General features: G+C 47.1%; 1 protein-coding gene across 1 annotated transcript; it reads right to left on the bottom strand.

The window, feature by feature from the left end:
* Positions 1–19,993: 19,993 nt before the first annotated feature.
* ECRG4 (ECRG4 augurin precursor) lies at positions 19,994–35,235 on the bottom strand. Its single transcript, XM_002709671.6, has 4 exons — positions 35,096–35,235; positions 28,273–28,320; positions 25,920–26,077; positions 19,994–20,391 (listed from the first exon to the last, which is right to left on the bottom strand). The coding sequence occupies exons 1-4, from the start codon at positions 35,172–35,174 to the stop codon at positions 20,230–20,232; spliced, it is 447 nt and encodes a 148-aa protein (XP_002709717.1). The 5' UTR covers positions 35,175–35,235; the 3' UTR covers positions 19,994–20,229.
* Positions 35,236–71,866: the final 36,631 nt, after the last annotated feature.

The following is a 71,866-nucleotide window of genomic DNA, read 5'->3' on the forward strand; positions in this document are numbered from 1 at the left end:
GACTTCAGGATGTAGCCGTGTTTAGAGATAAGAGCGTGAAGAAGGTTAAGTTAACATGGTGCCTTTCGGTGGGCCCTCATCTCCAGTCCGACTGGTGTCCTCGGAAGAGGAAATTAGACACCAGACGTGCACAGGGGAAAGGCGCATGAGGACACAGCAAGAAGACGACCCTCTGGAAGCCCAGGAGAGACCTCAGGAGATACCCAGCCTGCCGACTTTAGACTTCAAGCCTCCAGAACCATCTGTGAGAAACACGTTTCCATTGTTAGAGGCATTTTGTGATGGCAGCACCACGGAGTTAGTACAAGTCCTGTGTTCCCTGACATGTTTCATCTCATGTATCCCAGACTTGCGAGGTGGAGAAGTCAGCAGGAACTCCGACAGGCACAGTGGCCAAAACCACAAATCCTGTTCTCCTGTAGTCAGCACACCAGGAGAGGGGCAGCCTATGGAAACAGGAAACTTCCTAACAGTAATGGTTTTGTTCCAGCCAAACCCCGCGTGAAGAAACTCTGCAGCCCCAGCTCCATCCTGCAGCAAAGACCGTGGGAGCACAGGGCTTGGTGACCTGTGCCTTCCTGTGACGAGATGCCTCCACTGCCTCCCTGCCTCCCCACCACCATGGTGTTCGGGGGCCTGAGCTGAGTTCTACCTCCTCTGCCAGTGACGACTCCACCCGTCCCCTGGTATCAGTGGAGACTAACTGTGTGGGGATTCTGGGTTTCCACTGTCACATAGCAGTGGGGAGCCCCCTGAGGAATCCCTTATATTCCCTGTTTGGGGTGATAAAAGAGGCTATTGGAGAATCAGGGATTTTACTAATAAGCCCTTAAACATTCAGCAGTGACGAGGCAACCCCAGTGGAGGCCACTTGGGGAGCAGTAGGGAGGTACTCCTCCCCCTGCCAGCATGATGTTATCAGTGAAGGCCCCAGAGAACCCTGGATTCGACTGCCACCTGGCAGTAATTAAGAGGCAACCTTCGCATTCACTGAAGAGGTGTCCAGGAAGCCTGCTCAGTAAGACCCAAATCAGACCCAGATGGGGACAGTGTTGTGGTGCAGTGTTAAACCGCCTCTTGCAATGCCAGCATCCCATATCACAGCACTGGTTTGAGTCCCAGCTGCTCAGCTTCAATCCAGCTTCCAGCTAATGTGCCTAGGGAGACAGCGGAAGATGGCCCGGGTACTTGGCTTCCTGCCACCCATGTGGGACACCAGGATGGAGTACTGGGATCCTGTGTAAAGCCTGGCCCAGACTAGCTGTTGTGCCCATTCGGGGAATGAACCAGCAAAAGGAAGGTCTGTCTCCCTCTCTCTGTCACTCTGCCTTTCAAACAAATTAATCTAAATGAATAAATTAGACCCAGAGACTTACTCAAAAGACCAGTTTTCAGCCAAAACTCATCACACCAAGAACCAAAAAGGTCTCAGACTGCATGAGAAAAAGCATGGCAGCACCAAGATGAGAGACATTAAAATTACCTGACCAGTATATCAAAGCAGCAATCATGAAGATTCTTAACAATGACAAGCGTGCTCCAAGCCAAACAACAGAAAGTCTCAACAAAGAGGCAGTACAGGGAGTTAAAGGGAAATTTTAGAACTGAAAAATGAAATAACCAAAATAAAAAGCATCACGAACAAAGGAAAGAATCCATATGCTGGAATATAGAACAGTAGAAATGACCCAGTCCAAATCACAAAAACGTTGACTGAAAGGGCGAATGAACAGAGCCTTGGAGACTTGTGGGGCTATAACAGAGTCTGCTGTGACATCGGGGACTCAGGAGAGGTGCTGAAGAAAAAGTGAAGAGAAAGGCTGACAGTTCCCCAAGTTGGACAACTTAAATGGACCCCAGCCAAGGCAAACACAAATCCACACCAGAGCACCTACTAGACAAAATGAAAGCTAAAACCCAAGAAAGAACTCTCCAAAAGTAGCCAGAGGGGAATGAAATTACCTCTGGGAGCAAATGAGTGGCAGCAAGCTCCTCATCAGACACCAGAGAGACCAGAAACAAACGACCCAACGTGGTCCACGTGTGGAAGGAAAAGAACTGTCAGTCCAGAATTCTCTGTCCACAAAGGCATCCTCCAGGAATGAGAGGGAAATCGAGATGTTCTCTGATGAGAAGTCGCCAGCAGACCTGTAAAAGAATAACAAAAGCATCTAAATAGGCAAAGTGGGGCTGTTATGCCCAGTTCAGTTGTCCCCAAAGACCACCACGGAGCCGATACCGCTGTAAAACACACAAGAGTTTTTATTACAGGTCCAGCCCTGGACTCTCAATTATCACCAATGCAGTGGATCTAAATTGAGAGCCCCAACCCTTCAGTTAGCAGGGTTTTTATAGGGTTTTCAGAGACATTCTGTACATTTAGCAAATTATCTCATCCCACGGGAGATTCAAAGGATATCTCTTAGAATTGATTAGTACATCCAGTGGTGGGAATGGACCTAGTAAAGATGGTTGGATGGGCCAGTGCCGCAGCTCACTAGGCTAATCCTGTGCCTTGCAGCGCCGGCACACCGGGTTCTAGTCCCGGTCGGGCTCCGGATTCTGTCCCGGTTGCCCCTCTTCCAGGCCAGCTCTCTGCTGTGGCCAGGGAGTGCAGTGGAGGATGGCCCAAGTGCTTGGGCCCTGCACTCCATGGGAGACCAGGATAAGTACCTGGCTCCTGCCATCGGATCAGTGCGGTGCACCGCGGTGGCCATTGGAGGGTGAACCAACGCCAAAGGAAGACCTTTCTGTCTCTCTCACTGTCCACTCTGCCTATCAAAAAAAAAAAAAAAAAAAAAGCTTGTGTGGGGAGCAACTCGGACTAGACTGTTACTGGAATTAAGACTTATTCTATGCATCTGCTCTCCCACAATATGGCACTGGGAGAGGAGGAAACAGCTTCTACACAGCTGCCTCCAGTTCAACCAATAAACAGCAGGACCTGCTCCTGATTGGAGGAGAGCAGCGTACTCGGCGAGTGGGTAGCAGAGTTGGGATTGGCGGAAGAGGACTATAAAGGAGGAGAGAGACAACATGCACCAGGAACATCTATCTGAAGGAACACCTGTGCAGCCCCCGAGAGAGCCGGCCGGTGGTGGGCCGCTCCCCCACGGAAGTGGGGAAAGTGGCAGGGGGAACCGCCCTTCCACGGAGGTGGAAGGGACGGTAGCCAACCCGGGAAGAACCAGCAGCAAACCCGGGAAGGGCCGAGCAGACAAAAGAACAGCGCAGGGTTTAGTGTCGCTCCTCCACGAAGAGGGGGAGCGACATAATGGTGCCGAGACTCGGATATGAAGCCTAGGCAGGGTCTTGTGTCGTTCCTCCATGAAGAGGGGGAGCGACATAATGGTGCCGTGACTCGGATAGGAAACCTAGGCAGGGTTTAGTGTCGTTCCTCCATGAAGAGGGGGAGCGACATAATGGTGCCGTGACTCGGATAAGAAAACCTAGGAGGGAAGAAGTGGGAAAATACCAGAGAGAGAGACTAGCAAAGAGCCTAGGGAAAAGCCAGATGGAAAAGGTGCCAGAAGAAGCTATTGAAAGCCTAGGCATAGACTCAGATACGGACTGTGGGAAAGAAGTTAGGATTGGACGTTAGGGGTAAAAGTGAAAGTGAAACCTAGAAGAAACTTAGACTTGGATACGGACTGGGGGGAGAAGCCAGGAGAAATGAGAGGGGAATATTGTTGGAAGAAAAGTTAGGAAACATACTGGGTAGAGAAAAATGTTAGGGAGGATGAAGCCGCGGGGGCAGGCCAAGGCGGAGACGTAAGCCAGGTTGGAATTCTTCAAGTCAGCCTGGGGAACAAAAGGCGAAAATCTGGAACTAGAGGCGGACGCGTGAGCTAGGTTGGAATCCGTCAGATTAGCCCGGGGAGCAAAAGACGGGAAGCCAAACCGAAAGGCGCAGACGTAGGCTAGGTTGAATTCACCAGGTTAGCCCGGGGAACTTAGATTGAATACCGGTGGCGGAAATGTGAGCTAGGCTGTGTGACTCGCGGAAGCCGCCGCGTGCAGAGAGAGCGTGCGGGGCACAAACGGGGAGAGCGCACGGGGCGTGAGTAGGAAACGTGGGGCTAGCGCGAAGGCCGTGGTGCGGGCGCAAAGGGCACGGAGACCGCGGAGCGTGCAGAGCCAGGAAGCCGCCGCGGGTGAGGCACCGAGAAGCAGCCTCGGGGCGGGCGCCGGGAAGCCGCGGGGATAAGAGAAACAGAAGTTTAGAAGTAAAATGAGAGAAATAGGAATGCTGGTAGATAGAAGTAAAATAGGAGAAATAGGAATGCCCGGAGGTAGAGAAATAGAGAAAAATAAGGCCTCCCCACAACACGGCAATGTGAGAGCTTGGATTCGGTCTGCCTGATTAGTAAGACGATAAGCACCTGTGGGCGGCTGCAGGTCACCGAAGACAGGCACATTATCAACATCAATAAGTCTCCCCACAAGATGGCAATGAGAAGGCTTGGATTCGGTTTGCCTGATTGGTAGGGCTTGTAAGTAACTGCAGGCAGTTCTAGCAGAGCAGAGCATGCGCTGCAGGGCACTGAACACAGGCACGCATCAGCGCCTAAAAACCTCCTCACAACATGGTGAAGAGAGGACCCGGATTCGGTTTGCCTGATTGGTAGGGCTTGTAAGCACCTGTGGGCAACTCCAGCAAGCAGAGCAGAGTGTGTGCCGCGGGGCACCGAAGACAGGCGCGTATCAACGCCAAAAAATAAAAAGAAAGGGGGATCTGTGGGGAGCAACTCTGACTAGACTGTTACTGGAATTAAGACTTATTCTATGCATCTGCTCTCCCACAATATGGCGCTGGGAGAGGAGGAAACAGCTTCTACACAGCTGCCTCCAGTTCAACCAATAAACAGCAGGACCTGCTCCTGATTGGAGGAGAGCAGCGTACTCGGCGAGTGGGTAGCAGAGTTGGGATTGGCGGAAGAGGACTATAAAGGAGGAGAGAGACAACATGCACCAGGAACATCTATCTGAAGGAACACCTGTGCAGCCCCCGAGAGAGCCGGCCGGTGGTGGGCCGCTCCCCCACGGAAGTGGGGAAAGTGGCAGGGGGAACCGCCCTTCCACAGAGGTGGAAGGGACGGTAGCCAACCCGGGAAGAACCAGCAGCAAACCCGGGAAGGGCCGAGCAGACAAAAGAACAGCGCAGGGTTTAGTGTCGTTCCTCCACGAAGAGGGGGAGCGACAAGGTTGGGTGGCTTTGGGTTTGATGCCTTTTAAATTGATTGGCTAAAGTATAGGGTCCAAGCTGCTGGGGTGTACGTGCCAAACTTCAGGGTCTTAGGAAGTTATCAGTCACCTTAATTGCCTTGGGAAGACACCAGGAACTATAGGTATTCCTCTGTTATCTGCTAATTGCCTGTTGCTAGGAGAATTTACTGTAAGGGGAGTTCATTTATTTATATTTTCTTTTAATGAGCTTTATATACATAATATAATTATATAATATATAATATGTATGTATAATTATATATTATATATCATATAATATTTATATTTGTGTGTATTATATATATAAATATATATATTTTCTTTTAATTTATATATTTTTAAATATTTATATTTATATTTATATTTTCTTTTAATTTATATTTATATTTTCTTTTAATGAGGTTCAGGGCCCAGTCAGGACCGAGTTACAAGATGGAGGCCTTTTCTAAAATATCTGCGCCTTGATCCAGGGCTTCTGAGACATCAAGAAGGAAGAACACAAAAAGAGAAAAATATCAGTAAATGCGATAGACTCTCCCTCCCTTCAGTGTTACAGTCTCTGCCCCAAACATCAACATGATGAAGCTAACACCCTTGAGGTTCTGTATGCAGAGGAAATCACTAGACAACTGTATTGTAAATAGTAAAGGATAAAAGAAGATGTGCTTTCTACACTTCATCCAGACTGGGAAAAGTTGATCCTAGTAGATTTTTGACAAGTGTTACGTATATCAGATATACCTAAATCACCCACCACAAGAGCCATACAACACGCGTCCTTCTTTGTGGCCTCAGTTACCCATAATTAGCCAGAACCACCTGTAGCTCCATAGTCTTCCTCCTGGCATACCGTCAGAAGACCAGCAGTAGTCTAGTGCTACTTTAGAGCCTGCATCATTTACCTCCCTGCATCTCATCACGTGGTCATCATATCATCTCATGTCTCAGCACGGAGGGTGAGAACAATGAGATACCTTGAGACAAAGCACATTAACATAACCTCCACTGTGTGTTGTTATCACTGTGTTTTTAATCAATTACTGTGGGGAGCAACCGGACTAGACTGAGTTACTGGAATTAAGACTTATTCTATGCATCTGCTCTCCCACAATATGGCGCTGGGAGAGAAGTAAACAGCTTCCGCACAGCTGCCTCCAGTTCAACTAATAAACTGTAGGACTTGCTATTGATTGGAGGAGAGCAGCGTACTCGGCGTGTGGGCAGCCGAGTTAGGATTGGCGGAGGAGGACTATAAAGGAGGAGAGAGACGGCATGCACCAGGAACATCTATGGGGAACATCTAAGGGGAACACCTGTGCAGCCCCCGAGAAGAGCCGGCCGGCAGTGTGCCGTTCCCCTGCGGAAGTGGGGAATGTGGCCAGGGGGAACTGCCCTTCCACGGAGGTGGAAGGGATAGTAGCCAACCCGGGAAGAACCAGCAGCAAACCCGGGAAGGGCCGAGCAGACAAAAGAACAGCGCAGGGTCCTGTGTCGTTCCTCCACGAAGAGGGGGAGCGACAAATTACTGTGCCTAATTATACATTAAATGTTATCGTAATTATGCACATATATATGGGGGGAAGCATAACATACTTAGAGATGAATATCACCTAAGGTTGCAGATATCTACTAGGGGTATTGGAATATGTCCCCCACAGATAAAGAAAGTACTGGACCAAGGGATGTACTCAAATGTACAAACAAAAGGCAGGAAAAAGAAAACGAATTGGCAGATTGAAGCTTTAAGATAACAATACATTAACTGTGAATATTCTAGTGACACCCATTATGGCTTGGCAGGGTGGATTTTTTTAGTAGCCCAGCTATATACTGTCTACAAGGAATTCACTTGAAATAGAACAATGTGTGCAGCTTGAAAACTTTAAAAAAGAAAAAAGCACATGATGTGAAAGTCAGAAGAGCAGGAGCACATTATAATACTAACTAGCGCAGACTTCTGAGCCGTCCCCCGCCCCCAACACAAACACACACAGAATTGCCAAAGTGAGAGAATGAGTTCTCCAGGAAGACACTGTAACTCTTCATGTTCATGAGCCGAATAGCACAGCTCAGAATATGTGAAGCAAAAGAGAGCAGAGCCAAGAGAAGAAACAGACACATGCAATTACCTTTGGAGGCTTAAAAACCACTCTCCCAGTATATGGGGATGCTAGACAGATCAGCAAATCCTGAGGAATTTGAAAACCATCCACCAACAGGATTTAACTGGTATTTATAGGATGCTCTACCCAACGGCAGCAGAATGCAAATTCTTGTAACTTACCCACAGAACACATACCAGGACAGACCATAAAACAAACCTAGACACATTTCAAAGATGTCAAATAATACCATGACCACCATACAATTCAACTAGAACTCAGTAACAGAAAAATACCAGGGACATCTCGAAACACTTGAAAATTAAACACATTTCTGAAGCTAAATAAGTCAACAGGAAGTCTCAAGAAAAATTATTTTTAAAAATATATTTTACTGGGGCCAGCGCTGTGGCATAGTAGGCTGAGCCTCCGCCTGTGGTGCTGGCATCCCATATGGGTACCGGTTCAAGTCCCAGCTGCTCTACTTCCAATCCAGCTCCCTGCTAATGCACCTGGGAAAGCAGAAGAAGATGGCCCAAGTCCTTGATTCCCTACACTCACATGGAAGACCTGGAAGAAGCTCCTGGCTCCTGGCTTCTGATAGGCCCAGCTCCTGCTGTTGGAGCCATTTGGGGAGTGAACCAGTGGATGGAAGATGTCTGTGCCTTTCTGTCTGTGACTCTGCCTCTCAAATAAGTAAATAAGTCTTTTAAAATGTATATATATATAACTGAAAATGACATCAGAATTTGTGGAATGCAGCTAAATTGTAGCATTCAAATGCTTACATCAGAAAAAAAAATCTAAAGGTGGTCATTTGTTTAAAAGATTTATGTTTATTTGCATGGCAGAATTACAAAGAAGAGAGACAGAGATCTTCTACCTGCTGGTTCAATCTCCAAATGCCTGCATCAGTCAGGGCTGGGCCAGGCTGAAGCCAGGAGCTTGGAACTCCATTTGGGTTTCCCACGTGGGTGGCAGGGGCCCAGCACTTGGGCCATCTGCTGCTGCCTTCCAGGTGCATTAGCAGGGAGCTGGATGGGAAGTGGACTGGAACTGGCGCTCCACTATGGGATGCTGGTGTAACCTGCTGCACCATAGCACTGGCCCTACAAATCAGTCATTTAAACTTCCACCTAAAAAAACAAGAGAGCATAGCAAGCAGAAGGAAGGAAATAAAAAGGAGCAAAAAATTAATTTGAAAAATAAATCCAGTAGAGAAAATTAGTGTAACAAACCACTGGTTTCTTGGAAACATAAAATCCATGCATTCCCACCAAGACTGACAGAGAACATAATCAGCTGAATGAAGCCAGGGATATCCTGTAACAGACATCAAGACGATGAGGGAATCCTAGGTACAAATCTCTATTGCATAAACTGACAGGTGAAATGGACCAATTACTGAAAAAGTAAAAACTACCAGGACTCACCCAATATGAAATCCATAGTTAGAACAGTATTCAGTTACATTCCTAATCTAAAGCCTCCTGGAAAAGACATCTTCAGGCCCAGAAAGAGTCACTGGAGAGTTCCACCAAACACAAGAAGGAACTGAGACCACAGTTGAGATACCTGCATCCCACATGGGAGTGCCTGAGTCAAGTCCTCTCTCCCCTGCACTTGGCTCCAGCTTCCTGCCAGCACAGACTTTAGGAGGCAGCCCTGATGGCCCAAGTATTGGGGTTCCTGCCACCAGCATGGGGGACTTGGGTTGATCCTTGGCTCTTGACTTTGTCTTCCTGTTGTCACCAGCTTTTGGAATGTCAATCAGTGGATAAGAGCTCTCTTGCATGCTTGTTCTCTGTTTCTCTCCCACCCTCCCTTTCAGATAAATAAAAAATGTGTTAAAGAAGAATTCATATCAATTCTAAGGAATCCCTTCCAGAAACTAGAAGAGGACCACTTCTCAGCTCACTTCATGAAGCCTGATACTAAAGCCATAGAACTACAATGCAAGAAAAGAAACTACAGAGCATCCATGTTGAGGTAAAGAGTTTTAATACAATCTCAGCAAATTGAAGACAGCAATATATAAAAAGAATTACGTACCGTGAAGTGCTGCTTATTCCAGGGATGCAAGACTGGCTCAATAATTGAAAATTTTTATCAGTATAATTCACCATTTTAATAGACTAAAGAAAAAATTTTATGATCCTATCAAATGATGCTGAAAAATGAGGCTAGATCATAATCTGTGCTTTATGCCCTGTGCCATCTTCCTGACAAATCTCAGTTTTGAAAAGTGTTTTTATTTTTAAACAAAGGGAGAAAAACTTAATAAGCATTGAAAAGGAGTTTGTGTGAATCATGAATAATCACCAACACTGAAATATCACTCATTGAATATTCATGAACTAGAAACCTGTCATTGAAGATGAAAAAAAAAAAAACAGGGCAAAGGTGATAACACCTGACTTTGCCATTTGAAAGCTGACAGTGAGGCTGAGGTGATGTAATATGCAGATGTGAGGTGGGAATTATGCTAATCGTGCTTTTTTATTCCTTCCCAGAGCAGAGCGGTGTCTGAGTCAGCTGGCCGACTAAAAGGTCATGCTTACACTGTGAGCCAAATGTTCTGAAGGCAGGAGGAGAAATTCATCTGTCAGTGCAGCCAGGAGCCACTCACTGGGCTTCCTCAGTAGTAGATGCTTAACCATGCGCTCTGGCATGTTGCCCAGTGTGGTTTCACGATATTTGTTTCTCAGTAAGAAGGAAAGATAGGAGAGAGCTTAGTTTGACAGCAGCAGCAGCAAAGTCCTGAATTTCACTGATGGACAATGCAGATCGTGTGTAGCAAGCTCTACCCCACTTTCTGTGTGTGTGTGTGTGTCCAAGATGAATTTATTTATCTGAAAGGCAGAGCTACAGAGAGGGGAAGAGACAGAGAGATCTTCCATCCACTGGTTCACTCCCCCAAATGGCTGCAACAGCCAGGTCTGGGCCAGGCTGAAGCCAGGAGCCAGGAACTTCTTCCAGGTCTCCCATGTGGGTGACAGTGGCCCAAGTATCTAGACCATCGTCAGCTGATTTCCCCGTGCGTTAGCAGGGAGCTGGATTGGAAGCAGAGCAGCCAGGACTCAAAATAGTGCTCCAGTATAGATGCTGGCTTCACAAGCAAAGACTTAACCTGTTGCACCACGTCACCGGCCCCAACCACGCTTGCTTAATTCATAGCCACTGTGCCTGCACCGCTGCTGCTCGGTTTCATCGTGACCCTGATGAGATCAGCAGGGTGTCAATTTTCCTCTCTCTCTCCTCGGCCTTCTTAATCAGGTGTCTTCAGCCTTCAGAATGTACTTCAAAGGGAAAGACACAGCTCTTTATAATCCCTTTTCCCTGAATGCACCTGCTTGTCCTGTTGGCTGAAATAAACATGACAGGGGAAGCAGAGTAACTAAGCACACCACTGGAAAACTCCCGCTCTCATTGCGAGCAAGGCCACTGACTTCCTCCAGCCTGGGAGGCAGCACTGGGCGCCTTATCTCTAACAGCTCTTCCTGTCCCCAGTCTGTCCTGCCTGATGCTGTTAGCTTTGTCTAAGGGAAACTGTCAGTGACAGCTGCGAGGGATCTGGGACTAGGTTCTCTTCATGAAGGCTTGGCAGGCAGAGGTGGGGAAGGGAGCTGCTGTCGTGCGGGAACCACGCTGTTTGCTTTCCCACGGTCTCAAACTTCAGAAACTTAGGAGTTTCTGTAAACAGTTCTGACAAATGTCCGCTCACCCTGCTGGAAGCTCTCAGGGAGGCAGCTTGCTCTCATATTCAAGGTCAAGCTAAACTCAGATTCAAGGAGCAACCACTCCTGGGTCCTGGTTGGGCCCCTGGGGCTCTGCAAGAACAAGACAAAGACTGATTGCTCTTGATAGCCCTTCAGATGTTGGAAAATGAGCAAACAAGCCAGTCCCTGGACTCTGCCCTCCTAGGCTCGATGTCCCCAGTATGGGCTGCCCTGGGCGGTCAGGTCACCCTCACCTAGAGGGCCCCTACTCCATCTTGTGTTTAAAAAGAGGATTTGAAGGAAGGAAAGGAATATGGCAATACCTGGGCATAGACGCTCCTGCTTTCATTCTTATGCTATTAGTATCATCTTATAATATTTTTATCCTTTTTAAAAGAATCCGCTTTATATAAAAATGGTTGTTTTGGGAGCCCTGTGTTGTGGCATAACAGGTTAAGCTGCCACCTGAAATGCTGGTGTCCCATATGGGCACCAGTTTCAGTCCGGGTTGCTCTGCTTCCAGTCCAGCTCCCTGCTAATGTGCCTAGTAAAGCCCTGGAAGATGGCCTAAGTCCTTGGGCCTCTGCACCCATGTGAGAGACCAGGATGAAGCTGTAGCTCCTGGCTTTGGTCTGGCCCAGCCCTGGCCATTGTGACCATTTAGAGAGTGAAACCACAGATCGAAGCTCAATCTCTCTCTTGCTATCTCTCTCTCCCTCTCCCTATCTTCCCTCCTCTCTCCCCATCTCTCCCTGTCTCTCTAACTCTGCGTTTCAAACAAATAAAATAAATCTTTTTTTTTAATGGCTATTTTTCAAGATTCTGAAGAGGATATCAGAACCCTAGGGGAAGACAGCGTTTGTTGATTTTAAAAGGATGAGATGATTTGAAAAGTATGTGGTCAAGGGCCTCTGACCAGCTTCCAACAAACATTGCACCTGAACTGGCTTGAAATTGCACCCTTGGTCACAACATACTGCTCAGAAACCAGCTGGTTGCCAAGTACACAGATTGCAAGGAAGAAAGCTTGAGTTTGCTGTTTCCAAGATGAGCATAGGCTCAGGACTCTATGCCCAAGAGGGAAGAGGCAGGATGGTGGGAGGTGAGTGAGCTGACACAGGGGGTGCTTATCCTGGGGAAGTGGGGGAATAATGTGGTGTGGAAAAGACTCCCCAAATCTAAGTTAGTGTCCCTGTTCCATTCCTAACTCATTTGGTATCCCAGGGGTGTCTGTCATTCAGCCTCTCTAGCCATGAATTTCTTCATATGTAAAAATAAAACCCAGTCACATTTTCCCTTCCTTTGTGTAGGCTCTGCCAACACATAAGAAAGTGTACTTTCTCTGCCAGGCACTGTGCTAGGCCCAGGGGATTTGAGAGTGAGAAAAGACAGAAGGGATCTCTGTCCCGGGTTTACAGGCCAGCAGGGTGAGAGATGTCCATCAGTCACACACCACAGCTTTCTAAAGGAAGGCACTAGGGTGCTGGATCAGAGCCGAGGACAGGAAGCTGACCCAGAAGAATTGGGCAGGGGTGTCAACAACACAGAGCACTGAAGGAAATCTGGGAGTTAACCAGAAACCTGTGGGGAACCTTCCAGAGCCAGGGTGTAGTGTGGCCTGTTGTTGGATGGAAAGGCAGGGGTGACTGAAGTGTAGAGTGAGAGGATTGAGGACAGAAGAAATTGAGGCGGTGAGCTGGGGCCAACTCTCATGGGAAGGTCAGCATTTTCCATCTTTATCCTAAGAATAGTCCAGGGGACAGTGTTGTGGTGCAGCAGGTTAAGCTGCCGCTCACAGTGCGGGCATCCCATTTGAGTGCCAATTCAAATGCAACTACTATGCTTCCAATCCAGCTTCCTGCTGGTGTGCCTGGGAAGGCAGCAGAAGATGGCCTGAGTGTGTGGGCCCCTGCCACCCATGTGGGAGACCCAGACGGAGTTGCTGGCTCCTGACTTCAGCCTGACCAAGACTTGGCTGTTGTGGCCATTTGGGAAGTGAACCGTTGGGTGAAAGATCTCTCTGTCTCTTCCCCTCTCTATAGCTCTGCTTTCCACATAAATAAATAAATAAATAAATAAGTAAATCTTTTTTTCTAAAGGATAATTGAAAACCTTCACTCTTAGTGTACTACAGGAATTGTACTGAAAATCCTTTGTCTCGGTCCATTTTATGCCACTCTAAAGAAACCACAGACTGGATCAGTAATAAAGAACAAATTTGCTTCTTAGAGGTCTGGAGGCTGGGAAGTCCAACATCAGGGGGCTGCCATCTAGCGAGGGCCTTCATGCCACATCATCCCATGGTGGAAGGCAAAACGGGCAAGAGAGTGTGCGAGCAAGAGCCAGTCGAACATTTATAACAAACCTACTCTGTGATAATGACCTTGACCCATTCTCAAGAGCAGAGCCCTCATGACCTAATCACCTCTCAGCACTGTTGTATTGGAAATTGAGTTTCCAACACACAGGACCAGGCATTGGTGGCCTAGCAATTAAGAAACTAAGATGTCCATGTCCCATATAGAATGCCTGGGTTCAATACCCAGCTTCAACTCCTGACTCTCCAGCTTCCTGTTAATGCAGACTCTGGGAGGCAGCCATGATGGCTCAAGTAATTGAATTCCTGTCACCCACAGAGTGGACCTGAATTGTGTTCCCAGTTTCCATTTGGCCCAGTCTGGGCTGTTGTGGGCATCTCTCTCTCTCCCTCTCCCCCCCCTCCCCTCCCTCCCTCCCTCTCTCCTCCTCTTCTTCTCCCTCTGCCTCTCAAATAAATTTAATTAATTTTAAAAATGTTTTTCCTAGAGGAGATACCTAGGAGTGTTTTTATTTGAGATAAACAGCCAAATAGGAGTTTCGTTCCCAATAGTCTAACAGATTAGATAGCCCAAGTAAATTTCCCAATGAGAAGCAAGTGAAATGTTGAATGTGACTTTATGTATATAAATATATTCGTTTATAGTCACCCCTTCATGTCCACATGTTCTACGTCCATGGATTCAACCAACCATGGATCAAATATTTAAATAGTTTTGAAACTGTGTCTGGACTGAGCAGGTGCAGTTGTTCTTTGAACGATACAGGAGAACATCTATTTGCATAGCATTTGCATTGTGTTAGATATTATAAGCAGTCTAAAGATGACTGAAGTATGCAGAAAGCCATGGGTAAGTTAGATACAAATATTATACCATTTTATTAAGAGACCTTCACATCCAGAGAGTTTGGTATCTCCAGGGGACCCTGGAATCAATCTTCCAAGGAAACTGATGGACAATTGTGTATCTTTTTGGAAGCATCCCCTCGATGATTTAAAAAAAAAGGGGGGGGGCAAGGAATCTGCAGAGACCCAAGCTAAAGGGGAAGCCAACTATTGCTTGAAAGTGTCTCTGAAGGCTGCACAGGGCTCAGGACAGGGGAGATAGCCCAAGACAGACTACCCTGCATCTAACTGAGCCCCCAAAAGCCTCTGCCTTGGGACAGAGACTCATGAGAAACAAATCCACCCCACAGATGGGGCAGCGAGACGTTTTCTTTCGAGCTTGGGTTGGGTGAAGGTGGATAGGTGAGTGGAGAGGGCACCATCAGAACAGTAAGCACAAGGTGTCTCTGTGTGGTCTCTAAATCCACAACACAGAATTTTGAATCATCTGGTAAACCACACTGCACTGCAAGCCACTAGCAAGATGAAAGTCAAGTGCTATCTGGAGGAACTGAAATTGACTCAGGCTTCAAATACTTCTTAAAAAAGAAGTTCCAAAGTAAACGAATCATGGTCAGAAATTACATAAAACCAAGGAGACAAGACACCATGAGTGAGAAACCATGGTTGGCAGGCAGAAAAGAGCCACAAAAACCTCAGATACTGGAAATGAGAAATAAATGCATTTTATAAATTCAAAGCAATAAAAGAGAAACTTGAGCAGAGAGACACAACAAAGCGTATTTGAAAAATAAATGAAAATATAATTGGAATTTACATACTTTTGAATAAGATATTCTGGAAAGAAATAGCATTTAAAGAAATAATGAGTGATAGTCCATAAACAACCAATAATTATGAACCAAAGACAATTTGGCTAGAGTTAAAACACCTAGTTATGAAAGTTAGATAGGGAACTGTAAGGCCCAGGTGCTATCCAGGAGATCACCTGTAACTGTTATTGCATTAAATAGAGCAAACACTAGTAGAATAGACCCCTTCAAAGAAAGTAGAGGGAAGAGAATTAATGAGCAAAGGGAAACCAAGCTATCTAAATGAGAGAAGAGAGGCAGAAGGAAATAAGTACAATGTGACAAATCAAAAGTTCAAAATGTGATGTGAGAAATAGAACAAATTACTAATCACAGTAAGCATAAGTGGACTAAATTCTCCAGCTGCAGCTTTAATTGCTCTATTTTAGAAATGATAATGCACCCTTTATAATAAACACACCTAAGACACAGAAAAATTAAAGGCCAAATCATGTAAAAAATAGATGAAAGGGATCAGCGCTGTGGCATAGCAGGTATAGCCGCCATCTGCAGTCCAGGCATCCCACATGGGCACCGGTTCGAGTCCCAGCTGCTCCACTTCTGATCCAGCTCTCTGCTATGGCCTGGGAAAACAATGGAAAATGGCCTAGATCCTTGGGCCCCTGCACCCACTTGGGAAGACCCGGAGGAAGCTCCTGGCTCCTGGCTTCGGATTGGCACAGCTCCAGCTGTTGCGGCCAATTGGGGCATGAACCAATGGATGGAAGACCTCTCTCTCTGCCTCTCCTCTCTGTGTGTGACTCTTTCAAATAAATAAATAAATCTTTAAAGAAAATAGATGAGGAACATATTAATAGGAGGCAATATACTCATGAACATCAATGGAAAGTCAGGCAAACAGTATTACTCAAAATAAGGAAATTTGCTACATAAATGATTCCATTTTCTGAAAAAAAATTTATTCTAAATTTGTATTTACCGCACAAATACCATATAAGTGCATAGATTCATAATGTATAAAACTAGACCCACAGAGTCAAAAAGGGGGAAAATGTCAAATCCATTATCAAAGTAGGAGATTTTAACATTTCTTGTTAAAATCTTGATCTAATTGGTAGATCAGGCGAAACAAAAAAAAATCAGTAAGAAAATAGAAAATGTGAACAGTGCAGCTACTGGGATTGAATTCAAGGATTTAACTGATCTAGCATCTGGAAAAGACACATTCCTTTCACGCACATGTGGCACCATTGGTGAGGTTGACACACCCCCAGATAAAGCTGCACTCAATATGCTTCAGAGGATCTGGATCTGCTATTTCTTACCACAATGCAATTAAGTTAGAAAGCAAAGACAACAAGATAATTAGGAAAATCCATTCACTTAAAAATTTAGTAACACAGCTCAGAGGTCAAAGGAGAAATCATAACTGGACTAAAAGATTTTACCATCTTATTCTTCACATCAAATTCACAGGACCCAGTCCTCAGAAGGGAAGTTAGAACACGAAGTTCTTGCCTTGCAAGGCTCAAAATATAGCTAAGATCTAATTAAATCCAAGACCCACAGACGTAGAAGAAAGGAAGTTACAAGAATGGAAATTCACAATAAATGGAAATGTACAAAATAAGAGATTGGCAAAGCCAAAACTCTGTATTGGAAAAGACATAATTCATTCTTATTAAAAGACCCACATGAAATGGAATGGGAAAAAAACACAGTCACAGATGCCACCAAGAAAAACAGAAGGATGTCCAACACAACTCTGGACACACTTCAGCACATTAATACAACCAATGACTGCCTAGAAATGTGGGACTCAGCAGAGCAGGCTGAAAGAGGATGCGAAAATGAATGATCATTTCACTGTAAGATAAATACTATCAATCGCAAGAAACGCCACAGTCAAGTGGCTTTATGTAAATGCTACTAAACATTCAGGAAACAGAGCATTTGATTCCTACCGTGTGTGCACAAATTATACAAAAGAAAACAGTTGGAGCAGACATTTGGCACAAAGGCAAAGTGCAGCTTGAGACAGCACATCCCCTGTTGGGGCACCTGGATTTGAGTCTCAGCTCCACTCAATTCCAGTTCCTTGTTAATGGGCATCTCGGTCATGAATGTGGGCGCAACAGTAAAAAAGATGACACATCATGATTAAATTAGGCTTCTCCAGCCATTTAATTGACTAATATTGTCGTTTTTATTCATAGAATCACCAATCAACCTCAGCAAATCCACAAAAAATGTTATCTCAATAAAGAAAAATCTAATCCAACACCCATATGATAAATATATTAATATTTTTTTAAAATGTTAAGTGACATACAAAACCATTCATACTTACGGGATACCACGTGCTGTTTTGTTGTATGTATACATTGTGTAATGTCCAAATCAGGTAAACATCTTTATCTCCTCAAATGTTTATCACTGCTTTATGGCGAAACATTAAAATGCTTTCTTCCAGCTTTTTGTTTTTAAGAAAAATGTCCAGTATATTACCATTATCTGTGGTCATCCTACTCTGCAGTAGAACACCAGAACTTCCTACCCCTGTCTAAGTGTGACTTAGTACCCTTAATCCACCTCTCTTCCCTCCCTCCTCTCTCCCAGCCTCTGGTAGCCATCACTCTACTGGCAACTTCTGAGAGAATAACTTGATGAGACTCTGCATATGACTGGGATTATGTAATACTTATGTTCCTGTACTTGGCCCATTTCACTTAACATAGTGGCCTACATTTCCATCCATGTTGTCACAGGTGACCAGATGTCATCCATTTTTAATGCTAAGTAGTATTCCGTGGCGTTTATTTACCACATTTTTTTCATCAGTGAGTAGACACTTGGGTTGTCTCCATTTTTTGGCTATTGTGAATGCATGAGAAAGCATGAGTCTCATCAGAAGAGTGATTTCGTCTCCTTTGGAGTAGTGAGATTGCTGGGTCATACGTAGTTACTAGTTTAGTTTTTTGAGGAATCTTTAAGTTCTTTTCTACAATTACTTCACTAATATACATTCCCACCAAGAGCGTGCAAGGAATCTCTTTTCTCCACATTCTTGCCAGCACTTGTTACTTTTTGTCAGAGTTTTTCTTTTTTTTTTTTTTTTTTTTTTTTTTTTTTTTTTTTTTTGACAGGCAGAGTGGACAGTGAGAGAGAGAGACAGAGAGAAAGGTCTTCCTTTGCCATTGCTTCACCCTCCAATGGCCCCCGCGGCTGGCGCACCGCGCTGATCTGATGGCAGGAGCCAGGAGCCAGGTGCTTCTCCTGGTCTCCCATGGGGTGCAGGGCTCAAGTACTTGGGCCATCCTCCACTGCACTCCCTGGCCACAGCAGAGAGCTGGCCTGGAAGAGCGGCAACCAGGACAGAATCCGGCGCCCCAACCGGGACTAGAACCTGGTGTGCCGGCGCCGCAAGGCGAGGGATTAGCCTAGTGAGCCACGGCGCCGGCCTCACAGTGTTTTTCTTAACTTGAAAAATAATATGTACTAAAAACGTGCAGCAAACATAGCTAGTAGGGAGCAGGAACGCTGCCTTCGAGATTAGGGATGAAGCAAAGATGCCCTTCATACTCTTCCTTCCTTCCTCTGTAACAATCCCTGGTGTCTGGGTCGGGCCAATGGTTGTCAGAGAAAGAAACGGAAGTTATAGGGGATGCAAAATGGTAGAACTTTCTGGAAAACAGCATGGCTCCTCAAAAACTCAAGCCTAGATTTACACAGGATCCAGCAATTATAAAGAAAAACTGCAAGCAGGAAGGCAGAGGGATGTTTGCACTCCCTTCTTCTCAGCAGCGTGATTCATAGAGGCCAAAGGATGGAAGGGACAGCAGTGTCCCTTGACAGATGAGTGGATCCACAAAACGTGGCACAAACATCCAAAGGAGCAGATTCTGCCAGAAAAAGGAAGGAAATTCCGACACATCCCACCACATGGTGAACCTGGAAGATGCCGTGGCTGAGGAAAAACACGAACACTGTAGGACTTTAGTCATGCAAGCTACCGGAGTCGTCAGGTTCACAGAGACACAGAGAAGAAGGGTGGCTGCCAGGGACTGGGAGAAGGGTCATGGGGACAGTTCTGTAGGTAGTACACGGCCAAGGCCAGACTCCTCCCATCAGTAACGGCTCAGATTCTCCCTTCCCTCTACATCTTCCTCCCACTTTCCTCTCCCTCTCTCCAACCCTAACACCACTTTCCCTTTCTTACATCTACTCAAGCTATTGGCAAATTACATTCTTAAATCTCCCTTGAATTAACTAAATGAAGATTTACTCTATAATTTTTAGATTATGGAGTGGCTCTGAAATCAACCAAACTTCAGGGGTTTGATTTAAGTTGCCCTTCATTTTTCTGGATAACATGAAGCTGGGTCCAGCTCTAGCTCAGGGTCTGATCTAGGAAAGCTCTGAAATCCCTGCCAAGTGGTGAGAATGAACTAAGCCGTAAGTAAATTCAACTATATTTTTCTGCATTTAGTGTAGAACACTCAATGAAAGTATTTATTTAGACCACTAAAAAAAAGTATTTATTTACTTGAGAGGCAGAGAGCTCTCATCTGTTAGTTCACTCTCCAAATGCCTGGGACATATGCCAGTTGGGACCAAAGCCAGGAACCAGGAACTCCATCTGGAATCTGGGAACATGAACCTTCACTGCTGTCTCCTAGGGTCGGCAATAGCAGGAATCTAGAGTCAGGGTTGGGGCTGGGAATGGAACCCAGCAACTCCCATAGGGAAGGTGGGCATCCTGACCAATAAGCCAAATGCCCTCCTTAGTGAAGATGGCTCGTGACTAGCTGAAGGCATCATGCTGCAGACTGTGGTCTGCCTGGGTGGGCTGAGCATTCCTGGTCTCAAATCAGGGAGATGTTTCTCAGAGGATGCTTCAACTTCAAAACCTTGAGGGAATGAGAAATGTCACCAATTCAGTCTTCACCCAAATGAGTTCTGAGACTGTTCTTTTTAACAAAATGCTTTTTATTTCTATTTTGAAATGAGATAGATACATTATTAGGGACTTTGCATGAACTATCAAAAGGCACTTATATTCTTGGTTTTAACTCTTTGGTTGTGGTCAAAGTAGGTAGAAAAGATCTGCGGAGATCAAGCCCAGCAGAAACCCAATAGGATAAGGCATGAGGAGAGCCGTGAAGACAGGCACTGTTGGTTTCCGGTCCACAGTGTGTTGAGTAGGGCTAGTAGTCATCGTAGTTGACACTGGCACCATGCCTGAAGCTGTGGGGGCTCCGGGGGCCGATTGCCGAGTCTTCATCGTAGTGACGTTGGTAGTAGTCGCCGTAGTAGTCGTGTCCGTTCCCATCTCGGTTTAGCCAGTAGGAGATGTCGTCTTCAAATTTCTGGAGAAGAGAGGGAATGAGAGCACATTGAAGGATGATACTCCCCTCCAACTGTGTCTCACCTGTGACTGTCTCTCAGGTGCTTTTCCTTCGGTGATCTCAACACCAGGAATAACTCCTCGTTATTGAATTCTTGCACCCAGAGGTCAACACAGCCAGCTGGAGAGTACTGATAACAACTGTTTCCCCCTAAAGGAGCCCACAGCTGTACCTCGGAACACTAATGCCATACGGATTCTAAATGTGCCCCAGACTTAAGCATTTTTCTCTTTTTGGTAAATAAAATGGACATCTGCCGAATGCAGGAACAGGCGGCACTGGACACCTCATCATGGCAGACTCTGTCTTACCTTCCCATCCCATTGCTGCCTCACGCACCGTACTGCACATAGCACATGCCTAAAAAATGTTGGCTGAATTCAATCAAATGGTGCCCTGTCTTCACACGGCTCTGGGAGAAGGCATTTAAGATCACCCTGGTGGCAACCCTTACACCCAGGTTGTTGTTGCTGTGCGTTCTGCCACACTCGGAAGGGTTCTGGGTGTCAGGCCTCATGCTGCTCACTGAAGGACCACCCAGTACAGAGCCTTTGGTCCCTGAGAGGGAGCTACAAAAGTGCAGCTGCCACTCAGGAAACTCAGAGAAGGGCAAGGACTGAAAACGAGGAAGAGGCAGAGAACGATGGTCAGAGTCCCGGTGGGGACAAATGGTCTTGGCTATTCATCTGTTCTTTAAAGGGGAGACTACTGTGCAGGATGAATTCAGCCTTGCACTTACGCACGCTCCTGCTCAGGACGTGGTGAGAGATTTCGTGCAAGGGCCAAGGAGTGGGAGCCAGCAATGACAGCCTGGGAGTGGGGAGCAGGGCCAGCTGTCCTCAGCATGTGGCCCGGGCTCACCTGGGTCCAGATCACTGCAGGTGATGAAAATGCAGGTTCTTGGGCGTCCCTCCATGCCTCCTGGTGTTTGGGTCTTAGGAATCTATGTTTTCGTAAGATCAGCAGTGAACACTAATGAATGCAGGCAGTCCCTGACTTACGATGCTTTAACCTCATGGTGCTACACATTCAGGAGCAAGTGCACGTGGCCTGTTCAGTTTGGGTCTTTCCCCGGGCTGCTGTAGTGTGGTCCGATCTTCTCTGGTGATGCTGGGCAGTGCCTGGGCAGCAGCACCCCCAGCTCATGGGCAGCCCTGTGGTCACCAGGGAAACCACCCACACTCTCCCACAGCATGCTTTGCTGCTCAGCCATTAAATGCATTTTCCACTTAGAATATCTTCAACTTAAAATGGGTTTCTAGGGACATAACCTAGAGCGGGTTTCCATGGTACATCCAGGAGCATCTGTATTTGAGAATTCCCAGAGGCATGCTCTCCAGCTTTGCCCTTTACCAAGGTCTCCGTGGCCCGGTGGTCTTCCATTCTGGCTGAGTAGAGGGACTCATGCCATGCAGGAGAGCAAGATGCCTGCTCCTCACTTGTGTTTGCCGCACCTGGCGTCTTTCTCATCTCCTAAGCCCTCCCTCACCTTCTGCCTCCAGAAAGTGACTTCTTTGAGGTTTGGGCTTAAAACACATATTTTCCACAGATTTTAAAAGGTGGTTATAAATACAGAAGTAATGGAGGCTTACATGTTTTAAAATCTGTGGGTGACAGCGGGTCAAAGAAAAAGAGGACCATATAATTCCACTGTCCAAGACCACAACTAGGGACATTTGCATGAATTTCCTTTAGTCTGTCCTGGGAATTTTTAGTTATTATCTTATATGATCCGCATTTTTCTTCTGGCTTTATCATGGACATTATTTTAGCCATTTCCCCAAGTTAAACTCGTATTACCAGGGCTGGCGCTGTGGCATAGTGGGCTAAGCCTGCACCTGCAGTGCCGGCATCCCATATGGGCACCGGTTCTAGTCCCAGCTGCTCCACTTTCCATCCAGTTCTCTGCTATGGCCTGGGAAAGCAGTGGAAGATGGCCCAAGTCTTTGGGCTCCTGCACCTGCATGGGAGACCCAGAAGAATCTCCTGGCTCCTGGCTTCAGATTAGCTCAGCTCCAGCCATTGCGGCCATCTGGGGAGTGAACCAACGGATGGGAGACCTCTCTCTCTGTCTCTCCCTCTCTCTGTCTGTAACTCTACTTCTCATGTACTTTAAAAAAAAACTCTTAATGCCCATTTTACTGATGGTCATCAAAGAAATACAAATTGCTAAAGATGATATAGCATTATTTTCATCTACCAAATAAGTAAAAATATAGGAGGGAATTTCTAAAAGCTCCCTGGAGGAGCAGCCACTTAGCCTACTGGTAAATGTACCTGCATCCCCACCCGAGTATCTGGGTTTGATACTCTGGCTCTGGCTCCAGATTCCATCTTCATACTAATGCAGTCCCTGAGAGGCAGCATTGATGGCTCAAATAGTGGAGTCCTGCCACCCATGTGGGAGACCTGGATTGCATTCCTGGAGCCTGGCTTCATCCCTGGCCCAGCCCCAGCCCCAGCTGTTAGGCATTTGGGAAATGAGCCAGCAGATGGAAGCTCACTTGCTCGTTCTCTCTCTTTCTCGGCCTCTCAAATTTAAAAATAAATAAACTCATAGAAAACTTGCATCATCTTTTCATTCTATTTTCCATAAACTTTTTGAATCCCCTCCTTCCTATATATATATATATAGAGAGAGAGAGAGAGAGAGAGAGCGCTATCTTATTTTTTTTAAGATTTATTTATTTGAAAGAGTTACACAGAGAAGGAGAGGCAGAGAGAGAGAGGTCTTCCATCTGCTGGTTCACTCCCCAGTTGGCTGTAATGACCAGAGCTGTGCCAATTTGAAGCCAGGAGCCAGGAGCTTCTTCCAGGTCTCCCACACAGATGCAGGGACCCAAGGACTTGGGCTCTCTTCCACTGCTTTCCCAGGCCACAGCAGAGAGCTGGATCAGAAGTGGAGCAGCTGGGTCTTGAACCGACATCCATAAGGGATGCCAGCACTGTAGTCAGTGGCTTTACCTGCTACACCACAACGCTGGCCCCAACCCTATATATTTTCAATTTTCAGTGAGAACACCAGATGCTGCTGAAAACTCTTGAACTAGGACTGTGCACTGACACCACTTAAATAAGACCTGTAGATGGGGTCGGTGCTGTGGTGCAGTAGGTTTATCCTCAGATAAACTTCAGATCGGTGCAGCTCCAGCAATTGCAGCCATTTGGGGACTGAACCAGCGGATGCTCTGTCTCACTGTAACTCTACCTCTCAAATAAATAAATAAAATCTTAAAAAAAACAGAGAGGTGATTCTGCCTTTTCCCCAGAAACCTCACGGGGCAGACTGTAGTCCTAAGTAAGGAACAAACTGTATACTGAGACACAGTACCTGCCTTTGTGTTGTTGTGAATGATAAGTGAATGTTCATTCAACAAGGATTTAGACTTGGGGCTGGCGCTGTGATGCAGCGGGTAAAGCCTCTGCCTGCAGTGCTGGCATCCCACATGGGCGCTGGTTCTAGTCCCAGCTGCTCCTCTTCTGATCCAGCTCTCTGTTATGGCCTGGGAAAGCAGTAGAAGATGGACCAAGTGCTTGGGCCCCTGCACCAATGTGGGAGACCCGGAAGAAGCTCCTGGCTCCTGGCTTTGGATGGGTACAGCTCTAACTATTGCAGCCAGTTGGGGAGTGAACCAGCAGATGGAAGACACCTCTCTCTCTCTCTCTCTCTCTCTCTCTGTAACTCTGACTTCCAAATAAATAAATAAATCTTAAAAAAAAAAAAAAAAGGATTTAGACTCATGCCCAGACAGGAGTTTGGCTAGCTGTTTGAACAAATAATAATAATAACATACAGGAAAATTTCAAAATGTTTGTAGAAAATGGAATTAAAAGATACATTTATTTTTATGCAAACATTTTTGATATCCATGCATATGAGACCTCTTCCATAAGTCATTGGAAAATGCACAGTGTGAAAAAACTACCCATGAATCCTAAAATTATTTGGCACCAAAATAAACATATCTTTTAATTCCAGTTTCCAGAATTCACAGGACCCTTACATATACATTTGAATAACAAAAGACATTTACAAAACAGCTAATCTGTTCAGCCGTTAGGATTGGGAAGGAAATTATGATGCAGCCACATGCTTTCATCCTGTGCAGCCAATAAAATGATGTGGTGAAAGAGTTTTCCTGTTTTTACCCAATCAGCATTTTGTGTGTACCGTCTGTGTGAACCAAGTGATTGGAAAAACACTTCCAGGTGCCCACATGGAGATGCTGCTGCCTGCCTGGGGTAAGTCAGCTACGTATTCTCCCCCACGCTCTCCATACCGAGTGTGCAGACAGAATCTGGGATGCCATTGGTGCTACTGTCTTGCCTGTACGTGTATCCCAGTTGTGAGTCTATGATTATAAAACACACTTATAAAATGTGCCTTTCCTTTAATTCACTTACTTTGTCTACTAATGCTGCCCAGGACACGAACTGTGACAAACTTTTCCCAAAACACTTCCAAAGACCCAGCTTTACACACACACACACACACACACACACACACACACACTTTTCATCTCTTTCCACTGTCCTCAAAGGTCCTTGCACCAGGCTTGTTTTTTCTGGCTGTTGAGTTATTTTAAGAACGCCCAGAAAAGTTTTAAAAAGTTCCTAGGGGCCAGCATTGTGGCACAGTGGGTCAGTCCACCACCTGTGGCTCAGGCATCCATATGAGTGCTGGTTCAAGTCCTGCTCCACTTCCAATCCAGCTGCCTACTAATGCACCTGGGAGACAGTAGCAGATGGCCCAAGTGACCAGGATAGCGTTCCAGGCTCCTGGCTTCAGCCTGGCCCCAGCCCCACCCATTCAGGCCATTGGGGGACTGAACCAATGATTGGAAGGTCTCTGTCTCTCTCCCTTTCTCTGCCTCTCAGATGACAGTAAGTCTTTTTTAAAAATGGGCTCCTAAAAAAGTTTGATTCTCAGCCGGCACTGCGGCTCAATAGGCTAATCCTCCGCCTTGCGGCGCCGGCACACCCGGTTCTAGTCCCGGTCAGGGCGCTGGATTCTGTCCTGGTTGCCCCTCTTCCAGGCCAGCTCTCTGCTGTGGCCAGGGAGTGCAGTGGAGGATGGCCCAAGTGCTTGGGCCCTGCACCCCATGGGAGACCAGAAGTACCTGGCTCCTGCCATCGGATCAGTGTGGTGCGCCGGCCGCGGTGCGCCGGCCGCAGCAGCCATTGGAGGGTGAACCAATGGCAAAGGAAGACCTTTCTCTCTGTTTCTCTCTCTCTCACTATCCACTCTGCCTGTCAAAAAAAAAAAAAAAAAAAAAAGTTTGATTCTCAGTGAATTTTGACCCATGGCTTCTCTGGACTCTGGCTTCCAAACATGTTCTGATGTGAACTCCATGTGATGCCATGGAGTCCAGCGCCTGGGGGTTAAACTGTGAAGCCTCACTTCCTGAGCCCTGTTTCCCCAAGCCAGACCTCTGTGCCCCCCAGGTCTGCCAGGCAGGCAGCAGGGGCCCGCAGCCAAGCACACGCACCGCTTCGTCGAAGCCCATGTAGAGGAACTGCTGGTACCACTGCTGCACCTCCGGCCGGGTCCGGTCCCACAGCTGCCGCTTCTGCCGCTTCAGGCTACTAAGGAATTCTTTGGCTTTGTTCTCATCAACAGCCACTTCTGTCTTCGCCGGAGCAAGTGCTGAAACAGTTAACCCCGCCCCCCAAAGTACAAAGCATGATTTCTGCGCTTATTGGAGTGGATTGCTGTTCAACCCCATCCCCCACCCCTGCCTGCCACACACAGGATGGTTTCAGCTCTAGACTTGGTTCTTACATGCGTGGAATAAAACACAGCTGCGTACCATTGGTTTCCAGGCCTCCCACTTGGCTGCAGACATATAGAGAGGCACAGGTTGGGTTCAAGTTCAATGTCTATATTCTCAGGATAGAAAGGAAATGCAGATCATCTCCAGCTGCTCATACACCAGGAGCTGGTGGCCTGTCCCCAGGCTTGCGGTCAGGAACAGAATGGGATGTCTACTGTCTCACACATAGACAGTGTGTGTACCCATTCTCCATGCAAACAAGCGAGGGCCATACTTGCGTAGGAAAGTGTGTGAGAACAGAGAACTAGAATGGTGGACCCCGTGCAGCCAGGTTCTCACACCGGCACCCTCCCTGGGCTGCATGGACTGAGTCTTGAAGGGTGGTGACCCTTGCTGTGACACCATTCCTCCAACATCTTGCCATCACAGTCCCAATTGTAGAGACAGAACCACTTTGGAGAAGCAGCCATGACCTTGGACTTGCCTCCACTGGCTGGTTTTGAGCCCCTGTCAATTCATCTACAAAACCAGATGGACAGCTCCTATTTGGTGTTGTTACAAAGAATGCAAGGGATGAAGGAAGCAAGGCGCCTGATGCATTCATGATCACGTGGGGAAATCTCGCAGGGTGGTAACATACTCTTCGGGGGTCTGTGACACTGTTTTGTATGCAGTAGGTACTCAATGTATGTTTATTGGATTAAACTGAGTAAAGGCTATGGGATGCACCCCTTGGGTTCCTGATCATAGCAATTTGCTCACCTAAAACAGGATGGCCCCATGACAGTCACTCAACCCTGGGCCTCCTTAAGGTGATGTTCTCTCGGCCACCTGCACATGGACGGGGACCCTCAGAGCCACCACAGGCCAGGGCCCCAAGGAAGAGCTGGAGAGGATGCTGGGAGCTCCCTTTGGACATCCCTGAAGTTCAAAGGAGCTGCCTGTGCTCAGGCATCTGTCAGGAGATCCCTAAGGGGCATAAATATGGGAGCAGGTGTTCAAGTGCCCCACTTGAAAAGCAGAGGTCAAATCCTCCATAAACTGGGAGGGGAAAGAAGAAACAATTAAATGGCCACATCAGAAATGTGGCCACACTTTCTGCTCTCTAAGGCATGTTACAAGCCTTCGCCTGTGTGTTGGAGGGGAAGACCACGTTCACCTGCCCACACCGTGGGGCTCATTGACACAACCGATGACCCCACATTCTGTGGCTTCCAGACTGTTCTATCTGGATGACATCTTACTGCTGTGTCCCACATTCACCACAACGGAAGTGAGCAACAAAGGGCTTTCCCCATATAAACGGCCTCTCCCCTCTAGCTGACCAGATCTATGGGGTGCCACGTACGACGATGCCAGTCTTGGCCCTGTAGCTGGTTGTTTTGTGCTCTAAAGGACATGGCCTGGCCGGCGCCGCAGCTCAATAGGCTAATCTTCCACCTAGCGGTGCTGGCACACCGGGTTCTAGTCCAGTCAGGGCACCGGATTCTGTCCCGGTTGCCCCTCTTCCAGGCCAGCTCTCTGCTGTGGCCAGGGAGTACAGTGGAGGATGGCCCAAGTGCTTGGGCCCTGCACCCCATGGGAGACCAGGAGAAGCACCTGGCTCCTGCCATCGGATCAGCGCGGTGCACCGGCCACGGCGGCCAAGGGAGGGTGAACCAACGGCAAAAAGAAGACCTTTCTCTCTGTCTCTCTCTCTCACTATCCACTCTGCCTGTCAAAAAATAAAAATAAAAATAAAAATAAAAATAAAAATAAAGGATATGGCCTAAATTTAGAGCCATACTCTGAAGTGCTCTGCACTTAACACTGGAGTACTGTGTCTTTGATTTTTGAGACAGGTTTCAGAGAAACACCTCCGAACATTGACTGGCACTACTATTTATCTAATAAAATACACCACGCCACGTGCCCACAGAGTAGGCCCTTCAGGTCTGCTGACCGCTGGGAGAGTAAACACTGTTGACTTCCCGCATGCGTGCCTCTGGGGAGCACAGCTGCCGTCACCATCTTACCATCTCTGCACCCTGCTGGGAACATACCCCTTACCCATGTGGGGTATGTTTACCTTGCCGTTTCTGAAGCATCAACTTGAGTTTGTTTCCATTTATGCCACCTAGAAGGTTGAAAATCAAAATCAGTTTTAAAGTTGCATGCTATTTTGTGATACATGAAAGGTCCAAATCAGAGTTCAGAAAAAGCACGGGGTGCTCCTGCCTTGATTCGGTAGTTACCGTATTTAATGCTTCTTGCATTCAGCATCCTACAGGAAAGACACTTGAGGCTGCCAGTTGCTGACACTGGTGACAATGATATGGTGGACCAAGGACATTATAACCTGAGCTGTCCCCTAGGAAAAGGGACATTGTTCCTTTAGCCCTTAGGTCTTATTTTAAGGGCCAGCCATCCGCCAAGTGTACCCCCTTCAGACTCTCACTTCATTGATGTCATTGGTTGAATAGTATCCCCCAAATGCACATCCACCCAGAACCTCCAAATGTGAGTTTATTTGGAAACACACAGATAGACTGTGTTAAGGATCTCAAGATGACAACACATGAGATTGAGGGTGACATCCAGGGGCTGATGTCCCTTAAGAAAGAACAAGAACACACAGGGCAGTGCTGTGTGGCAGGCAGAAATGAGCCAACGACACAATGCAGCTGTCTAAACACTCAGCCCAGTTTCATAGCTGCCCTGATCCTCCTCTGCCTAAGCATTGCTGGTCTCCTTTGCTGTTAGGTCTATTCATTTTTAAAAGAGTTTCAAATCAGACTAATCATTTTAATAGAAATAACACCTCTGGTCTGATAGAACACCCTGCCTCTCTTCCCAGTAACCTGGTTTGAGGATCTCTGGAGGCCTCTAATCCTTAACACTGCACACAGGAATAAGGCTTGTCTTAGGAAGGGTGAGCCCAAAGCCCCTGGGAAAACACCCCTGGCATCCCAAGCCGTGAGCACCCGCAGGAGTAAGGAACTGGGCTGCACTGAGACAGCGGTGCCCACCGCCTCGCCTGGGATTGCCGCCTCTCAGTCCGTAGCTGGGCTCGGGTGGGGATGGAAAGGGATGGAAATCTGCATTTGTATCTGCAAAGGTACAGCATTCTGGAAATGGAACCATAGCTTTTGCCATACTCTTGGAACTGTTGTGACCCAAATAAGATTTAAAATCCCAGCTTGATTTGTCAACTGTGCATTAGCAACCCCGGAAATTTAAAAAAAAAAATCCCACTTAAAGAATTGACTATGTAATTGGATGGACGGAGTGGGGAGAGGAGATTCTTAGCCAAGAGTCACACTCTGGCTGCCCCTAGCTGAACTCTACTTGCAGGCATGCTTTGCTGTGTTTATACAACTTGAATTTGAATGCCTCTGAACCCAAGTGTTCCACACAGGCCACAGTCATCCACTGTCCCCCCGCCAGGCACACGAGTGTGCTGCCCGACTGCCGTCAGACAGACTGTGCCATCCAAGGAGCCTGCTGGTCCTGGCTCTAGGTTGGGATAGGGAACCTGCTAGAAGTCACTAAACCTATTTTCAATTCAAAGGCCTGCCTCATGATTCATAGGGCTCCAAGGACTCTTTCTGGCTCTCCAAGGACTGTCCCAGATTATACCTATCGTACTGGTTATCCATCAATGACAGTCTTTCATTTGTCTCTCAAATGTGTTCCAACTTGTGTGATAAATTATGTGGTCACCCTGGTCTTAGAAGTTTAATAGCGTGGGAATGACTCGGAAGAATCTCTGGGGACTGCGCATAAGTGGTTGCTGTCCTAGCATCTTGCACAGGCGGGCTGGCCGTCTGCTGGATAGCAAGCAAAGACATCAGTGCAGTGTGCAGCAGCCTGTGACAGAGATGCAGTGGCTTTTGTTATCTTAGCTCAGATCAGTCCACCGTGAGGTGGTTGTTCACAAAGCAGCTGCAATCTCTGGCTGCAGGGTTCACCTCCTGTCTCCTGCGTGTGCACTGAACACATACAGACTTCAGGGTAACGGTGATTTCATAGATTCACATTGTATCGGGAATTATAAGTAATCTAGAGAGGATTTAAAGTATAGGGGAAGGTTGCATAGGTTATATGCAAATACTACCCCATTTTCTGGAAGGGACTTGAGCTTCTACAGACCCCATGGGGGTCCTGACACCAAATCCTTATGGGTACCAAGAGAAGACTGTATTTGACAAATCTGTTCCATCACCAGTCTGAGCAGACCACCACACTACCTTTTGGTTCAGTTCCACTGCACTTGAAGAAGGTGATTAAAAAAAATATCAGAGTTGTCGGCCAACAGAGTATGTCCAGGGCGGACTAGGACCCAACTATGTCTTATAAAAGAAGAAAATTATAGGTGGTTAGGTGTTTAACTTGGAGGAATCTCCCAGAGGACAGTAATGGATGGCTCTAACAGGCCACTGGGCCCAAAGATTAGGGCATAAAGCAAGTTTTCTCACATCTGAGCCGTCACTCAAAATGGAACAGGACCGGCACTGTGGCATAGTCGGTTAAGCCTCTACCTGCAGTGCCAGTATCCTATAAGGACACTGGTTTGAGTCCTGGATGCTCCACTTCCAATCCAGCTCCCTGCTGATGGCCCAAGTGCTTGGGCACCTGTACCCATGTGAGAGACTGGGAAGAAGCTGCTGGATCCTGGCTTAAGATTGGTGCAGCTCCAGCCATTGTGGCCATTTGTGGAGTGAACCAATGAATGGAAGACCTCTCTCTCTCTCTCCCCTCTCTCTCCCTCTCTCCGTAACTCTGACTCTCAAAAAAAATAAATCTTAAAAAAAAAAAGAACAAATGAGGTTCTGGCATTGTGGTACAGCAGGTTAAGCTGCCAACGGGGATTTCAGCATCTCACCCAATCCAGCTCCCTGCTAATGTACCTGAGGAAGCAGCAGAGTATGACTCAACGACTTGAGTTCCTGCCACCTGCAAGGGAGACCAGATGGAGTTCCTGGCTCCCGGCTTCAGCCTGGACCAGCCTTGGCTGTGGGATATATCTGGGGAATGAACCAGTAGGTGGAAGATCTCCCTCCCTCCCTCTCTCTCTCTCTCATGTGTGTGTGTGTTTGTGTCATTGTCACTCTGCCCTTCAAATAAATAATCTTCAAAATAGAACAAGTGGCCACAAGAGGTTCTGATCAAGAGTTGCTGGAGGCTGGCGCCGTGGCTCACTAGGCTAATCCTCCACCTTGTGGCGCCGGCACAACGGGTTCTAGTCCCGGTTGGGGCCCCGGATTCTGTCCCAGTTGCCCCTCTTCCAGGTCAGCTCTCTGCTGTGGCCAGGGAGTGCAGTGAAGGATGGCCCAAGTGCTTGGGCCCTGCACCCCATGGGAGACCAGGAGAAGCACCTGGCTCCTGCCATCGCATCAGCGCGGTGCACCGGCCGCAGCACGCCAGCCGCGGCGGCCATTGGAGGGTGAACCAATGGCAAAGGAAGACCTTTCTCTCTGTCTCTCTCTCTCTCACTGTCCACTCTGCCTGTCAAAAAAAAAAAAAAAGTTGCTGGAGGCATCGGAGTATAAATCAATGGGGCTGAGCACTTGAGCCGGCTACAGAGGGGATTATTTGATGAGATGCGGGTGGGACTGCTCTTACAGCCTTGAATCAGTGAAGAAATCCCAAAAAACATTTGCTGAGGCAGACAGCTATGTTCTTTGGTGCTAATATTAGGATTCATTGGTATCCTAACATTTGTTGCTCTACACAACTCACAGGGTAGCATACACGGAATTAAGTATTGCCTCTCCATCTGTTTGCCTTCTGTAAAAGTGCTTAACTGTTAATGAAGGAAATGTCTGATGTGGAAATAGACAGGGGGGTTTGGGCCTTTGCAATGAGGCTGCAATTGCTTGCAGCAAGTGTGTGTCATGAGAGATCCACTGATTCTCAGCTCTACAACTGAAAAGCGTGGATAAGTCCCACATCATGAATTATGAATGTTGCTAGGCTGTGGTAATAAACTCTCCTGAACTGAGCCCATCCGGTTACCTGGCACTGGATTCCTGGCAGACTCTTATGATGCCCCCTTGAAGATACTAACTATGAATAGATTAATCAAGGAGGTTCCATGATCATCTTCTCCATTAAATGTCTTTGGATATCCAGATGGAGTTCCTGGTTCCCAGCTTCAGCCTGGTCCAGATGTAGCTGTTGTGGCCATTTAGAGAGTGAACCAATGGTTGGGAAATCTCTCTCTCTCTCTCTCTCTCTCTCTCTCTTTGTATCTCTCTCTCTCTCTCTGTAACCCCACCTTTTAAATAAGTAAATCTTTTTTAAAAATGTTTTTGGCTATCATAAAGACCCACACTTGGGACTCCATATGAAGATTTTCATTTCCTGTTGTAAGAACATTCACATTCAGCTCGGTGATGACAACATGCTAATCAAATCCTATCACTAAGTTCTTGGAATAAACTAAATTAAAATAACAGGCTCTGGGGGCTGGCACTGTGGTATAGTGGGTAAAGCACCTGCAGTGCCGGAATCCCATATGGGTGCCGGTTCAATTCCTGGCTGCTCCACTTCGAATTCATCTCTCTGGTATGGCCAGGGAAAGCAGTAAAAGATGGTCTAAGTCCTTGGGCCCCTGCACCCATGTGGGAGACCTGGAAAAAGCTCCTGGCTCCTGGCTTTGGATTGGCACAGCTCCAGCCATTGCAGCCATTTGGGGAGTGAACCAGTGGATGGAAGACCTCTCTCTCTCTCTCTCTCTCTCTCTCTCTCTCTTTCTCTGCCTCTGCCTCTCTGTAACTCTGCCTTTCAAATAAATAAATAAATCTTTTTTAAAAAATAGGCTCTGAAAATGAATGACTTATAACCAGGGCTCTCTCGACTTCCTTGAATGTGCTTCTTGAAACAGGTGGGCCAAGAGCAGTCAGGACATGCTTTGGACATCACCTCCCACATCTGGGTTTGAGTCTCCAGCTCAACTCTCAGTCCAAGGTTCTCGCACCTGGGCCCCTGCCAGCCCCATGGGAGACCTGGATGGAGTCCCAGGCTCCTGGCTTCAGCCTGGGCCACCCCAAGTTGTTACTGGCATTTGGGGAGTGGACTAGCAGATGAGAGATCCCTCTCTACGTGTTGCTGTGTCTCTCTGCCTTTTGAATAAACAAAAAACTTTTAAAAAGAGAAGGAACAAAAGTGAGGGGAACGAGATAATTCATACAGTGGAAATCACTGAATAGCTTTGCTGTGGTTGATCTAGAACAGTAACCCAGCCATCCCACTCCTGGGAATTGACTCAGGCAAAATGAAGTCAGCATATGAAAGAGTTACCTGTCCCTCCATGTTTATTACAGCTCAGGTACATAGCTTAGATATAGAAGCAACCCAGATGTCCATCAACTGATGACTGGATGAAGAAAATGTGGTATATATACACTATGGAATACTATTCAGCCATAAAAAAGAATGAAAACCTATCATTTGCAACAAAATGGATGCAACTGGAAACCTTTTTGCTTAGTGAAAAAAGCCAGTCTCAAAAAGACAAAGATCATATGTTTTCTCTGATACGTGGCAGTTAATACAGAATACAAAAAATGTGTAGGAATAAAGCAGGCATGTTGTGATATGATTGTCATTTTTAGCCTTTGTTTATACTCCTGTGCAACTGTGGCATTCCTACTTTTCACTTGTTGAATATTGTGGTTAGTGGCGAATTAAGCCTGTGATTACACAGTGGGTTAAAATTACTCCTTTGCAAAAATTAATGCAAAGAAAAGAGGGGAGGGAAGGAGGAACTTTGGGGGAGGGAAAGGACAGAGGGAGGGAAATATGGTTAACTTCTTAGAACTGTACCTGTAAAATACACGAAATCTGGTCTCTTTATATTAATAAAAAATGTTAAAAGATGATATACTGAAACCCTAAAAAAGGAAAGAAAGAAAAAGAAGAGTAACCCTCTGCATCTGAGCTCCCACTGCATGAAGACCCCGGCCTCCCTCCACCTACAGCTCCGTTTTCCACTCCTGGTTTGAATAAGCTAAGCGCAGAAACCCGCCAAAGAGCAGGTCTTCTACTTCCATTAGAAAGACCCAGCTACGTGGCAATGGGACAAGCACCCGTCCAGGGTCTGGGCAAGGCTCTGCCTGCCTTCCAGCTCCAGTTTCCTTAGCAGGAAATCTGGCGGTCACAACACCCGCCTGGAAGAAGTGCGCGTCCACCGCAACACCTACTCTACCTTTGGGGCCAGGCACCAGCCGAAGGTGACATCCTGACAAAGCAATACCGCGTCCGATTGTGTTCCTGAGGGTTCTGGTGTGCGCACACCCCAGCATCTTCCTGCCCGGTGTGTCGCTGAATGCACTTTTTTAGAGAAGAGAGTTTCTAAGCTTTCAGCCAAGTCACCAAGCGCTCCACGAAGGAGGAAACGCGAAGCGCGACTCCTTTGAGAGTTGTTCCCCCGATCCGGGGTGTGAGGACTGTGCCCTGTTTTGCACACTTGGAACTTGACCCTGCGGAGAAGCAGGCTGGGAAGCAGCCCAACTCTGTGGCCTGCGTGGGGCCATTTGCCTCCCCTCGGTGCAGGGCGCACAACCTGCCTACATCACCCGCAGCGCCTTTGTCCCTTACGTTAAGCCCAGAGACACTCGGTGCCCACCCTTCGGACTTCTTCCTCCCCCAGGGGCTACCCCGCAGATCCGAGACCCTCCACGCGGCCCTGCTGCTCGCGCTACCCACCCCAGCACACAGCAGTGAGCTCCTACAAGAGCACAGCTCTGGACCTGGCGCCCTGATCACTCCTTTAGCCCTCTCAGGGACCCGTGAAGTGAAGATGGGGTCCTGCACCCCATCCCCGGATCTCCCTCCCTGAGCACCCTGGCAACGCCACCCTGAGGCACCCTATTTTCAGATCTCAGCCTTGGCAAGTCCCCACTCACCTGGGCCCATGCACAGCAGCAGGAGCAGCGCCAGCCCGGTCAGGGCCAAGACGGTGGGCCGCGCGGAGGAGGCTGCCATGGTGGCGGCGCAGTGGACAGCTGGGCTGGGGACGCACGCCGAGCCGCTGCGCGCGAGGACTGGGCGCGAGGCTCAGAGGCGCAGGAGGGTAAGCGCTGCGGCCGCCGGCGCTCCCTGCGTTCCTGCGGGGCGGGGCGCCGGGTGGGCGCAGTGCCAACAGGCGGCGGGCCCAGGGACAGCGCCGAGCGCCAACAAGCGCCCCTGAGGCCGGCTGCCTCTCCCCGCCGCGGCCAGGGATGCTCCTGACGCTGGGGACCCCCGGGAGCCGCCGGGACGCGTGGCCGGCGCTGGGCGCGGGGAAAGCGCTGAGGACACAGCTGGGCTGCAGGGGCCCAGGGTGGGCTGGAGGCAGCCGGGAGGAAGGAAAGGGCCCCAGCCGCGTAGCGGGGCCAGGATTTGCGGCGTGCGGGCGCCCAGCGCGCTGACTGCTCTGCTGTTCTCCTTACTGGCGCGAACACAGACCTGCCTTCCCCATCCCGCTCCCTCCTGCCTCAGATCCCGGCTCCAGCTTCGGCTTACAAAGCGGCCTTTGGAATTTCCTTGATTGCTGAGCTGCCCTGAAAGATGCCTTTGGCAGAGCTGCGTTGTGTGATACTTTATAAAAAAAAAAAAAAAAAAAAGACTCCACAGTCTGGGCTCAGAGCTGCGGTTCAGGAAAACGTCTTTGCAGAAACCCGGGGCAGGCTGCATTGCTGCTGTCAGCAAAATCAACGCCTCTCGCTGCTCCCGGGACAATCCATGACATTAAAGGGAGGCTCCATAAAAAGGCAACACTGCCCTCCCAGTACCAGGCCTGTCCACACGCAGGGGACACCCAGCAGTCGCAGGGATCCAAGGACGGCTTGCCCACGCTCACCACCTCCAGGCCCCGTCGGCCGGGGCGGTGAGGTGAGCTTCCATCAGGGGTCCTCGCCACCCCAGAGCTGCTCAGAGCTCAGCCAGCTGCCTCTTGGCCTCATCTAGGATCTTCCTTGTCACACCTTTGGCTGCGAGTGCTGCCTTGTCCTTGTGTGAAGAGCCCTCCAGGAAATGCAGCTGGATTTCTAAAGCTCGCAGAATCAGCTCTTTTTTGGTTTTGCTTTGAACTGTTTGTTCCAGAATAGTTTTTTAAAAAAGATATATTGATTTACTTGAAAGTCAGAGTTACACAGAGAGAGGAGAGGCAGAGAGAGAGAGAAAGAGAGGGAAGTCTTCTCTCCGCCGGGTCACTCCCCAATTGGCCACAATGGCCAGAGCTGTGCCAATCCAAAGCCAGGAACCAAGAGCTTCTTCCGGGTCTCCCACGCAGGTGCAGGGGCCCAAGCACTTGGGCCATCTTCTACTGCTTTCCCAGGCCATAGCAGAGAGCTGGATCGGAAATGGAGCAGCCGGATCTCGAACCAGTATATGGGATGCCGGCACCGCAGGCAGAGGATTAACCTACTGTGCCACAACGCCGGCCCCCAGAATAGCTTTAAACTTAGAAAAAAATTCTGAAGTTGTACAAAGAGTTCCCACCTACCCCACATTCACTGTCCCTTGCTATTAACATCTTCTACTGTATGCTGTATTTGTAAAACATATCCAGCTGCCCCTATCATTAACATCGCATATTAGTATATTTGTCACAATTAATGAACCCCATCCAGCTGCCTCTACCTTTTTAAATCCAAGCTCCCTGGATCCTTCCCACCCCACCCAGCCTCTAGGTATCCCCATTTTCAGTTCAGACTGAGTTTTTTTTAAAAACATTTATTCATTTTATTCAAAATGCAGAGTCACAGAAAGGCACAGGCAGAGAGAGAAAGAGGGAGAGAGAGAGAGAAAAGGAGAGAAAGAGAGAGAGTACATTCACACCTCAATTGGCTGCAAAGGCTGGAGCTGCTCCAATGCAAAGCCAGGAACCAAGAGCTTCTTCTGGGTCTCCCACGTGGGTGCAGGGACCCAAGCACTTGGGCCATCTTCTACTGCTTACCCAGGCCACAGCAGAGAGCTGGTTCAGAAGTAGAGCAGCTGGGACTCGAACCAGCACCCATATGGGATGCAGGCACTGCAAGTGGAGGTTTTCCCTGCTACATCATGGCACCGGCACCACATATGAGGGAGAACATGTGGTATTTTTCTTTCTGTGTCTGATTTATTTCACTGAAGATGATGTCCTACACTTCCGTCCATTTTGCTATAAACAACAGGATTTCATTCTTTTTTATGGCTGAAGAGTATTCCATTATGTATATATGCCCAACACTCCGGTTGATTCTATATTTTGGCAATTGTGAGCAGTATAATAAACATGGTGGAGCAGGTATCTCTTTAATACAATGATTTCATGTCTTTTGGGTAAACACCCAGTAGTGGGATTGTTGGACCAAAGGGCAGTTCTGTTTCTAAATTTTTAAGAATTATTCTCCATACCATTTCCCACGGTGAATCCACTCATTTACATTGCCACCAACAGTGCATAGGAGTTCCCCCTGTGGAAGACGACTCACAACACTGCCCTGGTGAAAACAAATGCTGGCAGCTGAAGAAACAAGGTTGATATGAGCCTGGGAGTTGAGTAACTCTTCACGGGGGCTGACCAAGGTGCCAGAGAGAATCAGAGAGGAGATTGTGCACCTGGCTATGGCAGGGAAATGCACAGAATCCCTTGAGGAGACTGTAGAACAGAGGGTGGGATTAGGAAAACCATGCAGAGGGACAGATGCTGTGGTGTAGCAGGTTAGGCCGCCATAAGGGCACCCATTTCAAGTCCTGGCTGCTCCACTTCCAGTCCAGCTCCCTGCTAGTGCACCTGGGAAAGTGCAGTGGATGTCCCAAGTGGTTGGGCCCCTGCACCCACATGGGAGACCTGGAGGAAGCTCCTGGCTCCTGGCTTCAGATTGGCCCAGCTCTGACTGTTGCAACCACTTGGGGAGTGAACCAGTAGATGGAAGACCTCTCTCTCTCTCTCTCTGTCTCTCTTTGCCTCTCCTCTCTCTGTGTAACTCTGACTTTCAAATAAATAAATAAATCTTTAAAAAAAAGAAGGAGCAACTAGGCATGTATTGCCTTTTGCCCAAGGAAATAACATCTATTAGGAAGACAATCAAAGCAAGTAGAAAGCCAACATGGTTTTAGATGGGCTTAGAACATGCATTAAACATATGAATTGTAATCTCTGCTTATCATGTGGAGATCGTCATCCTCACCCAAATCTTTGCCCATATTTGCTTCTGATGAGTCACTTAATTCTCTCTCTCTCTCTCTCTCTCTCTCTCTTTTAGATTCATTTATCTATTTGAAAGAGTTACACAGAGAGAGAAGGAGAGGCAGAGAGAGAGAGAGAGAGGTCTTCCATCCGCTGGTTCACTCCCCAGATGGTCACAACAGCTAGAACTGAGCCGATCTGAAATCAGGAGCCAGGAGCTTGTTCCAGGCTGCCCACATGGATGCAGGGGCCCAAGGACTTGGGCCATCTTCTACTACTTTCCCAGGCCATAGCAGAGAGCTGGGTTGGAGCAGCCGGGACTCGAACTGGCACCCATATGGGATGCCGGCACTGCAGGTGGCGGCTTTCCCCCACTACACCACAGTACCAGTCCCCTAATTCTCCTCTCTTAACCAGGCTCTGATCACAACTGAGTTCCTGTAGCAGGTGAGGACAGGAGCTGCCTGCCTGGGGACCTCCTTCTTCCAACTATTGACAGTCCACTGGCATCTCACACCCTTCCATTTCAGCTGAAAGTGCAAGCTGGCAATTTTTATTTTTTGTTGATTCAGAGATTTCACAGGGAAAAAAACTACTTTATTCAGACCATGCAGTTGTAGGATTTAAAAGCAAAACAAGTATCAAATTCTGATTTTTTTTTCTGGGCCTGGACTTTAAAAAACAACCTTGGTAATTCTTTCAAGTACAGGATTGATAAGACAAATCAAGGCTCCTACAGAAAATAATTTTTAAAGTGATTACCGGCAAAGAGAGAAAAACATTTCCTGAGAATAAGGACCTATTTCCTCTCCCCAGGGAGGGGATAGAGGCTCATTCACTTGTCACCGTTCCTGTCTGTCACCTGCACTGCTCAAGCTGGTGTCCTGGGTGGCGTTTGGGGGATAATGAGAAGAAGCTAAGTTTCCACTTGCAAATCAAGAGGAAAGAAGTCATTATCTTCGGATGTAAAGGACCCACTTAGCAATCACGTGAGGCTCGGATGTTCAGTGGCTGAACAAGAATGTTTTCTGTGAGATACCACAGTTCTTGGATAAGTGGAACATAATGTATCCTAAATAATTACTGAACTCTCCGTCTCTGCCAATAGTTGGGGTACCCTCTAGACATAGAACTTTTTATTGGAATATACTATAGGAATGCATAGAAATCAAACACACAACAAAATGACTTAAAAAAAAAAACAACATTATCTGCACCCAGGAGCTCCTGGCCCATATATAATATCATAGTTTAGTGTTAGGTCTTCGTTTCAAAACACCCCATTCGTCATTCATTTTCATGTCTGTAATTAATAAAAAGTGTTAAAAGGATAGATTCACAGCTGTGTCAATTTAGTCCAATCCAATCCAATTCAATCCAGGGTCAATATCTAAAATCTCAAATGTGTTAGCATGCTCACTGAATATCTTTAGTGTGGGCAGGTGCCCTAGAGAAGTGTCTTGGATTGGGAATTCTTGTCTGTCTCACACGCAGTCAACAACATGCTCTCACCACTAAAAAGGCAGGGTCAGAACACCTGTTCACCCCGCCCTTACGTCTTTCACCATTTTCATTCATTGATCCTAGTGGGGTTTTGTCTCTCTCCTCCACACAGCAGGGAAACGATCACTTTTAGAGGATGTCTGGAAGGAAGGTGACTTTGGTTAGGTCTCAATTTGCCACAATGGCCACTTCCTTCAGAAAGAGCTCCCAAGAGTGAGGAAAGTCCCCCATCCCCAAGGAAACATCTGTGAAGCCCAGCAGGGAGCCCTCACTCTGCCTGCAAGGCAGCCTGAACCCAGGTGTGCTGCCTGGAGACTCAGTGACAGCTCCTGAGCCCATCTCTAAATTCCATCCCAGTAAACAGCTTCCTGCTACAACAAAATACCATACACTGGGCACCTTGCAAACTGCACAAATTGATTTCCCACAGTTCTGGGGGTTGGGAAGTCCAAGGTTAAGTCATCCACAGATTTGTTGTCTGGCAAAAGACTGCTTCCTGTTCTGCCATGTCCTCACAAAGTGGAAAGAACCAGAATCCCTCTGGGGTCCCCTTTATAAACGCACTGAACGCTGCACCGTCAGGACCTTATCACCTGCCAGAGGACTCAACTCCTACTGCCATCACCTCCACCCACGGAGCTAGGTTTCAACACGTGAATCTGGGATGCAGAAGCATTGAGCCAACAGCACCTACTAGATGCCAACTACCCCTGAGGACTGGTAAAATCCTTCTCTTCCTAGTTTTTTTTTTTTTTTTTTTTTTCAGGCAGAGTGGACAGTGAGAGAGAGAGACACAGAGAGAAAGGTCTTCCTTTGCCGTTGGTTCACCCTCCAATGGCCGCCGCCGCTGGAGCCAGGTACTTCTCCTGGTCTCCCATGGGGTGCAGGGCCCAAGGACCTGGGCCATCCTCCACTGCACTCCCTGGCCACAGCAGAGGGCTGGCCTGGAAGAGGGGCAACCGGGACAGAATCCAGCACCCCGACCGGGACTAGAACCTGGTGTGCCGGCGCCGCAAGGCGGAGGATTAGCCTAGTGAGCCACGGCACTGGCCTCTTCCTAGTTCTTTAAATTTGTCTTCCCTCTCATGGGGGAGGGCTCCCTTGCTCTTGGCTACAGCTAGTCTGATTCTTCATTCCAGCGCTTCTCAAATTTAGCCTGTAAATATCAGGGTGCTTCTTGGTACAGATTCCTGGGTCATGTGCCTGCAATTCTGATCCATTAGGTCTAGGGTGGGACCCAGGAGTCTGCACATTTAAACAGGAAGTTCCTAGAGGCTGCTGATGGGAGAAGCCCTCAGGGCGCCCCAGAAGAACTCAGGCCATTCAACTCACCACTGAAACTCACCCACTTCCCTCAGTCTTGGCCTGGTCTCCCTCACTCCAGCAAGTGCATCCTTCCTCCCTCTGTGAACCAAACCAGCCCCTAGGGCTTCATTCCTGCGACTTGGCACAGCAGCCAAGGGCCTGCGTTCAAGGTGCCAAGGTTTTTTTATGCATCATCTCTTAACTGTAGGTAAGTCACCTGTTGTCTCTAGCCCTGGATTCACAAAAAAAATGTGTCGGGTGGGATGGGGTTGCAGATATCCAATACAATGGAGTAAGAGTCCTCATGTGTAGAGCCTGGTGCATAGTTAGCACTCAATGAATGCCGGAAGTGTTGGTGGTAGCAAAACTCCCCTTCTGCCTCTGTGCTGTGCATCCGGTGCTCCTCCACCTTCCCTCACCCTCCAGCCAGAGGCTCAGGAGCTGTCACACTGCCAGTGTCCTGACCCACCCCACATATCATCATCACACGGATGATGACTGATTTTTTTTTTATCTTTGACAGGCAGAGTGGACAGTGAGAGAGAGAGACAGAGAGAAAGGTCTTCCTTTTGACGTTGGTTCACCCTCCAATGGCCGCCGCGGCCGGCGCATCGCGCTGATCCGAAGGCAGGAGCCAGGTGCTTCTCCTGGTCTCCCATGCAGGTGCAGGGCCCAAGCACTTGGGCCATCCTCCACTACACTCCCGGGCCATAGCAGAGAGCTGGTCTAGAAGAGGGGCAACAGGGACAGAATCCAGCGCCCTGACCGGGACTAGAACCCGGTGTGCCAGCGCCGCAAGGCAGAGGATTAGCTTATTGAGCTACAGCGCCGGTATGATGACTGATCTTCACAAACACAGCCACACATGGTGCCCACCTCAGCGTGCTACAATGACCCCAGTGGTACTCCCACTTCACGTCTTCTAGCTCACAGATATGTGACAGTTGTCCCAGGGTGCAGTCAGCCTAATGCATACTGGGGGAAGAGTCACGGGGCAAACACATAGGAAAGAAAGCAGGACCTGAACTCTGCTCATTGCGAGAAGCCTTGGAGATAGATCAACCCCACATAGTGCTGCATCTGGCTTAATTCTGAGTCAAAAGTGCCTACAGAAAGAGAAAAATGATCGTGCAGTGCATTCCATTTTAAAATTATTATTCTTTTAAAGATTTTATTTATTTATCTGAGAGGTAGAGTTACAAACAGTGAGAGGGAGAAACAGAGAGAAAGGTCTTCCGTCCGTTGGTTCACTCCCCAAATGGCTGCAATGGCCAGAGCTTCGCCGATCTGAAGCCAGGAGCCAGGAGCTTCTTCCTGGTCTCCCATGTGGGTTCAGGGGCCCAAGGATTTGGGCCATCTTCTACTCCTTTCTCAGACCACAGCAGAGAGCTGGATCAAAAGAAGAGCAGCCGGGACTAGAACCAGTGCCCATATGGGATGCTGATGCCACAGGTGGAGGATTAACCTACTGCACCACAGCACCAGCCCCAAAAGTTATTATTTTTAAAGAGTGAAAATGGTATCATAGTTACTTTTTAAAGCCCTTATCTTTTAGAACCACATTCTGGAATATGGATGGGTAAAATGATAAATTGTGTGGGATTTGCCTCAAAAATTGTCGGGAAAAATGATTGGCAAATATTGATAATTTTTTGGCTAGGAAAACATTTATGCCATCCTTGATCCCAACCGTGATGTTACAGGTGCTATGATTTGAATATTTCTGTCCCCCAACATTTCCTGTGTTGAAATCCTAGTCAAAAGGTGATGATATTGGAGATGAGGGTCTTTGGGAGGTGATTAACCTCATATGAATGGGCTTAGTTGCCTTATAAAAGAGACCCTGGAGAGCTCCCTTGCCCCTTCTGCCGTGGGAGCATGCAACAGGAAGGTGCCATTCTATGAACCAGGAAGCAGGCCCTCACCAGATCTTGAATCTGCTGGCACCTTAGTCTTGGACTGACTCTAGAACGGTGGGAAATCAATTTCTGTTGTTTATAAGGCACCCAAGTTGTGGTATTTCACTACAGCAAAGAGGCCAAGACAACAGGGGATCATTAAACTATTCTCTGTATATATATTTCATCCCACAGCAAGTTAAAATATGCAAACTTGGTGTCATTCCATTAACCCTAGGTAACATTCACATGAACTTCAGACTGTTTGGCCTTTACAATGGAAAGCAGTAGTTTTTCCTTATGTTTCCTATGCTCTTTCCAATTTCCTAAAAAAACTGAGTACTTGAAGATATTCTGTGCACTTCCACAGCTTCATTGCTTTGTCAACCCAAGTCTCTGCCATGCTGTTGAGCCTTTATTTCTTATAGTCAAAACCCTACTGCTTCATTTACCTATCACTGCTTAAAAAATTATCCCAGACTTAGTGGCTTAATAAAACTACCACCACTTTCTTATGGCTCACAATGCTGTGCATCAGAGATTTGAGCGGGGCTCAGCTGGGCAGTTCTTCTGCTTCGTGTGGTTATTGATTCAGCTCCCATGATGGTGCCCAGCTGGCAGACAAGTTGGCCTGGGGGTCCCAGGCAGCTCGGCTCACCTGTTTGCTGCCTTGTTGCTGTTAGGCTGAGACTGCCAACTAAGGTGCCTGCATAGTGACTCAGGCTCACAGAGAGAATATTCCAAGGTCGGGTATTCTGAAAGCAAGAGGATGCTGCCAGTGTATTAAGGTCTTGGCTGGGGAATGGCACTGTGGAGCAGTGGGTTAAAGCCCTGGCCTGACGTGCTGACATCCCATATGGGCATCAGATCCAGTCCTGGCTTCTCCACTTCTGATCCAGCTCTCTGCTATGGACTGGGAAAGCAGTAGAAGATGGCCCAAGTCCTTGGGCCCCTGCACTCACATGGGAGACCCGGAAGAACCTCCTGGCTCCTGGCTTCAGATCGGCTCAGCTCCAGCTGTTGCAGCCATCTGGGGAGTGAACCAGTGGATGGAAGACCTCTCTCTCTGTCTCTACCTCTCTCTGTAACCCTGTCTTTCAAATAAATAAAATAAATCTTTAAAAAAAAAAGATCTTGACCAAGAAACTGACACAAATCAATACCATTTTATTCTATTGATTAAAGCAGTCACAAAACCTATAGGCATCACACACACACACACACACACACACAGAGGCCATGCTCAAATGTGACCTCTCCTTCTAGAGCAACAGCATCTCCCTCTCTGCTTCTACTTTTGAGCCTTTTGAATTCCTGCAACCCTTCTGCTCCCCCTGAATGTTTCCCCATCTGCCTTAGTTTTACTTGTGTGCCTTATTTCTATTTTCTCCCTTTGAATTTCAAAGTTTTGAAGTCCTCAATTTATTTATTCCCTTTTCAGTTACCTGAAAGAATCAAATGGCCTACTAATAGTTAGTGAGTGATTAAATGTTGCCATCCAAAAAGGGATCTGTGTTTACACAAAGCTAGATCATTTCATCTCACTCACTTTTTTGAAACTTGATACTAAAACATCAGAAAACCATATGGTATGGGTAACAGCAGTAGCCAGGAGCAGTCTCCAGGAATGATTCTTGCAGAGAGAGGACCGGAGGCCAATCGGAGAAACGGTCTAAGCCAGTGGGCCAGCCAGGCCAGGGTTAATTTTCATGCTCGGTGGTGGGTCCTCACAACTCCTTTCCTGTTTATCAAGCCAGTTTCCACGTTTGGAATTTTAATAACTTTTGCCATTTGAAATAACTAACTGAAGCCAAAGGCAGAGAGGGAGGGAAAGTTTCCTTTCGGTCTAAAAAAAAAAATTGGAGAAGCACAAAGTCCTTATTGTGCAAGGCTCTGGTTCACAGAAGGGTTCTGTGAGAAAGGCTCCAAAAGTGTCCAGGACCCCATAGGCAGATGTGGCCCTTGATGTCTGTGCCCAGGACACTGTGGACAGACATGGCCCCCTAGCGACTGCATCCAGGACCCCGGGGGCAGCTGTGGCCTGTTGGTGTCTGTGTCCAGGGCTCTGTGGGTATGAACATATTTCCCCAGCCACAGAGGCAGCCACAGAAGCTGCAGGAAAAATGGCCTTCTTATCCTTTAGGGACCTCTGGTGACGTGAGTGAGCTGCTAACACAGACGAATGCAGTGAAGGAGGCTGCTTTCAAGTCTCTTCCAAGCTTTAATGTTCAGCATTTTCGCCAAAAAGCTGGGAAGGCCACGAAGCCACAGACCAGACTGCCCCCGCTGGAGAGAAAGCGAAACAGCTGCCCAGGCAAGGAAGCTGCCTGCGCACACTTCCCAGAATTCCTTTGCCTCTTTGGGTAGAGGACCAGAGCAGACTCTCTCTCTCTCTCTCTCTGTCTCTCTCTTCTTCTCCGTGTGTGTGTGTGGTATATTTTGTGTGTGTGTGTTTTTTTAAAGGTTTATTTATTTCATTTGGAAGTCAGAGTTATGGGGGTCAGGGGAGATCTTCCATCTACTAGTTCTGTCCCCAGATGGCCAAAATGGACATGCCTGGGCCACGCTGGAGCCAGGAGCCAGGAGCTTCAGCCAGGCCTCCCATGGGGTGGCAGGGGCCCAAGCACTTGGACCATCTTCCATTGTATTTCCCAACCATTAGCGGGGAGCTAGATAAGAAGTGGAGCAGCCAGGATACGAACCAGTGCCCATGTGGGATGCCAGCATCATAGTCAGACAGCTTCATCTACTACATCACCATGCCGACAACATGCTTAAGATTTGTTTATTTATGTGAAAGGCAGAGAGAGAGAGAGAGAGAGACTTCCATCTCCTGATTCAATCCCAAATGTCTCTGACAATCAGGCCAAAGCCAGGAGACCAGAATTCCATCCAGGTCTCCAGGGGCCCACACACACTGGTGCATTAGCAGAGAGCTGAATCAGAAGTGGCGTAGATGGGACCCCAATCAGCGTGCTGCCATGGGATGCCAGCATTGTAAACAGCAGCTTAACCCGTTGTGCCACAAGGCCCTTTCCTCTCGGTGAACTTCTTCATGTAAAACCCAAAGCACGGGCTCAACCAGCTGCACACAAGTTACAGGTTTGTAGCTGCAGCTTGTGGCTCCGTGGATGACAGATTCCAGCCTCAGGAACCCAGCAGGCTGTCAGAGGTGGACCTGCCCCACACCGAGCTGCACTCCACTCAGTCGGAGCTTGACAAGACGGACCTGCAACTGGCCACAGATGAGGCAGAGAACAAAGGATCCCAAGATCCCACAGCACCCACACAACTTCTTGCCACAGGAATGATCCAGAAAAGTCCCTTCCGGTTTTGACAGACTCCTTGAACCCTGAGAGGTGGGAAAGCTCTGGCTGACCTCTGCCCTCACCAGTCTTGGTGCCTCAATACTAGTGTGGTCTCCAGCTCCCTTAGGGCCAAGTCATCAGAACCTCTTCTTGAACTAAGTGCTGATAGCGCCACAATGATCCACAGTGCACCCCAGAACTTGCGTGGTTTTCATTATTTTAATCGCCTTTTTTGGGTGGTGTTTTGTTATATACAAAGGGACTTCCAAAAGTCCATTAAAAAAAACTAAAAGGCTAACTCTACTTTTTAATACTTTATTTTAAAGATATATTTATTGATTTGAAAGGCGGGGTTGCAGAGAGAGAAGGAGAAACACAGAGATAGATCTTCCAATTGCTGATTCATTCCCTGACTGAGCAAAATGGCCAGAGCTGGACCACACCAAAGCCAGGAGCCAGGAGCTTAACTTGGGTCTACCATATGGGTACAGGGCCCCCACAAGCCTGGGCCATCTTCCATTGTTTTACCTGGGCACATTAGTAGGCAGCTGGATGAGAAGTAGAGTAGCTGGGTCTTGAACCAGCACCTATATGGGATGCCAGCATCAAAGGCGGTGGCTTAACCTGGTACACCATAATGCCAGCCCCCTTACTTTTTAAATTTTTTAATGTTCCATTCACTGGTTCACTCTGCAAATTTCTGTAAGAGTTGGAGCTGGACTAGGCTGTAGCCAGAAGTCTGGAACTCAAAGTAAGTCTCCTACATGGGCAGCAGGAATTCAAGCACTTGAGCCATCATCAGTTGCCTCTCTGAGTAAGCATCAGTAGGAAGCTGGATAGAAAGTGGAGGCAGGACTCGAACCTGGGCTCTCCATCCAAGGATGTGGAGATCCCACGTGACGTCTTAAGTGCGACGCCAAATGCTCACTGCAGTTTATTTTGGTGAAAAAAAAAATTGAAATCCAGGCATAGTTATTTCATAATATGCATTTTACATGGATTTTTGAAGACTTCTCATATATGTGCATTTCAAAATTATTTGGACCAAAATAAACTTAGCTTTTTAATTCCATTTCCCACAAACTTCCTGAAGTGCCTTCCTATTTCTGCTGTTTCTTGTGCACACATTTTAAAGTTGCCATGGAAATGCAGGCCTGAACTGTGGTTAGAGTGGAATGTAGGTCCAAGTGAGCTTCTCTGAAGCCTCCTATCAGCACTGGGAGATTCAGTCCTTCTGTGAAGGCATTGCATGTCCTAGGTGCTTTGTTGAGATGAAAGCGGTAAGGTAGTGACAGCAAAATTGGCACCATTCATCGATGGGAAGAAGCAACAATGGTGACATGATCCATGTCGTTGTCCCGGCTCCACTGTGCAGGCACACATGTGTTGTAATGGCTGCTCCCAGTAACCTGAAGCCCATGGTTTAAATGGTCCTTTACAATTCCCAACTGAGTGGGCAGGCATGAGCCTTCATTGCACAGAGGAAAACAAAGGCAGGACAGGTTGTGATTGCCAATCAGCCGTCTCCACCAGGGTCTAAGCTTCCTGGCTTTCAGTCTTCGCTCCTAGCCTCCACTCCAGTGGTCCAGTCTGCATCTTCAGGTTGCCCAAAGCACCAGACCTGGTGCTGGGCTCTACGCCAGGGTGGGCGTGAACCCCCTCCTGCCCTCAGGGGGCCTCCTGTCTAGCTGAGGAAGGAGCAGACTGTGATTAGATTTTGCAAGCTGCCCCCAAAGTTGGCATGTTTAAGGACTAAAGACGCTCAAGGTTAGTCGGATTAGAAACGACAATGATACATATCTGTAAATTGGAGAGATAGTTTATAAAGTACCTTATACAGAACTTATCACTTCAAAATCATGGTTCCAGGTTAAAGTAGAAACATGTCTGTCTGCCCATCTTAAGATTCTGCTTAAGAATCTTGACTCCTCTGGGACATGCACGCAGGAAATGTCTTTCCCCTTTAGTGGTCACCAGGCCGTTCGCATCGTATTCATGTATTAGTTTCATATAGTTGAGTTCCTTCCTGAGTGAGACTTAGTCTTGGCACTGGATCTTCCCCCCAAGTTTGTGTGTTACAATGAGGTATTTTTAGGTCATGTTTCATACTTGTTTTCTGGAGTCTCCAGGTTGTGGACATGCACTCCTGAGTCACTGTTTGCTGCCTAAATGGTGCTCCTTGTCCTTGGAGTGTTGTCTGCTGGTGCAGGAAGGGGTGGAGTAGGCTTGGTAGCTGGAGAGGCTCTGTGTCCAAGAATCAAGGGGTTTGTCACAGCAGAAGTGGCTCCCAGAGGTCCTGTCCATTAGTTTGACCTCTGCTTTGGAGGTCTGAGAAATCAGAAAAAAAAAAAAAAGAAAAAAAAAAACAAGGGAGAACTCCTATCCCAAGGCAGGAACTACAGGTGCCACAGGGCATAGCCACAGAGTGACCCTGCAACAATTGTAGGAGAGCACTGTATTTTTCTTCCCATCTTCCAACCAACCCTGGGCACCAGCCATTGGAAGCAGCCTTGGCAACTCATGCCACGAAAAGAGAATTTATCAGAGCCCCACTCCCATCATGTAGTCCACTGAGTTACTTCCATGTGACTGTCTCATACTTTTCACAATGGTTCCAAGACGAGAAGCTGAGTCTAATCACATCTGTATTTCCCAATACCTTTATGGAGGTGTAATGGAAGTATAGTCAACCACACATGTTTAAATTGTGTCATTCAGTGTGTTTTAACAAATGTCTTGTAGGCACAGTTGTGGCACAGGGCACTTCCGGCAGCTGGAACAGTCACTCCCTGCCCTTTGCAAATGTTCTCCTCTCTCTACCCTCTGCCCTCTGGCAATTGCTGAGTTGATTTCTACCACTGCTCTTCTGCCTTCTCTAGAATGTAATGTACATAGAACCATGCAGTCTGGACTCTTCTGCGTCTGACTTCCCCCACTGGGCATAATGTTTCCAGATTCCTCCACACGGCTATAGCCATCACTAGTGTGTTCCTTTTAGCGATGAGCTCCAGCGGTGAGTCCACTGTAAGGGTATAGCACACTTCACTCTGTCATTCATCATTCACGTACATTTGTATTGTTTCTATGTTCTTTCAACCATTACTAATGAAACCATCGTGAACATTTGCCTACATGGCTTCATGGGGAGCTGTTTCACGTCTCTAGCAAATCTCTAGGAGGCTGATGGCTGAGTCAAATGGTAGCTTGTACCCATCAACAGTTTTTAGCATCCGTAATAATCAGGAGGATGTGTGAAACCATTTGTCTATTCACCAAAAGGCCAGTTGCCAAATACCACGCAGGATGTTAGGAAACACAGAAGCCAGTAAGTCCCTGTCTGCCTTCAAGAGGCTGACAATTCAAGGCCATTTCACAAAAAAGAAGGCCGACTCCCACATTACAGCAGGAACTCAGTTGCCTCTGACAATCCATGGCTTTAAACCTACTCAGAGCAGGAACGCATCCACGTCAGTACAAGCAACCCCAGACAGCAGGGACCCCATGGAGAAGCCATCCCCATCACGGAGTCATTTTGATGGTAAGAAAGTTCTCTAGAGCAGGCTGACGTCCCTTTTTTCTGACCTAACACTGCTTCATGGAGCAATCCTAACCTTCTCCATCCAACCCAAGACCCCTGAAGCCCCCTTTTAGCTCTAAAATATTCAGGATCTGGAATCTTCCTCTGTCCTGTTCTAGTCCTGTTGGAAACCATGACCTCTTGGTCTCCTTTCTCTGTGATAGTCCCAGTTCACTTCCTGGTGCTCTCCTCTGAGGACTATTGGACACAGCTTCCTGATGTGTGCTCTGGGGTTGTTCTCAGAGACTCCAGAGCCCTGTTTGCAGAGTCCCTATCTCCCTCCTCATAGGCACCTGCTCCTCACTCTCCATGGGATGGTCCATCATCAAACAGCAACCCTCAGCCTTGAGATGTTAACTGCAGTACAGAGAATCAAACCTTGAGGCCAGCGTTGTGGTGTAGCAGGTAAAGCCACACCTGCAATGCCAGCATCCCTTATGGGCACCAGTTCAAGTCCCAGCTGTTCCACTCCCAATCCAGCTCCCTATGAATGCACCCGGGAAAGCAGTGGAAGATGGCCCAAGAGATTGGGCCCCTGCCACCCACATGGGAGACCCAGATGAGGCTCCTGGTTCCTGGTTACAGCCTGGCCCAGCACTGGCTATTGTCATCTAGGGAGTGAACCAGTGGATGGAAGATCTTTCTCTCTCTCTTTCCCTCTGTAACTCTGACTTTCAAAATAAATAAATAAATCTTTCAAAGAAAACCTGTTTCACTCTGTCCACTTGGCCACTCGTCTAGAGAAACATAACATACCCTGTATTTCAATGACCTGTGACAGTCCATGCCTTTCCCTAAAATCTTGGCACCACACCCCCAACTCCTGCTTCAGAGAGGCTACAGCACCTCACTCTTGTACCTGTTGCTTCTCCACTTCCTTTCCTTCATCTTCTCCTGTGATAAGTTTAGTCCTAATAAGGTCAGCAATACTGCTGTAAACTGGTAAGAGGGCTAGTTAGAAGGAAGCACCTGTTCCAGTCTTCCCGGTTCTTCCTGCTTTAGAAAAATAGGATGCTCACCCCCAGCAGAACACCAAGGGCAAGTGAAGGTCGTTGAGGAGTAGGGTTCGCAGTGTGGTAAGGTGAGGAAGGCTGCAGACCTGACTCCCTGACAGATGGTGCTTCTGCACTTGTTGGCTTGGTGACTTGGCGCCCTTTCCTTTGCCCAGAATAAAGCCTAATCTTTGAGGACACCAGAAAGCTGGCTCTTCCTCTCTCCTCCCTCCTGCCTTCTCAGTCCTAGCTCCACAAGCTCAGCACACTCACGAGAATCTACTTTTCTTCAACATCACAGTGGGCTTTACCAGCCTCTCTGCCCTTCATCATGGTCCCTGGGCCCGGGGCTGTGCTATCTGCTCTCCATGAGGTCAACATCAGGGCCCCTCCTTTGTTCACGCATGCACCATTCCTCCATTCAAGTCTGAACTGGCTCTGGAACTATTTTGATCTAGAGCAGGGTTAGCAAACTATGGCTTGCAGGTCAAATTCAACCAACTGGCTGCTCCCATAAATAAAGTCTTGTTGGAACATAGCCAGCTTTTGTGTTGCAACCTCAGAGTTAAGTATCTGTGACGGGCACCAGTATGGACCTCTAAACCAAAATATTTACTAGCTGGCCAATGACAAAAGACACTTGCAGAATTGTAATATGAGAATCAACTGCGAAGTTTCTTCCCAAACTGTACTCTCTATGTTGTGTGTGTACATAGGTACAAATTGTTGAAGTCTATGCTTAGCATGGAGTTGTTCCTCTGTACATAAAGTCATACTAAAAATGAACCATAATGAAGAAGGAGATGGGAGAGGGAGAGGGAGGTGGGATGGAGTTGGGGTGGGAGGGTGGGTATGGGGAAAAGAACCATTGTATTCCTAAATTTGTTATCTATGAAAAAATGTATTCATTAAATAAAAACTTTAAAAAAAGACATTTGCCAGCCCTGCCAATATAGTGCAATACTAGTGACATTCGGGGATCTCCCAACACAGACCTTCACAGAACCAGCAGGCCCCTGTCTTCTTCCTGGGAAGTCAGTGTTGTGTAAGACGCATGACTGCCTGTATTGAGAGTCCACATGGAAAGGGGGCCTCCTTGGATTTTCCTGCCCCAGCCAAACTCCCAGCTCAATGAAGGTACTTGACCAAGTCCAGCAAAGACCAGAAACAGAATCATCCAGGATAGTGCCCAGCTCATGGAAACTTTGAAAACCAATGAGTTGTCATTGTTTACACCACTAAGTTGAGTAGTTTGTCATGTAGCAGCCACAGTAGCCAAAACAGCACCCTTTTCCAATCTGAGTACCACCCGGAGCTAGGCAGTAAAGACGCACAGAGGAAAAGCAGGCTCTGACCACAGCAGGAGGAAAACAACAGGGAGGAAGAGTGTGAGTTGAGCGAATGAAGCCTCTGGGCCTGGATTCTCTGGAGGAGAACAGAGCAGGAGCTGAAGTAAACACGTCAGAGAAAGGCTCCTTTGTGGCTTGCAGTCAAGGGCAGAAGTCTACGTGGCAGTGCTGACGGCAGTGTTTTCTCAAATGTACTGCACAACACAACACACGTTAACTTCCAGAATCAGGTAAATTTTGACATATGGGTAGCATCTAACTTTTGTTGCAATCTTGGTGGACTTAAAAATTATTTCTTGTGATGATGTGTAGTTTGATGTGACATCCTGAGAACTTGAAACCAGAGGAATGCACTGATATTTTAAATCAAACCCCAAACACATTCTGTCCTCTTACTGGGTGCCCAGTTCACAAGGCACACTGATGGCTCCTGGCTTGCCCAAGTCAGCCCCCTGCAAAGGGCCACTACCAGAACCCCATCTGTCTGAGGCACTGTGGTCCCTAACCATGGTGAGCTCCATACCATCATGTTATATGAGCACTTGCTGAAGCCCCCCTCATTGCAGTGTTTACTGCTTGTTCCAGTTTCCACAGTAGACATTGTTTTTGATTCCCTGCTCTTAAAATTGGAAGAGCAATTTTCTCCCCAATAAATTTAAAGAAGTAAGAATTTATAAGAACATCTGAATGTGCAAGGCACTAAGAAGCAACCCAAGATGAAGAGGAATGAATTTCTCCTGTCCTCCACTCATGTAGTTGAACTTCATTATGAAGTTGCCCACATCTCTGCTTTGAAGGGTGGTTGGAAATCACATAGCCAAGACTACAAAATTCTGGTTCTTCTTTCACAGTTGAAGAAAAGTGTTGGTGGCTTAGAACATTACTTGCTGTTTTCTGGTTTTAAACCACTAAATGATGACCATCTCAGAATTATCTTGGATAAAAGACCATAGGAGAGCAGACATTTGGGCTAGCAAATAAGAACCCTATGCCCCATATCAGAGTTCCTGGATTTGATATCCAACTCCAGCTCCTGAGTCCAGCTTCCTGCTCATGCAGACTGTAGAAGGCAGGCAGTAATGAGGACTCAAGTGATTGAGTTCCTATGACTCACCTGGGGGACCTGGATTGTGTTCCTGCCTCACTGCTTTGGCTCTCTCCTAACCTCAGCCACTGTGAGATTTGGGGAGTGAACCAGAGAATGGAACATCTCTCTGTGTGTGTGTGTGTGTGTGTGTGTGTGTGTCTTTGACTCTCAAATAATTGAATATAATTTTTAAAGGACCCTACTTAGCCTTTGACACACCTGAATAGGATTACTGACCCAGTATGAAGAGTTGCTTTGTCTACCTTGTACTCGCTCCCTGCTATTTCTAGAACCACTCTTTAGATCCACACGTGTACCATCTTGGGTGACCTGCTCTCCAGGCCTCATATGGTTGACCCAGAAATGCACAGCTTATCCGAGTCCCTTCCCTGGGACACGTGGACCTGGGTTAGTGGCAGCATTGCTCAGTGCGGCTGAAGCTGTGCAAGAGGAAGACTAGGACTGCTAGTGCCTCTGTTAACGCTGCAGAGAAAGCAGTCTACTGGGACGGAGATAAATGAGTCCATGAGGATGAGCAGAGATGACAGCTGGGCATCCTGGGGACCTGGCTGTGCCCGGACACCCTGCCGAGTCTGTGTCTTTCCTGATCCTCTGTGAGCTACCCCACCATCCTTCCAATGCATTCATGTCCCTGCTCAAATTAGCTCAATAGGACTTTGTCACTTAAGACTCTAAGTGGCCTGATACATCAAAAGTTCCAGAGATGGACTACTCATGATTCAACATCTCGCCTGAATTGGTGTAAAAATAATAGAGGCCATTCCACAGAGCCCTCTCTGTTATAGTTCACATTTTTGTACTTGGGCCAAATCCACTTTGCATTTCCTGTCTTACACCCACAGAGACTGGCATCTGGGAGGGTTCAGATGCTTTGAATAGCATCTGGACAGTAAGGCTGGAGTCAATCCGGGGAAAAATAAGAGAATCCATTTCCATTAATAAGAAAAGAGACTCATGGAATGCTGGGCCTCTTTATAATTTTAACATGTACGCACATTGTTCACAGGAAGGGGTCTCCTTCCAGCAGCTGTCCTACCCCTCACTATACTCAGAACCCCATTGTCAAGTCCAAGATTGAACTGGAATAGCATTAGCAGTTCTGTCTTCTTCCAGGTCCCACAAATAAGCAGCTCCTGTTGACTCTATCAGGCCTTTTGATTTCTTATAGAGTTGCTTTTTATATGAAGCAAGTTGTATTTTACAAAGCATGAAAAAGAGCCATAAGCACTCAGATCCTCTAAAAGAACAAAGGAAAATTCCAGAAGACAAGGGCTCCTTTACGACCCCAAGCAGCTCAGTTGGCCACCCCTGCCTCTGGGATTGAGGGAGTCTCAAATATCTGAGGGGATTTCAGAGAAAAATACATTGCCTACAATGTGCTATGTTTAGAAGAGCCAGCTTCATTTCCATAAAAGTCTAATGTCTAAATCAACTGGAGGTTTACTTGGCTCAAGATTGTCAAATATTTTGATGAAAAGGACCCTAATTAAATACCACTGGTGATGGATTTAAGTGAAACTAATCATTTATATAAAGCTCTGATGCAAATATTTTTTCTGGATCAGCTTTTGTTTTTTCATCCAAATTCATGATGTTGGCAAAAATGCCAAGAGCCCACAATAGAAAACTTTAGTCATTCATACCCACTGCTGCACATCCCATTATCACTGCCAACAAAACAAAGCCTCTTAATTTCCCCAAAGACATTAGGCACTCAAAATACCTGGGAGCTCTTTTCTTTATCACCAGTTCTTAAAATTATCCAGGACATACTGTACAGAGAAGTCCCTCCCCCCAAAATTAAAGGTTTGTTACTTTTATTATCAGCTCTTTATCAAACTGGAAGGGCAATCGCTATACCCAGGAGTACTAATTTGATCCTTCAGATGCCCTATTAGAGTAATTGAATTTATCCATGGAGGTTGTTTGTCTTCTAGTAAATTCTGTGGGTTCATTTGTTCACCAAATTCTGGATCAAATGGAAAAGGGCATAGACAAAGAATGGAGTATAGAAGCTACAGCAAAAAGCAGTTCCCAAAATGACTTCTTTAGCTTTTTCTCTCTCCTGTGCCTGGAATTCCAACTTGGAGTCATTTCCTTGGGTTTCATGTTCATTGGCCCTTTCTTCCCTAAGGAGGTAGGTATGCTAGAAGGCTGTGTGGTAACCCACTGCCAGTCATCACCCTGCAAGATTGACCTGGGTTTCTAAAAGTCAGACTGCATCTTGAAACAACTAGCATAGCGAGGAGAGAGGAGAGGAGAAATGTTGGAAGGAAAGGACATTACTTAAGACCAGCCAGATACCATGTTAGATAGAACTGGGGAGCTGGATTCCAGAATTAAGAGGGTCAAGAGACAAGATGATAGAAGGGAGAGAGCATTGATAAACAGATGAGAGGGTGCCACACCATCTTCATGACCATCTCTGGTAGATAGAACTGGGGCCCATGTTCAAGCAGATGAAGATCAATGAGCAAATAAACACAGCCAACCCTTAAGTTTGTCATCTTTATATTAGAGAAAGTACAACAGAACAAGGTAGTATTAAGAGCCAAAAGACAAGAACAAATCAACCAACCAACCTACCAGACAAGCCAACAAGCAAAACACCAACGCAGAAACTCAAGGGTAGGAAAATGAGGTGAAGGAATATAATCAATCAATGAAGAGTGAGTGTGAGTCATCAAAACCTCAGTTATGGAGTGAACCAACACCGGATGGCAAACACATTCGCCTCCAGTGTTGTGGTTGGAACCCAAGTGTGGTGAGGCTGAGATGTATCCTTCAGTCAATACTGGTTATTGTACAGATTTAATAGAGCAAGTATAATGCCCTGAGGAACACAATTGAAATTCTGTTACACACATATTTTTTTTGCCTATAGCAAAATACCTGAGATTGGATAATTTATAAAGAAGTTTATTTGGCTCATGGTTCTGGAAGTTGGGAAGCCCAAGGGCATGGTTGCCACATATGCTCAGCGTCTGGCGAGGACCTCATGCTGCATCCTAAGGGGGAAGATGGGCTGAGATTTGAAGACACTGAATCTATGAGTCAGGGCCACATCCAACAGAGCTGTCCAGTGGGCTGTTGAGTGTCCAGAGCTCCCAAGAGAGACTGTGCTGGAGGTGACTTGGGGAGTGGGTAGCATATACAGATGTCTGGCTCTCCCAAAGAGTGGATGGTATCCTAGGAAGATGGTAGTGAGTGGCAGGGCAGAAAGTCAGGAGCCCTAAATAGAACCCAGAGGAACACCAAAGTCTCTGGAAACATCAAAGGAGATACCCTAACCTGGGATGGAGATTGAGGGTGTCTGGTGTTTTATAAACATGTAGATATCCTGGGAGAGACAAATAATCAGGTTACTAACTTCCCATTATAGCAGTGGCCATCAGCTTTTCTTTTCCTTCAAGGAAAAGGCATGGCATGATCACTGAGGGGGTGAAGTGGAGAGGTCACCTGAGGCAGACCCCAGCCATGCCACTGTCCTGCCCAGCAACCACATGGCACCCAGTGAGCTAACCCTCTGATACGTCACACTCCTCCTGCACAAGCATATGTGCTGTCCACACTGGCGAAGCTGTGTTGCTAAAACCACTTAGCAAGCAGGAAGGATGGTTTCATTTGACTGACTGCGTTCTGAACATAGGGGGATGCACCAAGATTTGGCTTATTGAGATCTGGCAAAATCCCCCATATTAGTTAGTGTGTTTGAAGGCATATCCTGAATTACATAGCATGTCATAAATCTTACTTATTGTTACTATAACACTACGTGTAAAGTAGTTATACCAACTACTTGTTTTATTAAGGATCGACTTGGTCTGGCTATATAATTCACCTGATCAGCAGCAGGAAAGAAAGGATGGTAGCAATGGAGGGCAAGAAAGCAGGAGAGAAAGGAATGAGCTTCTCAGTACCACATCATATAAAGCGATGGAACGTGTGCTCTGGAATTCACTCCCTATAGTCATTGTGTCGGGTAGACTAAATTATCACTACGAAACCAAAAACAGGCCTGTAGCCCATAGCCCCACAACAGGTAGACACAAAAATTGGCATCCTCTCAGCACCAAACCCAAATTTTTGCACTGTTGCAAAAAGAATTGCGTTTTCAAATAGTTCAAACTAAACTTTGATGTATTCTTGAACCTAGTTGGAATTGCATTCAACATATTAATACCTTCTTGAAGCCTGGAAGGAAATTGTACAGAGCAGGAGAGTGTAGACGGAGGGAGATGCATAAATTATTACCAGTCATCCTTCACCATCCCCAGCAACTGCAAATCATGCTCCAAGCAGTGTGGGGTCCCAGGAGGCTTCCCTCCCTCGGGCAAGCAGCCATCACCTGGACGGTCAGACTGCCACTGCTCGCCATTGCAGTGTGAGGGCAATGTCAGGTTGCTCCTATCTAGGCAGTAAATAATCCTTGCAGTCTTCATGCTGGGGAGCCAGTGTGTGCCTCTCCAACCCTCACAGAACTGCCTTAAGGGGTTTGCATAGAATGCCAGTGAAAGCTACACAAGAGGACTTGAAAAAGTTTAATAAGGAGCCTAGACTTTAAGACACCTGCCTTCCATGTTGGAGTCCCAACACCACTTTCGATTGCAGCTTCCTGCTAATTCATACCCTGGGAGGCAACCGTGATAGTGTGAGTAGTTGGGTCTTTGACACCCATGTGGGAGATCTGGGTTGAGTTCCTGGCTTTGGCCTGGCTCAGCCTTGGCCACCATTACAAGTATTTGGGAAGTAAAGCAGCAGATGAGCTCTCTGTCTGTGGATATCCGTCTCTCTGCCAAATAAATAAATCAATCGATCAATGGGCTTTTTGAAAAAGTTTAATAACTTTACTTTGGTGCAAAAAGAATTGAAATCCATGAATAGTTTTTTCAATTACACATTGTCTGTGAACTGTTAGACAACCTCTTGTAAGCATGAATTGCACAACTTTTTTGCACCCAGAAAAAAGCATCCCATTTTCTGTAAACTTTCTGAAGTACTCTCATATCTGTTGTTGAAGGCTCCTGTGACAGGAAATGATACGTTTACTAAGGATGTGGGAAATTGGCGAAAAATCAAGACCCAGCACATTTTTCAGAAAGTGAGTGAGTGGCCTGGATTCACCCCGAGTGATAAGCATGAAGGAGAGATTTCTCCGTGTCCAGTGGGATGCTGTTTACAATCTTCCCTAACATTTAATTCTAGTTATTGTTGCCACAATCGCCTTTCATCGTCTCATTTCCACTTCACTGGATTTCTCTACAACAGGATTTGTCCCGAATGCCCTCTATTCTCACTCTTCCTTTTAACCTCGCCTGACAGCTTGATGGTTTTACATATTCATGTTTCTTGAGGCGCCCAATATTCCTGAATCTGCCCTCCAGCTCTGCGTCCAAGAGACAGGCTATTTTTAGGTCAGTATCTTGGATCAGACATAGAAGGTTTAGCCTCAGCATTTCTTGCCACAATCCCAGACATCACGAAAGTTCAAAGGAGCACAGAAGCACAAGGTTACCCCTGCAGTGTGCCAGGGGTGGGAGTTTTTCAGTCGAGGATCTAGGCAGGTGAAGAGGAGGTCTTTGGGAGAGAAGGGCAGGACTGAATGCCACACAACCGAGGGCTGTGTCTGCACAGAATGTGTCACAGGACTTGTTCCCAAGGGACAGGGAAAGCCTTGTCACCTCTCTTTCCCTCCTCTTACCAAATCTATCTTCTTCCTAAGCTGCTCTCATTCCCGCTGGAGAATTACCTCCCTATTGTCTGTCCAAAGGAGGCTATCATGGTCAATGCTGTGAACAAAGAATGTGTTCTCCTGAATTCAGTTACAATCATCCCAAACTTGCTAATGCGAAGATTTAAGCTAATTCTGATGGTCTGAAGTGTTGGAATTTGTGGGAAACCAAGCAGTAATACTACTGGCTGGTGAGGGATTCACAAACCAAGTCAAGGGACTGTCAGAATGACAAGCAGTGGGTGGTGCTCTATTGATGGTTCCCTAGGGGCGCTTCTGTGAGTGTATTGCAAGGAAAAGAGACATTCAAATGAAATCCAGCAAAAAGGAAGTTAGCTAAAATTGACTCCAGGCAAACTCTCAGAAATTCAGGATCAGGCAAGAGGGCACACCACTGCTAGGTTACAGTTGAACACTGAAGCTGCCCTCTCACCTGGCATGAAAACTCATGGCCTCAGCTCTGCTCCTGTCTGTCCCATTCCGCATCTCCGCAGCACGGGTATTCCAGCCAGAGTGGTGGCCTCTCTGATCCACCATCGCTCCAGTGTAACGGTGGCTTCGATGTATGGATGGCAGACTCCAGCCCCAGTTCCAGGAGACCCCCAGGCCAAGCAAACATCTTCCCTCAGTGTCTCAGATTCCTGATTCCAAATTCCTGAGACATAGACTCCAATTGGCTCACCCTGATTTTACCACGGGGTCAGGGCTTGGCCAGTGTGTGCTGGGTTAACTGATACACACAGGACCCCAAATAGGTTAAAAAAAAATGTGTGTAGTCGTAGTCTGGAGTCAGCTTTGTAGGGTAGTAGGTAGATCCATTGCCTGCAAAATCAGCATCCCATACGGTGCCAGTTCATGTTCCACCTGCTTTACTTCCAATCCAGCTCTCTGCTAATAGCCCGAGAAAAGCCACTGAAGATAGCCCAAGTGCTTGGGCCCCTGCACCCACATGGGAGACCCAGAGGAAGCTCCTGACTCCTGGCTTCAGATCGGTTTATCTCCAGCCATTGCAGCCATTTGCAGAGAGAACCATCGAATGGAAGACCTCTCCTTCTCTCTCTCTGTAATTCAACCTCTCAAATAAATAAATAAATATTTTTTAAAATGTGTATAAAATAAAAGATTAAAATGCAGACTACCATAAGAAGAGACATGGAGACGTGTTACAGCAAAGATAGAAAATAGACAAAACCCAGTAGTGTTCAGTCTGATGCCTTTGGGCTATGTAATTTTTAGTTGTAGCAATAATGCTAGCTGGCATTTATTGAGAGCCTAATATGTGACAGGCATTAAACCATAGCACCTGGAATGTGTTTTTGTCATGAAAAATTATAAAATAATCCTAAGTGTTGAGCTCTTTTTTTACCTATGATTTAGCAAAAATCTGTAAGCGTTCAGGTCCTGGAGCCAGACTACTAGAGTTTGTATGGTTGTGTGACTTCTGGCAGGTTCCTTCAGTGCTCAGGCCTCAGCTTTTCCCCTCTTTGTGTAAGGCAAATGGCTTCTGACGAAGAGAAGGCCGGGGTGTGGTGGGATGCAGAGTCCTGTCTTGCTCCCACAGCTCTCATTAGATGAGTTGTGAGCCGGGAAGGTTATGTTCATTAAGAAAGTGGGCTAAGCCACAGCTCCAACCCAGACCCTTGGGGTTCAAATCCCAGCCCTGCCAGTTCACAGCTGCTTGATCTTAGGGGAGTTTCTTAAAGACTCATCCACAAAGGATGGGAAATTGAGACCTTCCTCACAGGGTGGCTGGAGGGTTGTGTGGAACAAGAGCTGTGGATTCTATCACATATACGTGTTGGCTGCTGGTGTGGATGACCCTGTGGCCCCAACCTCCCACAATCACAGCAAAGAACATTCACATTCACCCCATACCTTCAGCCCCAGCTTGAAGCACTGGCATCCCATGTGGGCTCCTGTTCAAGTCCTGGCTGCTCCACTTCCGATCCAGCTCTCTGCTGTGGCCTGGGAAAGCAGTAGAAGATGACCCAAGTCCTTGGGCCCCTGCACCCCAGTGGGAGACCTGGAAGAAGCTCCTGGCTCCTGGCTTCGGATCAGCTCAGCTCTGGCCATTGCAGCCAATTGGGGAGTGAACCAGCAGATGGAAGACCCTTTTCTCTCACTGTCTCTCCTTCTCTCTCTTATAACTCTGACTTTCAAATAAATAAATAAATCTTAAAAAAAAAAAAAAAAGAGTGAGAAAGAGATCTTCCCTCCCCTGGTTCACTCCCAAAATGGCCACAACGGTCAAGGCTGGGCCAGGCCAAAGCCAGGAGCCAGGAGCTTCTTCCAGGTCTCCCACGTGGTGCAGGGGCCCAAGCACTTGGGCCATCTTCACTGCTTTCCCAGGCACATTGGCAGTGGGCTGGACTGGAAGCAGAGCAGCCAGGTCTCCCACTGAAGCTCATATGGGACTTGGGGGCTGCAGATAGCAGCTTAACCTGCTCTAAAACAGAACCAGCTCCTCACTTCGTTTTGAAAATCACTCTTGGAACAAACCCACTTCGGAACCTAGAACAACTTTTCACTAACCCTGGATTTTACATTTTTTAAAGAAATGATTTAGGCAAAGCCAAAAGTCTTAATGAAAGAAAGCGTTCTTCCCAGCAATGAAAAAGAGATGGAGTTGTTCCACGTCCTCGACATAACTGCTATTGTCAGTGTTTTGGATCATAGCCATTCCAGTAGGTATGCACTCGGATCTCATTGCTATTCATTTCATTTTTAAAAATCAATCTTGGGGCCGGCGCCGCGGCTCACTAGGCTAATCCTCCGCCTTGCGGCGCCGGCACACCAGGTTCTAGTCCCGGTCGGGGCGCCGGATTCTGTCCCGGTTGCCCCTCTTCCAGGCCAGCTCTCTGCTGTGGCCTGGGAAGGCAGTGGAGGATGGCCCAAGTGCTTGGGCCCTGCACCCGATGGGAGACCAGGAGAAGCACCTGGCTCCTGGCTCCTGCCATCGGATCAGCGCGGTGCGCCAGCTGCGGCGGCCATTGGAGGGTGAACCAACGGCAAAGGAAAACCTTTCTCTCTGTCTCTCTCTCTCACTGTCCACTCTGCCTGTCAAAAAAAAAAAAAAAATTAAAAAAAAATCAATCTTGGAGCATTCCCAGTTTGGAACCTAGAACAATTCTTCACAGGCCCTGGATTTTCTTTCTTTCTTTCTTTTTCTCTAAAGAAGTGATTTAGGCAAAGCCAAAAGTCTTAATGAAAAGCAGCAGCTCCCACTTTCCCAGTGTACTGAACCTGTGGGATTTGTCAATATATGTAAACAGAAATGTTAGCTTGTTTTGGATCTTTATGGGGAAATCTGAATAGATAGGAGAGAAAAACATGGCTCATAACAGAAGATAAGCTTTGGTCAGGGTAAAAAAAAATGTTTACCTACTTTATTACAATAATCACAGTTAAGGAAAATGCAGGGAAACAGGCAAAAACCTGCTGTTGATGGGAAGGCATTAGGAGACACAGAGTTCCCACTGTACAGCACCATTTGTTTCTGAACCAAGTGCAGAATGTCAAGAGGCTTCCTCCAACCTTGTTTAAATATCTTACAGTGACAGGGTCCCCTGCAGTCTGATGCCAGCCGGAACTGCCTGGATGCTGGGAGCAGCTGATGGGAGTGGCAAGTGACAGGTGTGGACTGGAAGGTAGGACCCACGCAATCCAACCCTTGCCTCACTGATTAACGGAAGGGTCCGCAGCGTGGTTCGTTGTCCCATGAGTCCAGGAGCACACGACTATTCAGCACGTGGGCCACATGGGGACTGAGACACGGCAGGCAGGTAAGCAGCACATGGCCAAGGCCGCACGTGTGCGTTATTCGCGCCGCACCTGCGCCTCATCCAGGCAGGATGACTCCATGACACAATTCTATTTCCAGCAGGCGCTTCCTGCTACCCAAGGCTCTGCGGTCACTCTGCTCCCGGCCCTTCTTCAGTGCACTCCAGGCACGGATCTGTTTATGTAACTGGACTTCATCTCAGGGAACACTAAATTCCAGAAAAATACAGGGAATGGCTGGCACCGCGGCTCACTAGGCTAATCCTCCACCTTGCGGCGCCAGCACACCCGGTTCTAGTCCCGGTCGGGGCGCCGGATTCTACATGGGAGACCAGGAGGAAGCACCTGGCTCCTGGCTTTGGATCAGCGCAATGCGCTGGCCGCAGCGTGCCGGCCGCGGCGGCCATTGGAGGGTGAACCAACGACAAAGGAAGACCTTTCTCTCTGTCTCTCTCTCTCACTGTCCACTCTGCCTGTCCAAAAAAAAAAAAAAAAAAAAATACAGGGAATGGCAAACGTTCGGGGCCTTTATCTTGCCTACTCCACTCCGCCTTTTTTCCCCTCTCTCCCCCTCTCCTTTCTTTACTGTCAGTGTTCATAAAGTCTTTGGTTCAGCTGCGGAATCACACTCTGCACTTGATCAAGGTCACAGATATCCCGGGATGCTGTGCTACCCTCCTCGCTGATTCTCTAGTGTATGCAATCTGTTTTTAAAAGGCAATAATAATTTTATCTTCCAAAATCATCAATTCCAGTCTTTAATCTAACAAGGATGACTCTCCAAATATCACATTACAGTCATCCCCCTTGGGGGTAGGTGGGTGGAGAGACACATTCCAAAGCCCTCAGTGAATGCCTGAGGCTAATACCTATTTCTACATACACTTATGTTTTCTATTTGTAACTATGATGGAGCTTAGTTTACAAAGTAGGCAGTAAGACAGCAACAGCAATAACTAATAATACAACACAGCAATGATAACAATATACTGTAGTAAAACTGAGCACCCCCATTCTTGTACCTTCTTTTTCATGGGCTACGGAGATCACGGAGGCAGCTGCTAAGTGACAAGGAGGTGGGACGCATGCAGGGAGTGGACACACTGGACAAAGGGCCAATGCATGTTCTGGACAGGAGCGAGCTGGAAGGTGTAAAGTTCCTTCACACTACTCAGAAAGGTGAGCAGTGTAAGACATGAATTTTTTTATCTTTTCAGTTAATATTTCTGGACCAACTCAACCAGAGGAAACTGAAAACATGGAAAGGAAAGCCAAGTATAAGGAAGGGGCTACTGTAGATGACAGGAGCTCAATGTAAAGAAGTCCATTGTCTATGTTATGTGAAGTTCAAGAGCAGGCAACCCATGCTAATATGTCAGTATTGCAGTCAAGGTTTGGGAGGATACTGTCATGAAAAAGCATTCTGGAACATTCTGGACATAGGAAGTGTTCCGTATCTCTATCAAGGTGTTGGTTACATGAATGTGTGTGCGTGTAGGTATACGTGTGTGTACGTGTGCGTGAATGTGTGCTCACATAGGTATATGTATCTATGCATCCATGACTATTAAAAAATCATTAGTTTATTGTACTTTATATAAGTCATATCTTTATATCACCTACAATTTGTATGCTTTATATATAAATTATATCAGTAAAACAAAGGAAAAAGTTTGCCTAAATATTGGATAGAAATCCTGTAGAATCCTTCATTTAACAAAAGCACAGAGGCTGGCGCAGTGGCGCAGCGGGTTAAAGCCCTGGCCTGAAGCGGCAGCATCCCATATGGGCACCAGATCTAGTCCCTGCTGCTCCACTTCCCATCCAGCTCTCTGCTATGGCTTGGGAAAGCAGTAGAAGATGGCCCAAGTCCTTGGGCCCTGCACCCGCTTGGGAGACTTGGAGGAAGCTCCTGGATTCTGGCCTCGGATCGGCGCAGCTCCGGCCATTGCAGCCATCTGGGGAATGAACCAGCGAATGGAAGACCTCTCTCTCTCTCTCTACCTCTCTCTGTAACTCTGTCTTTCAAATAAATAAAATAAATCTTTAAAAAGAAAGAAGCACAGTGCCTTGCCCACAGACACACAGCCAGGTAGGACCAAGCTCTACCTGTTTTTCTTTGGTTTGGAATAATTTTCCATAAATGGGTAGTTTTCTTTATTTTCAAAGGGAAGTTCCAAGGCATTTTCTTAGGGAAAGAGGTTGATGGTATTACAACACCCGGGACTCATCTGCTCCGTGAGATCAAGGTGAGAGTATTTTGACCCCTTAGTTCTACAATCTGTGGCTGTCCATACCCTCCGTAGAGTTTTTATGAGAAAACCATTGGGGTGTTGGGACGGTGTCAGGATTTGCGCTTTCTTCAGCTGGTGTACGGCAAGGTCCCAACTCTCTGTTCTCCATGGACTCAGCCAAAAGACACAACTTCCGCCTTGGCTTCCATGGAGTCGGAGAGTCATGTATTTCGGTGCAGGCTTCCTGGATTTGGGACTTCCCTCGCCGTGTGGGTCTCTGTGGAGATGATGTACCAGCCTGTCCTGCAGCCTGGGCTCCGCAAGGACAATCACTCACAGGGGACTCTGGCACTACCGGCAAGTGGAGGGGCAGTTACCCCCAGATTTCAGAAGGCAATGGCAGGGCACCAGGCATGTCCTGTGGCCCACCTTGGCAAAGTTAGTGGTGCGGCTGTGGCATCAGTGCTACCCAAAGATGGCAGCAGTGAGTTCTCAAGCAGGCCCGCGCTGGCGGCCATGGAAGCCTGGCCTTGGCTATACTGTGTTCAACCCAGATCTGTAGCCCCCAGTGATAGGCTCTGAGCCAGCTAACATCTCTTGCTTACTTACTTCTTTCTGCTTCTCAATTAGCCAGAATCAGTTTTGGTTGCTTGTGGGATGCTGGTGATTTTGTGTATGACTAACTCTGCTGAAGATGTGGAAGAAGGAGGAAGGCTTGTAACAACACAGACAAGCACGTTTCAATTGACCGTGAGACCTGCAGGTTCCAAGCCACCTTTGGAACACACCTGGATACTTTGCATCCATCACTCCCCCTTGCCCTGCTCTCCAGAGGCCGTGGGCTCATCTGAGCTGGCTGGCTTCTTTTTGTCCTTTCTTTCCTTTGAGAAAAAAGGCTAAGTTTCTCCCACTGTGTCAAGCTGAGCACCTGAGCCACCTCCAAGGTCTCCTTGTCCCCTGTCAGCACCTTTGCTCTCGGCAGCTCACCTTTCCATTAGTGGTTAACCAGGGAGCTGCTTTGCTAAGGAGAAGTCCAAAGCCAACTGGAGAGATAATAACTTTTATGACCAGAAATGGGTACCACATGCAGTCCTTAAGGCCCTCTTGCCTCTGTGTCGCAAACTTGAGGCCAGGTGAAGATGGCACCCAAGGGCATGGAAGGAGCTAAGCTCCAAGTCACTCCTTCATGGAGAACCTGCCTCCGCATTTGACTGGGACAGGAGCGAGGAAAAAAATCTCTGACTGTGTTTAAGGTTGGGACATTCAGAAGTTTATAGTGATGTTTAGCCTCCCTAGTCATAGAAGTGCTAGTAACATCCACTGATCCTTGGGGTATGCCTTGGTCTCCCCAACACTGAACGTGTATTATCCATGTGACAATGTGGTCCCCAAGACCAGGTATGAGAGGAATCCAGATGGATTTTTTTATGTTGACTTTTATTAAATTAAGGACTTCTGTTTATTTTAAAAACATAAAGGTGGATGTTTAGTAACGTGATTAACACATGGTCCATTGCTTTTGTATCCCAAATCAAAACGCATTCAAGTCCTAACTTTGTTCCATTTCCTGCTAATGTGTGCCCTGGGAGGCAGCAGGTGACAACTCAAGAACTTGGGTCCCTGCCACCCTTGAGACCTGGGTTGAGTTCCCAGCTCCTGCATCTGGCCTGGTCCAGTTCCCGCTTTTGTGGGCATTTGGGGCATTTGTATCCCATATCCCATATGAACCAGTGGATGGAAGATCTCTGTCTCTGGCCTTCACATAATAAAACAAAAAAATTTAAGGAGAAATGAAAGGAAATTAATTTACAATTTCAAAACCCAGTGCATTTTCATGGTATTTGTGCATTAGTAGCTGAAACGTAATGCAGTCGTCAGATTCCTGCACCTAAACAAGGAATCTTCCGAAGACGGCAGCTCCCAGGTACACTGCGATCCAGGTGTGTTCTGTTGGAGACTCAGGCTCCCCACGTAGCAGCACCAGCAGTAGCATGATCTTCTTGCAACCCTGACCATGCTTGCTCAGAAAGAAAAAAAATTAACGCCTAGACTACACAGCATGCACATTAGAGCTATGTAAAAAATACCTTGTGTTTCTACATAAACCACAGTTAGGTTCTAGGCTTAGATTCCTAGAAGCAGGCTTTCACCTATGTGATAGTCAGTGGCTGTTGGAAAGTTGTGCAAGACATCAGGTGATTTTGCATGATGTGGGGGCAGTCCTGTGTTTTGCAAGATGTCTGGCAGCACAGAATCCCCCCAGAAATGCCAGCCGGATCTCCCAGCCCCCACAGAACCAGAAGCTTCCCTTCTGTGCGCTAGTCCTATTGGATATCCAAACAGAATATATAATTTCTAGAATTGCAAAGCAACACATGAAGGGATGAACCAATGGGACAGGACAGGATACCCAGATTAAAACCAGAAATTAATTTATACTAGAAATTAATTTATACTATAAATGTGGCATCTAAAATCACTGGGGAAGAGACTGGTGGGCTTTTTTAAAATATTTCTTTCAGGTTGGTTTAAAGAGAGAGACAAAGAGAGAGAGAGAATCTTCCACCCTCTGGTTCACAATGGCTGCAATAGTCAGGGCTGGGTCAAGCCAAAACAAGGAGCCCGGAGCTCCAACTAAGCCTCCTCTGCCACTCACGTGGCATCCTGGAGCATCTTCCACTGCCTCCCAGGTGCATTAGCAGAGAGCCAGATGGGAAGCAGAGCAACCAGGACTGGAACCCGTGCTCCGCAGATATGGGATGCCAGCACTACAGGCTTAGCTCACCGTGCCACAACACCAGCTCTGAGACTGATGTTTCTAAGACATGCTGTTACGATAACTGGAGAGGCGTTTGAGAAGAAACAAAGCTGATTGATCCATAGTTCATATCTTTCAAGAGGGTAAATGCCAAAAGGATCAAAGACCTAAATGTTTCTAAATGAAAAATTAATTCCTTCACAGTCAGATGATAAATTTGACTGCATAGAAAAAAACACCATAAGCAAAGTCACAAGACAAATGGAGAGAAAATATTTGCAACATTCATCACAAATACAAGGCTAATCTCTAAACTAATAAAGAGCTCTTGAAGAAGTAAAAATAAATACAGCACAAATATCGGCAAAATATATGAGTAACTCATAGAACAAAGCATATAAATGTTTTGAAGCATATGAAAGATGGTCAACTTTACTAAAGATAACACATATGCAAATTAACCCTCCCTGAGTCGTCACTTTTCATCTGTCGGATTGCCACACATTGAAAGCACAAGACACTCTGTCAGAGAGGCAGTGAGGACACAACTCGGTACTTTCTGGAGAGAGGAGACAAATGGAGAATGTGGCAATATCTCACACAATTATTACATACACAGTTCCCTGTGACCAGCAACCCCATGCAAGTAAGTACATATCTATTGATGTGAAATAACACATTTATATGGTGATTCATTGTGCAATTATATATAAGAGCAAAATACTGATAATAACCGAAATGTCCTTTTTTTTAAAAAAAATACTTATTTACTTATTTGGAAGACAGAGTTACAGAGAGGCAGAGACAGAGAGGTCTTCTATCCACTAGTTCACTCCCAAGATGGCCACAATGGGCAAAACTGGGCCAATCCGAAGCCAGGAGCCAGGAGCTTCCTCCAGGCTTCCCATGCAGGTGTAGCAGCCCAAGCACTTGGGCCATCCTCCACCACTTTCCCAAGCCACAGCAGAGAATCAGATGGGAAGTAGAGCAGCTAAGACAAATTGGTGCCCACATGAGATGCTGGCACTACAGGAGGCGGCTTTACCCACTACACCACAGCGCCAGCCTCTGAAATGTCCTTCTTTAAAGGACTGACTAAGCTAAGGCACACCCACATAAAGCGATGTTATGTAGCAGAAATAAATGAATGCTGAAGAACTCCATGAACTAAGATGGCTTCACTTTTTTTTAAAGATTTATTTATTTACTTGAAAGTCAGAGCCATACACACACACACACACACACAGAGAGAGAGAGAGAGGTCTTTCATCTGCTGATTCACTCCTGAATTGGCTGCAATGGCTGGAGCTGGGACGATCCGAAGCCAGGAGCCAGGAGCTTCTTCTGGGTCTCCCACATGGGTGCAGGGGCTCAAGGACTTGGGTTATCTTCTACTGCTTTCCAAGGCCATAGCAGAGAGCTGGATGGGAAGTGGAGCAGCCAGGACTCGAACCAGTGCCCATATGGGATGCCAGTGCTTCAGGCCAGGGCATTAACCCCCTACACCACACTGCCGGCCCCAACTTGATTTTTAAAAGACTAAGTGAAAAAGTCAAGATACAAAGTGTAAACACCTACGTATACTTAGTGTATAAAAGAAAAGGGAAGAGGCCGGCGCTGTGGCTTAGCAGGTTACAGCCTGCTGTCCTGGCACCCCATATGGGTGCTGGTTCGGGTCCTGGCTGCTCCACTTCTGATGCAGCTCTCCCTCTATGTCTTGGGAAAGCAGTAGAAGATGGCCGAAGTCCTTGGGCCCCTGCACCCACGTGGGAGACCCGGAAGAACCTCCTGGCTCCTGGCTTCGGATTGGCGCAATTCCGGCTGTTGCAGCCATCTTGGGAGTGAACGAGTGCAATGGAAGACCTCTTTCTTTCTGGCTCTACCTCTCTCCATTACTCTGTCTTTCAAATAAATAAAATAAATCTTTAAAAAAAAAGAAAAGGGAGATAAACAAATAGTTACATATTTCCTTATTCTTTTTTTAAAAAAAATGACAGGAAGATTACATGAGAAACCAATGAGATAGAATTTGCTGAGATCGGGCTGTCTGGGATGAAGTTTGGGAATGACTTTTTATACAGTTTTGATTGTAGATTATTCAAAGGCTTTCCATGTTCAAACATAAAATTAAATCAAAATGGTTTTTAAGCACTCTAAAATTGATGAATAAAACTTTTTTTAAAAAGCTAAAAGGAGTGTTATGGTGGCACAGTGGGGTAAGCTGCCCCTTGGGATCCTTGCAACCCATATTAGAGTGCCTGGGACTGAGCTCCCTGCTAATGGGCCCGGGAAGCAGTAGAAGATGGCCCAATTACTTGGGTTTGTGACACATGCATGGGAGACACAAGTGGGGCTCCTCTCCTGTCTCCTGCTTTCAGTCTGACACTGTCCTGGCAATTATTGGCACTGGGAGAATGAACCAGCAGATGGAGGATCTCTCTCTCTCTCTCTCTCTCTCTCTCTCCCTCTCTATCACTCTGTCTTTCAAATAAATAAATAAATGTAAATTTTTAAAAAAAAAATCACTCTAGGGGCTGGCGCTGTGGCGTAGTGGGTAAAGCTGCCACCGCAGTGCTAGCATCCCATATGGGTGCAAAGTTCAAGTCCCGGCTGCTCCACTTCCAATCCAGCTTTCTTCTGTGGCCTGGGAAAGCAGCACGAGATGGCCCAAATCTTTGGGCCCCTGCACCCACATGGGAGACCCAGAAGAAGCTCCTGGCTCCTGGCTTTGGATCTGCATAGCTCCAGCCATTGCGGCCTGCTGGAGAGTAAACCAATGGATAGAAGACCTCTCTCTCTTCCTCTCTCTCTCTCTGCATCTCTTCTCACTGTGTAACTGTGACTTTCAAGTAAAATAAATAAATCTTTAAAGAAAATCACTCTAAAATGGAAGAAAAGAGGTAAGAAATGCATGTATCTGTATTGCTGCGAATATGGTTTTGTGAAACTTTGTTTTATACCTTGGTGAAACCAATGGTTTAAAATGTTAAACTAGTTTTAATGACCTGTGATCACTTTTAAAATGTACTGTTTATGGGTGAAATGGTCATGTTTCCATTTAATTATTATTTATAGCCATTGTCTATATTCCCAGTAAACCAAGGTCTTTTTGCTTTTTACTTGTTAAACTTCTTATTTGGAGAAATAGTAACACTTTTTACCGTAATGTGTTGCAGTTGATTTCTTCTGAGAGGATTCCTTCTGAGAGGAGGAGCGTGGTGGGGGCAAGAGGCACGGAGTCACCACACAGACCCTGGGAGTCGGGTGAAAGCAGGCCTGAAGCAAGCAGCCCACAGACTCGTTTATTTCAGTTGCTACAGCTGCTTATATAGCTAAGGTCAGCCAATCCGGTCAAGGGGCAGTCTATGCCCCAACCAATCAAAGCCTGTTGCCAGGCAGTTTCCAAAGCCATCCAGTCACAGCCTGCTGCCAGTCAGGCTCTTGTTGCCAGGCAGTTTCTGAAACCATCCAACCACGGCCTGCCGTCAGTCAGCCTCTGTTGTCATGTGGTTTCCTCTGTTGTCATGTGGTTTCTGAAGCCATCCAATCACAGCCTGTTGCCAGGCAGTTTCTGTTGTCAGCGGCCATCTTGATATGACCTTTTCACCTCATTCCACCACAGTAATGTAAATTTAAAGTATGTTACCTCAAAAACTAAAATGAAAAGAAAGGGAGAATGAAGATGGGTAGGAGGGAGAAAAGGTGAGGGAGGGAGGAAGGGAAGGAGGGAATATCATTATGTTCTTAGAATTGCATCTACAAAACACATTGAATCTGTTAAAAACTAATTAAAAATTATTAAAAGACTTTTTTTAAAAAATCACTCTAAAATTGTATAAACACAGGGCAAACATTTGACACACCAGTTAAGTAGCTACTTGGAACGCCTTCATTGCTTACCAGAATGCCTGGGACTATGGTTCAGCTCCTACTAATATGTGCCCTAGGAAGCAACAAGTGATGGCTCAAGGAGTTGAATC

Source organism: Oryctolagus cuniculus, chromosome 2 (genome assembly GCF_051225735.1).
Source record: "Oryctolagus cuniculus isolate XC-2025 breed Fujian yellow rabbit chromosome 2, ASM5122573v1, whole genome shotgun sequence".
In the NCBI taxonomy this organism is placed as follows: domain Eukaryota; kingdom Metazoa; phylum Chordata; class Mammalia; order Lagomorpha; family Leporidae; genus Oryctolagus; species Oryctolagus cuniculus.

Bases quoted from the DNA above. Each gene is read 5' to 3' on its own strand.
- ECRG4 (XM_002709671.6), bottom strand. From the start codon at position 35,174: ATGGCAGCCTCCTCCGCGCGGCCCACCGTCTTGGCCCTGACCGGGCTG. The intron at 26,078-28,272 runs GTAAACATACCC...TAACTGTTTCAG, and splicing joins GATGCTTCAGAAACGGCAAG to CACTTGCTCCGGCGAAGACA. The intron at 20,392-25,919 runs GTGCGTGTGCTT...TCTCTTCTCCAG, and splicing joins ACATGGGCTTCGACGAAGCG to AAATTTGAAGACGACATCTC.